Source organism: Bidens hawaiensis, unplaced genomic scaffold, assembly GCF_021521415.1.
Source record: "Bidens hawaiensis isolate Kalapana, Puna unplaced genomic scaffold, B.hawaiensis_p1.1 tig00039161_1, whole genome shotgun sequence".
NCBI classification, from domain to species: domain Eukaryota; kingdom Viridiplantae; phylum Streptophyta; class Magnoliopsida; order Asterales; family Asteraceae; genus Bidens; species Bidens hawaiensis.
The window spans coordinates 30,329-102,417 of NW_027496896.1; the positions used below are offsets into that span (position 1 = coordinate 30,329).

Here is a 72,089-nt window from a genome sequence, read left to right on the forward strand (position 1 = left end):
GAATAAGAGGTTGAAAATCACTCTTTAAAGTTGAAGTACTCAAGATAAAAAAAAAACCAACCTACCACATGACTACCTATAAAACGTATCTGCTGTTATTGCGTGCTGAAAGAAACAAACTCAATACACACCAGGGCCGGCCCTAGGGTGGGGCTGGGCGGCCGATGGCCTCATACAAAGTTGCATGTAAATGGATTGCATTGAGAAGCTCTTATGATATTACATGTTCATTAGTATCAATAACAATGGATTCTATGTAGGGTTAAATTTGAGTTGTTAGAGAACAAATAAGGTGTTTATGTAGTACGTGAATGCTAGACTTCAAGCCTACTGGAAACGCACCCAATGTAACACTACTAGAAAAAAGGCTTTTAATGACACATGCAATATAACACACATGATTTATTGACATGCAAAAGTGTATGTATAAAAAAAGTCATAATTTTTATAATTTGAAAAAGTTATGACATACATATATATATATATGTATGTATATTACATATAAAACATATTAGAGGGATAAAATGGTAATTGTAACGCAACTGAGGAGAGGCCGCTAAAATTTATTGAAATCACCTACGGCGACTTTCCAATTCTTTTCAGGCTTAAATCCTTCTCCTGGCAGCATAGTTAATTGCAATTAATAAGCATCACTACAATTCGATGGGCATCCCAATCGTCCCACCCTTCGTCTGTTACCTGCTCAGTGATTTCTTCAAGTTCATGACCGAGCTTATTCAACTTGAATATGCAGTTTACTAGTTGCATTGTCAATGCTTGGCCTTGTGGAAACTCCATAGATGGGTAGTAATGTTTGTGATAATGCAGATAAGTCTCATTCTACTGCTGCAGAAGCGAAAAGGATCGAAAAATTGATCAAAAAAATATAAATCATGCCACAGCGAGATGTCTTGTATAGTGATTGAATATTTACTTGTATTATGCAGTCACAACCACTTTCTGCTGTTATGCTCATACTTGACAGGTGAAAAATGTTGACTGTACTGAGCATGATACTTGATATCGGAAGCAATATATATTTATCTTCTGCCAGCGAATCTTTTCAGAGGTCTTCGGTTTAGCAGCACCATTGACTTTAGTGGTAGTTGCCATCGCTGGAACTTCTAGAAGCTATTCTACATTATACACTGCAAACATAAATTTGTTACTATGATTATACGAAAAAACTGGCATATATGTCACACGATTGATAACAGTATAAAAATGGACATAAATGAAACTATTAATGTTGAGATATACATGAGTCTCAGCAGTTTCTTCCTTCATATTTTTTTCTCCTTAGTTTCCTCTTTTTTGGTTCACTTAAATCATTTGACAACTCCTCTGAGGCAGACTCCATCATCGATAGCTCGGATTCTTCATCGGAATCGATCACCCTTCAAACTAACAGTAGGCGACTAGGCCTTCACCTGGATCAAGGTTTGATATTTATATTTTAATCAATCCATCTCTTAATTATAAGTAATTAGGAGTGTTCATAAGTCGGTCTTAGTTTTCAACAAATTTGCTTTGGTTTATAATGGCCAAAACTATTGCTAGTGGTTCAACCTGAAAACTGCTAAAACCAAGCCGTGAACACCCCTTAATAATAGGAAACAAAAGGTGATACCTTGGGTCTGGGAGTGACGGCTTCAAAGCTATGAAATATGGGGGTATCAAAGTCAGGGGATTTTAGTTCGATATACGCCCCTTTGTTATTGTACCCGCTCTTCGGTTTCCTGACAAGTCAAAAAAGTATAGTTACAAAGTCCGGACATTATTAAATATTGTTGGAAAATTTTTTGTACAGATAAAATATTTTTAATTTTGAATTTTTTTATATTATAAGATTAGTTGAAACACATTTGATTTAGTTAAAACCATTCAACATGTCATTAAGTTTTGGTCAAAACTTAAATGCATTGGTTAATGATGATTGAAGTGTTTCAATTTTTTCATTAATGATGGTTGAATGGCTTCAATCTTCTACTAGTATAAATACCAAGGGAGCTTCTTGGTTGAAGACACACCAAATAACACATTCTCTCTTGTATTTTCTCCAACTTTTTCCCTAAAGAATTTCAACATTCTTGATCTTCTTCATCATTTTCTTTAAGGTACTATTCGGGTGCTAGAGCCTTCCCCGGCAATACATATTGTTTAGGCCGTTGTACCCTGGGAAACAAAACGGGAAGAGACCCGGAATTTGTTTTAAGGGCCCCGTGTAAAACACGATCCTCGGTCACAAAGATCACGACACAATTTTTCTTCTACACCTTTCTTGCATTATTTTATTTCAATTGTATTGTAATTTTGATTTTTTCTGGTGTAATTCGTATTGTAATTTACTTGCTTTCCTTGATATGTTTGATTCTTTGTATTGTTATCATTTTATTAACGTGTTTTATTTTTATACGTGAATGGTTTCCTACAAATATAACCTAACTTAAGTAGATCTCCGTTCAGTGACATTCCCTTATTCTTTTAACTTTTTTTTTTGGATAAATCCACTGGTTACCAAACTATTTTGATAAAATAGGTGAACAATTGACGGTAGAGCCAACTACACTCAAGGTGACCGGGTTTGCTAACAACTCAGGTTCATCCCAACTAACATACTTCATTCCTGAATCGATAACATTTTCTAATATGATTTTTTATTATTTTGTAGTTGGATGATTTGGTTGGATCCGGAGGCCTCGATGAGTTTTTTGTGTCAATTCGGTTTGGTTGATGACACGTCGAAGAAATTGAGGATTTTAATTACAGGTCATCCTTCCTTGCAGCCCAATTTCATTATTTTAGCAGTTTCTCTCGTTAGCCAAGATCTTGCAACATTAGATGCTATCAAAAATTTCATGTGAAATGGGTCCAAAAGGTAATATTATAATACCATCTCCATACACATATAGATTCGCTATTATTTATCTGTTTCTAAAATAATATATATTTTTTAAATTGTATTTATCTGATTAGTTAAAATCTTAATACACAGGAGAGAGAACTTTTGGTGTTTTGACAAAGATTGATCAAACATACGGCTTTGATGTGGCTATCTGCTGCGTTGGTATGTATTTCTGACACGACTTATAACATTTTGGACCAAATGTTAAAAGTTCCGATTTTATTTAATTAAAAGTAAAGGACCAAATGTTTTGTCAACATAATTCAGTTATATATTGAAGTAATATGTTTTATTTTGCAGTATGCGTATTCAGTTTTGCTTGTGAGGTTTATGATTATTATTTGTTTGTGTAGAGTAGCCTCCTCTATCGAGGCTGGGTGAGATTACAAACTTAAGTCGAGTCACCAAAGTGTTTTGGTTCATATCAGGCTACAAAGTTATGAGGTTTACTATTGTTATTTGTTTTGGTTCAAATCAGAATGATAATTATTATATAGAGATTATGATAAAAAGAACTAAATGATAAATGAGTAGGATCCGAGCTTTTGTAAAAGCAGTTTGGGCTCTACTCGAGCCTAACAATAACCTTGTTTAATAAACAAACTCGAGAATCACTTATCCATTCTAAATTATGTAAAAACAACTAAATCAAAAACAAGCTTATATTTGTTTAATAAACAAGCCCAATATTATTTAATTTTTCTTTAATGTTTATACAGGGTACCGGTGTTATCAATGGAATGCATGTATGTTCATATCTATGCGCAAAGAATGTCTCATTTGTTGCGTTAATCTGGATGTTAGAGGTGATGGGCAGGTCGGTGACAGTTCAAAATGAGTTCTGGCTGACCCACAAACACCTTTTATCCATTCTAAACTTTTTTGTCATGATTAACTCATTTGTTAATTATGATTACAAAACAATAACATCTATATAATGATTAAACGTTTGGACAAGTAGATTCGAGCTCAGGTATGTTTTTGTTCTGAATGAAAATACAATCGTCAAATACTTCAGACTTGAGGTAGGTTCTCTAAACCCCTTTCTTTTTCTTTACTTTTTTTTAATTCTTCACGTTCTATAAACATGCCCTCTAAAAGAAAGATTGCGGCATGACTGTATTAAACAGGTAGCAGTTATTAAAAATTACCATAAAAACTTATATTTTAGCAGATCGTATTGTTTATTTTCATGTATGGAAATTCTAAATCTTGTTTTATGTTTTGGTTTGATTAATTTGCAGAGTGCTTGCTGAGAGACTAAACTTAAACTATGAAGATGTTGAAATATGGATTTTTTATCTCATTTGATTCTTGTTATTTGTTTGTATGTGATCGATTAGAAGATACTTAAATTGATTTTTGTAAGTTGATTGCATTATATATATACACACTTTACCATTCTTGAACTATTCAAGAATTGACTTGCAATCTACTTGAGCAATCAAACATAAATTTTAAATTAAGAAAAACATTAAGATCAGCAGAAGACACCTGAAACTGTGGATAATCAGGAGGAGCATTGAAGATTGTAATCAAATTCCCATATTTTGTCTCATGATCAATAGTGTACCCTTTATCCATTGGTTCTAGATCGGGCCGTTTTGCCCTTGCATCAGGACCCTCATGAGACCTAATAATTAACTGTAACAACAACAACAACAATAATAATAAGGATGATAGAGGCGACTGAAAAGGTAAAGAACCAAAAGCATTACCTTAAGACTAGATTCCTTGAAGAATTTTTTGATGTAATCCGGGCCCCACAAAAGACCAACACCCCTTGCTATGTTTGAAGAAAGGCCTTTTTTCACAGTTGGGCCAGACCATAAAACATCCACGAGAATCAAATTCGGGTCTTCATGTGAAGGGTCAAGTTCAATCCTCCGTTCAGCTTTTAGATACTTCTTCCAAAGAACCAAGAGCCAAGGGAACCGACTCTGGGTTTGGATTTCTTTCCTTTTTTTGGTAGCATGCTGCGAAAAAGGCCCCTGTGTGTTTTGTACACACACCTTGCTATAGTTGAAGCAAGAGGAAGCTCTTTAAAACATTGTAAACACTTATCATAAACATCTTTTCCCACCTTCTTGTCACCATATTTAGCAAAAACTTCCTGTTGAAATCCATAAATCTCCATACATTCTTTTGTTTCATGATTCCCTCGGAGTAGGAAAACTCGTTCTGGCACAAAGACCTAGAAAACATGCTATATCAGTATTAAAAAATAATACACAATACCATGTTTAAATGCTTTAAAGCATGCCCTCTAAAAGAAGACATGCTAATCACTGATTTACTAAACAACAAATCTAACTATTATCTTAAAGGGTATTTACATATATCCCCTTCCTAATTTCTCTTATTACATGCTAAACCTTTAAGCAATGCTATTATCTTAAGCAATGCTAAACCTTTAATTACAGATGTCCCCTCCCTAAAACACATGGATTACATATTTCCCCATTTCATTAAAAGTTTCATATTGAATTACTATTTTGTCCTTAATGAAATTATAATTGATGTGATAAATAATATACATAATTAATATATTTCAGTTGTAAAATTTATATTAATCATTTTTATTAACAACTATAACCGGATAAATTATATTTATTTATAGGAAGACGAACTGGTAAAATCCGTTGGCTCTTGCAAGAAAGAAGTCAATGTTGTGAATACTTGGTGAATTTTCTAGAAGATACTTGGATTCTTCAGCGTGCTAATACAGAGACGATGGAGAAACAAGTCGGGTATGCTCTCGCATATGTTATTTATTCCTTGAAATATTTGTATGTCTATGATTAATTTCGAATTAACTTGGTAATACAAATACGTACAGACACATAATCAGAAAACCATCTCTATTTTCAAATCTATAAATCAAATGTATATATTATAGATACACAATCTCAAACCTCTACTTTTTACCTTTACCGTCGCATAACCCAAACCGAAATCGGAAAAACCTAGTTAGAAAAACAACATCTAATGTCAACATATAAAACACGGTGGTTAAAAGCGGCGGTTGGTTTCAAGTGGGTTTGACCTCTATTAGAAAAAGGCGGTGGTTGGTGGTCGAAACCACGATTGCGGTGGCTTGGGCAACGTGTTTGATTTGAAGGTGGTACAATGGAGTTACGGGGGTATGGGATAGAATATAGGGTAATATGATCTATTATGTATTTGTTCAAGAATTCGTTATAGGAATTTTAAGATGAATGGAACAAGATCTTGGATGAGATTTCTTTTTCATCAAACGGTTGTAATCAATCCCTTGTTTTCATTTTTTCATGGCATCTGACGGTAGTAGTAGTCAAATATGTACATTATAAATGGAGGGTAAAATGGTAATTTAATAAGAAAAAAGGAGAAATATGTAATTAGTTTTAATGGTTTGGATAAATATGTGATAAAGGCCCTTAGTAAGGGGATATATGTAAATATCCTTTATTTTAAAACAATACAAAGATCTACATGACAATTTAATTAAGCTATTCATATAGGATTTTACGTCAACAATTTTTAAAATTATAATTTACACATAATAAGTTATTTAATGTTAATACTATTATCATTTATATAATTACTAACAAAGTTACAAATATAACTTTAAATATTGTATTAAATGAGGTTTTTATAAATTTATAAATTATAAAATTTTATTCATTATTATTTATATCTTATGAATCCATAAAGTATGTTATTATGTCTATTATTAAATTTAATTTTTTGTTGCATTTTTTTAACCACCCGTGTATTACACGGGCTATATCCTAATACATATTGAATCAACTTAAGGTGTTTGCGATATTGTTAGATAAGTTATATTATGTATCCAAGTTACCATCTATATCTCAGTTGAGGTATTGTTTCTCTTCCAAACCAAAAATTTCAAGACTTGATGTGATCATGTACTTACAACAGACAATATCCAAAGTTAACAAAAGTAAACAAGACAGAATAAAATATCTACAAAAGTAAATAAATTACTTACTTTTCAAGCCAATAGTATTATAAACGCTTCAAGACCCTAAGCTCCTCTATCAACATAATCACCATTAAACACAAAGAACCTATCTTGAGATGGAGGCCCTGCTTCGTTCAGCAAAAACAACAAATCATGTAGTTGTCCGTGCACATCTCCAACCACCACCACCACATCCTTATCAGCAGGTTCAATTTCAACCCGGTTCGGCTCTTTATTTAAAATCTCCTCCCCAGTTAGTATGAGAGCATTGAGCACCTTCACCGGCAGCACATTTGGAAAGTATGATGGCAGGAGATTCCTGGAGGACCAATCGAATTTTTGCATGAGGTTTGTGACCCAATCTAGGGTTAGAATGCCATCAGAGGACCATGTAATTGGGTTTTCAGAATGATCAGGGGAAGGGTTTTTGATTTCTTCTGATATGGAGGCTAACAAACTAGACGCCGAATCCCATACGTTCTTGATGCCTTGGAGCTTTTCATTGTCCCCAAAACGACTAACAGCATCATATATTTGCTTCCCCATATGATCCAATGCTTTTAGTGCCCCATTTAGTACCCTCTGATAAATGTTTACAAAATTAAATGTGTCTAGATCTAAATGAATGAACAAAAAAAAATTTATGGGGAACACATTGAAACAAATTAATTCATACCTCAACAACTTCCTGCTCTGTCTCTGTCTGCTCGTTGTGGCTGTCTTCACCACCACCGTCCACTTTTGCTTCATGCAACAACAATTCACCAGTTGCAAAGCCACTAGATAACTCGTTCTTTTGACTTCCATCCGATAATCACGGGTCGAGCCCTCCCACTCTTAGGTGCAACCCTCACGTGATCACAGTAGAAGAGCTTTATCAAAGTACAAGAAAAAAATTAGAATATACACAAATACACAATATAAAACTTAAATAAAAATATAACTATAACTTCACATACCACTAAGAAAGTAAGCAGGCCAAGAAAAGGATGACGGCGATCATTGGGTCTCCAATCTTTCTTGCATCCTTTGACTGCTTCCACCACGAATTCACACCAGTCAAACTCTTTAATAACACTTGTAGGCTCTATTGATTGCATGAATCTTCTATAGATGCTGCCATTTGCCATAGCACGAACTAAAGTGGACACCATTAAGACCAAGAAATCCACTTTGAACATAAAATCAGTGGATTTGTTGTCCTGGATTTTCTTCACCAACGTTTTAGGGAGCATTATTTTAACATCAAAATGATTCGTCCAATCTTTAGTCGTATCATCATCGTATTTTGAACTTGTTTGATGCTCAATGATGGTACTCCCCATAGGGAAGCCGTACATCCTACGAACAGCTTCCCGGTTTATCGGGATCTCTTACCGCGTGTTCGAATCACCATTGCATCCGTGTCTAGTTGCATAACAACATGGAATGCAAGTGTCGAAGGTACGTCATCGATATCAAATTGTAGAACACTTTCAAACCCCATGTCAGCGGTAACTTTCTTTTGATCAGATGCCATGTTTTTAATCACGCTGAGTAAGTGTGTTTGGGAGCCCACAACCCTTGTATATAGAATATCTGCATTTAGAAACTATGTTTAGAAATGATATTGAACAAACCAAAAGACCCCAAAGCTTGAACTGATAGTTCAATGACCTATCAAAATTTCATACTTTGCAAGAATCTGACCAAACTACACATACCTTAAGCAAACATTAAATGCTTCAAAGTGAAAAAAAAAAATCAATTTTAATCACAGTAACCAACCGGTTCAAATAGATAATCTCGCATACACATTCACACTGACAAATAGCCAAATAGCACAAAAACATGCAAATCAAACACTAAGATAAAAAAAAACATACAATCAGCTAGCTAGATCAATCATTTGTGCTCATATGATACGTTAACCAGCCAACTATCAAAATTTCATACTTTGCAAGAATCTAACCAAACTGCACATACCTTAAGCAAACATAAAATGTTTTAAAGTGAAAAAAAAGAACCCGTTTTATTCACAGGTAACCAACCGGTTCAAATAGATAATCTCGCATACACATTCACATTGACAAATAGCCAAATAGCACAAATATATGCAAATCAAACACTAAGACAAAAAAAAAAAATACAATCAGCTAGCTAGATCAATCATTTGCGCGCGTATGATATGTTAACCAACGAAATAAGCAGCAATCATTTGGAAAGAAGCATGAAGGCGATATGTTCGCCAATTAAATGATATAACTCAGGATCAGGGGCGGATCTACGGTAGTAACGGGTGGTTCCGCGGAACCACTCGAGTTTCGAGTTTCGAAATTATAGTGTATTTATATATAGAAAATAATAAAGGAACCACCCTATAAATTATACAGGAACCATTTTAAAAACATATAAAGTGCTTGCCCGGCTGGTAGTTTGTGGGTTTTGTAACCCGGAGGTCGCAGGTTCTATTCCCGTTTTTATAGTTTTTTTTTTTTCTTACTAAGTTACCCTAACTGATGTTAGGGTTTTTTATAACAAACATAAGCAAAGCAGCGCCTCTCTTCGCAAACAGGCAACAGCAGTGTCAGCAGACCAGTTTACACTTCAGAGTTCAGCCACTGACCACCGTCCACCACCGTCCGCCGGCGCCAGCAGCCTCCCTCAGCCACTCCCGCTGCCCGCCTGCCCCGCACAACCCCTGACCAACCGCAACGCCGTCCCTATCACTCTATCAGCCACTCAGCCCGTCTTTGATCCCCGTCCTCCTGCCACTGCCTACTCTTACTCGGAGTCTCGAATCCTCCCACTTTGAAGGTAATAATTCATTGTTAAATGTTAATTGTTCTTAATTGTTAAGTGTTAACTACTTAATTGTTAAGCTATTTGTTAAATTTAGTTTTAGTTTGTTAGATTATTGGTTTTAATTTCTAATGACAGTGTCTCTTTTATTATTTTATCGTATTTTTATTATGTAATGAACTTTTCCCGAACCATCAAACCGACCCGAACCTCAAACCGAACCGGAATTTTATATACCCGACTCGGTGAAATTGAAACATATAAAAGTAGTGCACCACCCAAAAAAAATTCCTGGATCCGCCACTGCTCAGGATCAACCAGAAAATTAAATACGCAGCAATTAGACCAATTCAGCAATTACCTTTAGAAGTCAATCCCACCATTGATGTAAGAAAACTTTTAAAAGTGTATAAACAACTACCTGCCACCAAAAAAAAAAACAAACATCATCAGTAGAGGTTAAAACATGATGCCTTATCAACTCATTAGCTTGAATACATAAGAACACTTTTAATAGTCTTGAACAAGAGAAAAAAGTTCATTAAAAATTGAAGAAATACTTTGTATATCAAGATTTTTATTTTAACACCATATATATATATATATATATATAGTAGTAATAAAGAGTTTATCTAAGCTTGTAATCACAAAAACATTCAATTTGATCAAAATGCCCTATATATTGTGCGAAAACACCTAATCAGACATCTAACTCAAACATACAACGGGCGTACTAAGCTAACTTAGTGTTTTTGAAGTCAAAAGCAGGTGTACTGTACACTCAGTTAAAGCATCAAACCATCAAAAATATAAATGAAAAATAATAAGCTTACCGATCGACCTATAGGAAGAAAGTGGCAGCCGGTGGCCGGAAGTGTGCGGTGGTTGCTAGGGTTTGATGGAATTAGCAGTGCTGGTTGCATTGGGTTGGGTTGTGTGTGTTGTCTGCTCTCCAATTGGGTAAAAGTGGAGTAAAACCCTAATTTTACTTACGGTAAGCTTAGGTATACTGTCACTTACTATTATTATTATTATTATTATTATTATTAGTGGTAACTATTTTGAAAATCTTTCTCTATCCTAATAAATAACAATAATAATAATGGACCCCATCAATTAATAAGCTTATAACGAACTATATCATTTAATGTCATTTAATCTATGTAATTTACATTTGGTGGGTTATATTACAATCTGAAGTATAGTTTTTTAGGAAGGATAAGAAGTAATCTTGGCCATTGATTTTGAACATGGAGAGTTGATATTAGTTTATGGGGAAATCAAGTGTGAACATAAGAAGAAGGGTATAAAAGAAATAACACATTTGTTGTCTTTCTCTCTCTACATGTAAGACACATGCCAAATTCTCCCATCATTTTTAAACGTCCATAACTTTTTTTTACTACGTTTTTATTGAAAAACAAATTCACCATAATAACGAGTGTCTTTTTATCTTTAATATGAGTATCATATTGTAATATAAAAATTAAAAAAAAAATTGGTGGGTTTTTTACAAATTGTGTTTTACCAAATTGTGTTTTATAAAATTGTGTTATACAATAGTATTTTTCATTGTGTTTTTTCTGTTGTGTTTTTTTCATTGTGTCATACAATTGTGTTTTTTATTATGTTTTTATCATTGTGCTTTTTTTTTCATAGTGTTTTTTTCTATTGTGTTTTTTACATTGTGTTTTTCATAGTGTTTTCCATTGTGTTTTTCATAGTGTTTTCCATTGTGTTTTTTTGGACTTTTTCGGCGAGGTGGTGGCGGTGGGTGACGGGTGTGGTAGCGGTGGGCGGTGGAGTGGTGGTGGATGTAGGAGATGAGTGAAAATGTAAGTGGGTTTTATGTAAGTGGGTTTTTGTAATTAAGTTAAGTAGGTTTTGAGATTAAAGTAAGTGGGTTTTGATATAAAAGTGTTAAGACAAAAATACCCTCCTTCTTAGCCTTCTTAGGAAAATCAAACTTCTTATTTGAACATAACTCTACATTTGGTAACCCATCTTGTTGTGGCTAAATAAACTGGTTAACCGAACTGATCCCCCTGAATCGAAACCGAATCGGTTTACAACTCTGATTATGTAGAAACCGGTTTAGAACTGATTGAAACCGAAAATTCCAGTGAAGGAGACCTAGGAGGAACCGGGAATTGACAGTGGGAACACCACCCCCAGTTTTCTCTCCAGATGTTCTTTTGTCGCATTTTGAGGATAAACCCCACTTTCTCAGGATGTTTTTATATTTTTTTGGTGCGAATCCAATCGAGGAACTTGTGAAATGCCGGGATTCTGTTGACCCAAAACTTTAGGATTTCCGTCTCGGTTTTGGGATTTTGTTGTTTAGGATTTCCGTCTCGGTTTTGGGATTTTGTTGTTTAGGATTTCCGTCTCGGTTACCCAAAAGTTAGATCTCAAGCTCATTTTAAACCCAAACACAAATATCAAATATTTAATTATATTTAATTTTTCAAATAATTTCCAATCAAATTTTTTTAACTTACAGGGGGTGTTTGGGCGAGCTTTTAAAATTGTTTTTTTGCTTATTTTCTTTTTGAAAAGCAAAAGAAACTTTTGAAAAGCTCCAATTTGAATCTTTTGGAGGAACTTTGCTAAAAAAGCTCACCCAAAAGCCCCCATAACACACTAAAGTATCCCATTTCAGGGCGGGAAAAGGAGTATGATATTGCACTTGGGTAACCATATAGTACAAAACAGATTTTAAAACTAAAATACGATATTTGGTTACACAGTAATATTTTAAATAATAGTAAAACATAAACATAAAATTAAGACAATGTAGGTCCGTAAACCTGATCCGACAAACGAACGGATGTTGTTCTTGATAAACGATCAAGACGGGTGCGGTGAAATAAAACGATCGAGACGGGTGCGGTGAAATCAAACGATCGAGACCAAAATATAAAGATAACGTAAAGGATAGTGAATGACTCCGTAATCGGTAAATGATTTATATAATAAACGAACCGATCCCACCCAAGGTGAGCTCCCCTTGGGTGGGTGAAAACACCATATAAAACACATACATAAAAAGACACCACACGTCCTATTTATAGCTAAACAGATAATCTAGAAGCCTTTCTCCCCATTGAAGCTAAACGCGTGCACCAAAGCTCTCGTCTCGTATTCGGATTTCCCGCCCACTTTAATTATTAACTTGACCGTAATATATTTAATGGGTTTCGTTCTTTTGATATCGTAAGCCACATTTTCGGCCTTACAATCACCCCTTGACTTGTGCTATCAACTCTGTCAAACCGTGTCTCGCATCTTTATAAATCACCTGATAAAACCAAAGCCTCTTCGTTTCAATTCACCCCTCAAGGTATGACCCACCTAATTTCATTCATGAAAGAGTTCTCCTTTCTTTATCCATTCTCTCGGATCTTAAGCAATATAGGTTGAGATGAGCTCGAATATCCACAAATCGATCTCGAATTACGGTTTCATCGATCAAATGACTAAACTTATTAATTCCTTTTTAAATTCAAATCCTTATCCAATATGTTCAAAGTTCACGCCTTGAAAATAATAGAGAAATAACAAGCTTTGAACATTGTTAAACTATAATGAAAACCGGATCAATTTTGACTTTCTTTAGTTTGGTCAATGTGAACAATATCGATTTCACTGCCCAAAATTATTTCGCAAAATCGGCCCAAATAAACTTATCCACCTAAAGATAATCCATCTGGCCCATAACAAATAATTTGGCCCAGACAAAACAACCAAGTCAAAGGCCAACATAAAAGCCTAGTATGGAAATATAAAATAAGCACCAAGCCCAGGTAGCATTACCACAAGCCTAATTCGGAGAGAGGTCATGAAGTTAGTCAAACCCTAGCTCACATCATAAACACTGTCCCCTCTTCTGTTCACCGGTGCTGCTCCTGCCGGAAATAAGTACTCTAGCGGCCATAAATGTCACAAATATGAGAGACACTGAGCAAATTGTGATTGAGTTGCTCCAAGGGGTTGACATCATTAATGTTAGAGTGTCATTTAAAACCTTCCCTTTTTTGGTTATATTTTCTCCCCTATCTCCAGCAAAGGAAACATGTCCACCATCGAACGATTGAATGCTAAATAGTAAGAACTCATCTCTTGTCATGTGTCAGGTGCAACCATTGTCTAAGTACCAGACAAGCCTTCTTGATTGACCCTACACAAATGAACATCTAGTTAGACCTTGTTTCCCTAGACTTAGTTGTCTCGGGAAGGTTAATGAGAAAATCACCAAATTTTATTTTCAGAAATATGAAGTGTTGTGATGAATCAGAATCAAAAGAACAGGCCCTAGGAATCTACGCAAAAGCATGTTTCCTAGATTTAGAAGTTCTTATGGACCGTCTTCTCTTTGCTTTCAACATAATATCCTCATTGGGATCCCTTTTCTCACTTGTTTTTGTTGGGCTTTTGGACTTTTCAGTCTTTAAACCCTTTCTAGCTCTTTCCTCTTTAGTTATCTAAAAATGTTTCTTTATTTTCTGAAATCATCAAATCTTATTTCCAAACACCAAACTTTATTTCCAAAACTTGTAACGCCCGTTAATTTCCGTTAAAAGATTTAAGCATTGTAAAGTTTGTATATTTTACCAAGACCGAGTTGGCGTTCTTAGGGGACCTCCTAGCCATTCCCGAAAGCCGTGTTATCTAACCTTTGGCGCAAGACATCACGTTTTACAAGTTAAAGGTGCATAAGTGTAACATTATTATAACAAAACCCTAACTCCATCTCTTCCTCCTCCATTGTTCCGATCAGCCAGAAGGGGCAGCAACCACACCTACGTTTCTTCATTTTTCCGTCCATTCCTAGGTGCCAAACTTTAATTCAAGATTAGTATAATATCAATTCAAGTATTTTTCACCATTAAACTATTTATTGAACCCTATAGATGTCATAATCATGTTAGGGTTTGAGTTTTGATTAAAACAATTGCTGACAAATTCGTACTCGTTTATTTTTTGGTCTGTTACTCGATTAAAATTGATTGTTTTTGATCGATTCTTGATTCCATGATATTCTAATCTGAGTTTACTTTCCAGAAAGGTATAATTTGTAATTTTTGGACGAGATTTGAATGGCTTTTATGATTTTATAAAATTGTGTGTCAAAGCTGATGCGGGGTGACGGATTCTGGTCTGTCTTCCCGACATCATAACTCTTTTTTGACAAGTACAAATTGGTTGGTTCAACTTCTGAAACTTCATATTTTGAGTTAAGATTACAACCCAATTGCAATCGTTTAATTTGGTTTGGTAATGAGTTTTAAACAAATAAAACACTTTTGTTGCACACTGAAATAGCTACACGTGCCTTTCTGTGTTGAAAGAATTTTTATGATTTTTGTGTGCACTAGAAAAATATAACAAAAATATTTTTATAAATCTAAGACAATTATTCAACTCTGGTAAACATTTCATAATTTATTCCTATGATTTTCCTATGTAATAAAATACATCTTTGCATGCTAAAATCTGCTCCGTATACTCGTTGTTGATCAATTCATTCGTTTTAGGCTAAACCGGTGGCTTGAGGCTGTTTAAAGTGAGGTTTTGGCTCCGTCATCTTCCTAGGTATGTCATATAGGTCATACTTTAGTATCCTGAGCATTGAAGTTCGTTTGATTTGTCAATTGTCGTTAGATTGAAAACTAGGATTTTGGTTGTCTAGTTAGTTGATTGTTGCGTTTAGCGTGTTGTTTGAGGGAATTAACAACCAATTCGGATTGAGTAGCCTCGACATGTTTTACGGGCTGTGAAAAACTAAATTTTTATGTTAATGGGGCTGAATTGGTTGTCGGTTTCTCAAACGGGTCAGTACAACTCAAATTCGCGTTTAATTGGTAGTTTGTGCGTTGTACAAGTGAATTGCCGACCCATTCAACTCGTGTAGTGTCGTGTGGACTTGTTGGCTGTAATTATACTAAGTGTGGTCCACACGTGGCTGAGTTGGTTGCTAAGTGGATAAACAACTCGTAAACGCGCATATTCAATACAATTAATAACTTTCGGGTGTAGTTTGGAAACCTTTGTCCCCGGAATAAACTAAGGGTGGTTTTGGTAAATACATGGCCTCGGGGGCTGATGTAATTGAATTTGGTAAGGTCGAGGCTTTAGGTCAATCAAATCTTGTTATAACGCCTCGTAGGATAAACAAGACTGTATGGTTTAGTTAGTAATCCTTATGTGCAATTCGACATGCTTGTGAATTGTGGACTTGATTAGAGGTTCTCTAGCTAGTTGGTAATTACGTGGATCGTGTAAGGTGAGTTTCATGATGCCATTTTTAAATATTTTTACATTTTGGGCTAGCATACACACCTTATTACGATTTTACTCGGTTTTACTCGTTTAAACTATTTGGATGGTATTACAAAGCCTTATTCGTATTTGTGGATTTATGAAACTGTGTGTGAATTATATTCTATGCCTTAGGATATTTTAGACTTGTTTATGGTAATATATTCCTTAAGGTTATATATATTACTCATGGTCTAGGCTCGATAATACTATTAGGCCTAGTATTAATTCCTAGATTACCCATTATTTATGGATTACACGTGATGATATTGTTTGGTTGAATAATCGATTAAGATGTTTGTAAGTGTGTATTTGGATGTCTATGTTTTGATAAAGTGTGACCGGGTTAAATATATTACTCTGGGAGGACCCGGGGTGAGGAGGCCTGTGTTGCATGTTTATGTCCCGGCGGGTCAAATATATTACTTGAGTTCTTGACTTCTTGTCTCATGACTTGGGGTGAGCAGGCCCGCCGTCCTGCTAAACCGTGATTGGGTCAAATATATTACTTGGGGAAGACCCGGGGTGAAGAGGCCCATATCATGTGTTTAGGTTTGTTAAACCGTGACCGAGTCAGATATATTACTTGGGGAAGACCCGGGGTGAGGAGGCTCGTGTTGCGTGATTTTGTTTTGTTAAACAGTGACCGAGTCAAATATATTACTTGGGAAGACCCGGGGTGAGGAGGCTCGTGTTGCGTGATTTTGTTTTTTTAAACAGTGACCGTGTCCAATATATTACTCGAGGAAGACTCGGGGTGAGGAGGCTCGTGTTGCGTGTTTGACCAAGAAAAATTATTTATTTACTTACTTATGATTTGACCAAGAAAAAATTATATATTTATTTACTTATGATTTGACCAAGGAAAATTATTTATTTATTTACTTATGATTTTCTTCAACATTTTTATATTTTTTAATTTAAATTAATTTATGGATGTCACTCACAAAAACATGAACTCAAAGCTGAATTTATGTCTATATTACTTTGACTTTCAGGTTAAGGATTGGAGATAATCGCTTTGGACGTGCTAGAGACTACTCGAACGGTTGAAGGCATTTGTAGTCGAGAACTTCTAAATAAAAAGAATGTTTTATTTTATCTTATTTTTGGTTTTGGGCACGTGTCCCCGGTTTTGGGGTTTTTACTACTTGACCTTTTCCGCTGCTGGTTACTCTAAACTATTTTAATGAAATGAATATTTTTAATTCATATTTAACTTTGGGCACCTTTCCTGTTTTTTTTGGGAATTTTGATACCTATTAATCTGCTGTTTATTTACTCTGAACTTGTTTTAAATATAATGAATTGTTTTGGTTTTAAATTTTTATGAATTTTGGATATAATTACCAACTGCAGGATTCCTGGGATTCGAGCCAAGGTTGGTATCAGAGCCAAGGTTCGAGGGATCCGAGCATTCCCGAATGCTTGGACACGAAATGTAAAAGAAAAGACTAGAATTGCCAACCGCGAGTAGCTGCACGCCAAGAGGTAAATTTTATGTTTGTTTATTCATTTTTATAAGCCTTAGGGTTTCATTATTGTAAGGCCCCGATCCCGATAACCTTACATTCGGTGTTGGATTTACTCATAAACTCAGTTTGATACAGCGGAAGCATAATCAATTTGCAGCGGAAACTATATAACAACCTTATTCTCTAACTATTCTTCAATATGGATAGCCTCGTACGTGCCTCAAGCTTGCCACGTCATCACAATACCTGCATGCATACTAAAAGTCAGCTATACGCTGAGTGAGTTCTAACATTTCTTTACTTTCACAATATACGATTTATAAGCAAATCACATCTTTCATATAATTATATATAGCATAACGTTTATAATTCTTTATTCACTTTCTCTATGTCTGTCTGTCAATCATTTCATAACTATATTCTTATACACTTACTCCTAACTGAGCCTCCTACTCTTTCTCATAACCGAGCCTCCTATCTTTGCTCATAACCGAGCCTTCCTTGCTCGTAACCGAGCCTCCTATCTTTGCTCATAACCGGGCCTCCTATCTTTGCTCATAACCGAGCCTTCTATCTTTGCTCATAACCAAGCCTCCTATCTTTGCTCATAAACGAGCCTTCCTTGCTCGTAACTGAGCCTCCAATATTTGCTCATAACCGAGCCTTATAAAGTTAGAGGGATTTGCCATCCTAACTTATTAAGCATGCATGAGGCCCGAAGGCTCTATGCATATACACATTCTTCTATACATAGCATTCATCCTTATTGATATTCATATAAGGTTTATTAAAGTTAATCAATTTGCAAACTACCGGGTATTATTGACACGAGGTCCAAGACTCGCGCAAAAATAAACCAAGACCCCTCATCTCTCCCTCTTCTTTCCGTCCTTCAACTGACGCCGCAACCTTCCTTTTTCCGGCGGCTCCGACGACCGGAACAAAGAGAGAAAGAAGCTGAGTTTGAGTTGCACGAGGGTTTGGTTCGCATATGAAAATGAATCGTGTGAATGGTTTCACAGATTTGCTTCGCATCAACTCCAATCGCATGGGAACGAGTCGCACGAGAAACAAGTCGCATAGAAGGATTCGGTCCGACATGAGAACCATAGGAGAAGATGCGTAAGTTCTACCCGCAGTTGTTTATGTAATAGACAGGTTTCGGGTACGAAACCTTTCAAGGGGGAGAGACTTGTAACGTCCGACTTTTAGAAATAATAAATAAATTAATATTTAAATAAACTTTGTTATTTAAACTTCCGTAGAATAAGCAATAAATTAAAACGAGAGAGGGTAGGCTTAAATGGATATGGACTTAACAATAAAACATGGACTTAGTAAATTAATGGGCCTAAGGTCCATGAGCTAAGGGTATAAGTACCCCTTAAACCTTTCCTAAAACCCTAGATCTCATAATTCCACACCTTTTCATTTTACCAACACACTCTAAAAACACACACAAAAATACTCTCTTCATTTCGGCTCCCAATCCGAGAAAGAAAGAAGTCGTTGGTGTTAGAGCATCGTAACGAGTAAGAAATACACCAAGATTCGGCCATGTAAGAGAAATGTGTATCCCTATCCGAAACAATAGAGACCGGCACCCCGTGCCTAGGAACGATCTCACGAATAAACACATCGGCCAGTTGTTCAGAATTAAAGGTCTCTCGAATCGGCAAGAAATGAGCGCTCTTGGTCAGTCTATCCACGATTACCCAAATGGTGTCATAATTACCCCTAGGGGTACGAGGCAGTTTAGTCACAAAATCCATCGTAAGATGTTCCCATTTTCACTTAGGTATTTCCAACGGCTGAAGTTTCCTAAACGGCTTCTGATGCTCAGCCTTAACTTGTAGACACGTCAAACACTTACTCACATGCTGAGCCACCTCAAACTTCATCGTAGGCCACCAATAATTCTTCTTCAGGTCTTGGTACATCTTGATCGCGCCCAGATGAAAGCGTGACTTGTGCGCTTCATCTAAAATTTTATTTCTGAATCCCCCATACCTCGGTACCCATAAAAGCCCATCCTTATACTTTACCCCATCACCGACGTCTTCCAACAACTTTTCCTGACCCCATATATGTTCTGACATAATCCATTCCACCTGTAACGCTTCATTTTGGATGTTGGCTATTTGTTTCAAAATGTTGGGTTTGAGAATAAGCTGATAGGATTTCACACGAATAGGTTTTGGTCTCTCCTTCCGGCTTAACGCGTCGGCTACCACGTTAGCCTTACCCGGATGGTACATAATCTCTAGATCATAGTCCTTAATCAACTCCAACCATCGACGCTGTCGCATATTCAGTTCCTTTTGCTCGAAGAAATACTTTAAGTTCTTATGATCGGTATAAATAACGCAAGGAACACCGTACAAATAATGTCTCCACAACTTAAGCGCAAACACCACCGACGCTAGCTCCAAATCATGGGTAGGATAATTCGCCTCATGAGGCTTTAACTGCCGTGAGGCATAAGCGATGACTCGACCTCGCTGCATCAAAACACACCCAAGCCCCTGATAAGAGGCATCAGAATAAACCACCAGATCATCGGTGCCATCAGGTAGAGCTAAAATCGGGGTATGCGTCACCCTGTTCTTCAACTCGAGAAACGCCTCCTCCTGCTCAGTACCCCAAACAAACTTAACGCTCTTCTTAGTCAACTTGGTCAGTGAAGAAGCAATTTTCGAAAAATCAGGAATAAAGCGGCTGTAATACCTCGCCAAACCCAGAAAGCTACGGAGTTCAGATGGAGACTTTGGAGACTCTCTTTGCAGGGTCAACCAGAATACCACTCGGGTTAATAACATGACCCAAGAATTGAACCTCACGCAACCAGAAGGAACACTTAGAAAATTTCGCATACAGTTTGTTCTTCCGCAGAGCCTCCAACACTTCCATGAGATGACCGGCGTGATCAGATTCACTTTTAGAGTACACAAGAATGTCGTCGATGAACACAATAACCGAATAATCGAGCATCGGCCTACACACCCAGTTCATAAGATCCATGAACGCAGCCGGTGCGTTGGTCAAACTGAAAGACATCACAAGAAATTCATAATGCCCATAACGAGTGCGGAAGGCAGTCTTAGGAATATCTTCCTCCCGAATCTTCAACTGATGATACCCGGACCTAAGGTTGATCTTTGAGAACCAACTAGCTCCTTGGAGCTGATCAAATAATTCGTCAATCCTTGGAAGAGGGTGCCGATTTTTAACAGTGAGCTTGTTCAATTCATGATAGTCAATGCACATCCACATGCTACCGTTCTTTTTAACGAACACGACCGGGGCACCCCAAGGTGAGATGCTTGGTCGAATAAAGCCCTTATCGAGCAAGTCTTCCAACTGAGCCTTAAGTTCCTTCATTTCATTCGGCGCTAGGCGGTAGGGAGCTCGGGCAACGGGTTTGGCGCCCGGTACAAGGTCTATCTGGAACTCGACCTCGCGATCCGGCTGCACATCTGACAAATCATCTGGAAATACATCCGGGAAATCCCGAACAATAGGAACATCACCGAAGGTAGCCACCTCAGTATTTACGTTTATAGCATACGCCTTAAGCATGGATATAATATGTGGCGTCGCAACATTCCGATCACCGAAGATCGTAATTTGAGTCCCATCCGGGGCTCTTAGACGAACGAGTTTCTGACCACAAATGATCTGAGCATCAACACTCGCGAGCCAATCCATCCCGAGCACCACATCGAAACAACCAAGCGGCATCAAATACAACCGCACCGGAAATCTAAACCCAGACAACTCGATGGAACAACCCTGAATAGCCCTAGACACGGACACGGATTTTCCTACGGCAACCTTATTCTCAAACACATCGGCTACGCGCTCGGGTGATTTATTCTACGAGGATCAGAAAGCGGTAGACACAAAACTTCTACTGGCGTCCGAATCAAATAAAACTGACGCCTGTAACTCATAAAGTAGAAAAGTACCTGGGACGATATTATACTACTGCTTAGCTACACGGTCATCATATACGATTTCAAAAGAACAGGAAATTATAACGGTGGAATGAAAGCTAAATAAGGAAAAGTACCTGAAACGACATCCGCATCCTCTTTTGCTTCCTTCTTGGAGATGTTGAAGGCCCTCGCCCTGGCCTTCGGCTTATCATCCATCTTCCCTCTCGAGGAAGTCCCTTGACCGGATCCCCCCACCTTACTGGTAGGACAGTTTGATGACAAGTGACCTGAACCCTTACAGCAGAAACAAGTCAGAGTCGGACACTCGTAATTGGGGTGCCCAACCTTATCGCAACGAAAACAGGTGCCGGACCCACTCTTACACTCCCCCTTGTGTAGTTTGCCGCACTTCTTGCAATTACTGAATGCCGCATTCCTCCTAAACTCAGAAGTCTTAGTCTTCACCCTTTTCCCAGATGAACTAAAATTGTTTCCCCGGGCCGCTTACCATACGAATTAGTGTTCCAAGTTTTCCTAGCCTCGGTCGGCGGTAACTTCTCCCTCTGATCATACAATGTACCTGCCAAGGTAACCACCGAGTGAAAGGAGTTCATGTCAGTGGTCACCACACCCCTACGAATATCCACCGGAAGGCCCTTCACATACTTCTTAATCCTTTTTGCCTCAGGGGTAACCAGATCGGGACATAAGCGAGCCATCTTGTTGAACTTTGTGGTGTATTCCCGATGTGTCATACTGCCCGCCTCCAAGGTCAAGAATTCCTGTTCAATTTTATCCAATTCGTGCGGAGGACAGAACTGATCAAGAACCAACTTCTTCAATCCATCCCATGTCATCCTCCTAATCGATCGATCACCCATAGCCTGCACCAGATTATCCCACCAACATAATGCCTCGGAACGAAACGAGGCGGTAGCATAAGTGATCATATTATCTCCCTTGCACTTACTAACCCTCAGAACGGCCTCCATCTCTCTCACCCACTGATGAGCTGCAAAAGCATCTTTAGTACCATCGAAAGAAGGAGGGTCACACTTTTTGAAGTCCCCATACGAACAACCCCGAGTAGATACACTAATAGTCCGAACCTCGTCCTCATCCCCACTTGGTACATACACCTCTTCCTCTTCCTCGACCCGCGTCTCCTTACCCTTCTTCCCTTTATCCAAACTTTTACCAACCAATGACTTTTCCATGGCCCTAACGGCCTCAGCAACGATCTCGGGAATGGCGCTATGGAGCACCTGGTAAACCTCGTCGGCGATAGCCGCGCGCATAGCAGGATCTAAGGCGGGGTTATCCCCCTCCTCATGAATCGGGGTCTCCTCCCGCTGGGGAGTAGGAATCTCTCTCTCGGCTTCGGCACGTGGCTTACGACCACGGCCGCGAACATTTGGACCACCTCTCTTAGCAGCTCGAGTATTAACCATGACTTATCCCTACAAAGACAGAATTTTAACACGGTCAAGTACAAGTGGTAATTAGAACATGTAAGGTAAGGGTAAACTGCTAATGACGTTGATCAAAGGTAATTAGTCGTTTACTTTACCAGCCCGTCCTAACCACCCCTGCCCCTAACCACGTTAGCCTTCTATCTAACACTTAAACAGTTAATCACATATCGGAAGCTTTTAAATTTAAAGGAATGACTAAATAATTAAAAGTTACTTCTTGGCGTGCAGCTACTCGCGGTGGGCATACGTGTCTCTTTGCTTATAGTTCGAGTCCTAGCATTCGGGGATGCTCGGATCCCTCGAACCAAGGCTCTGATACCAACTTGTAAGGCCCTGAACCCCGGAAACCCCACAGTTGGTAATCATACAAAACACTTATAAAATATTTAAACTAAAAAAAAATCAATCGTTCCATTAAGCAACCAATTTCAGAGTAAAATTCAGCGGAAAACGTAAATAATAAAATAAGTTCCCAAAACTCGAGAATTTTGCCCAAAACCAACATAATTATCTTAAATAAAAATTTTTACAAAGAAATGTTTAATAATAAAGTCTTCAAAATCCCGTATGCCCTTCACCGTCCAAGTAGCTTCGTGCACGTCCAAGCGATAAGGCATCCTCTTCCTAACCTGAAACTCACACTAACATGCACACAAAGTCAGCTTAAGCTGAGTGAGTTCAAGTTTTAAATAAGTAACAAAAGTCTTAATCATCATTCCAACGGTTTTAAAACTGTAAACGGAAATACATCAGTTAGGTCATCACATTTAATAAATAATCATCCTAACGAACATCTCTATACGTGCATTCCTATATATATATATATATAACATTCAATAATAACATTCAGGGCCGAGAAAACGTACAACCCCAACACGTAACATTCCATTCAGCGCATGCAAACACGAAGTAGGCATACGTAACATTCCGTAGTCGATAACGACTTCAACATTCGCCAAATATTGGCCATACAATAATATATATACATACACACATTCTATAACATTCCAAGGCCTACCAATACTAGCAAGCCTATACAAAATAGTTTAAAACATTTCATCAAGCAAAATCGCTTAGGTGTGCATGCTAGCCTAAAACTTAAAAAGAGTTAAACGGGGCATCAAGAACTCACCTGAGGTCAACCAAACACCAGCAACGAGCTAAGGACTCCCTAAGTACTCACTCACAAGAAAGGGCCTGTAAATTGAACGCAGCGCGTCACTAAACTGGACCGTAAGAACACACTTGCCTAATGGGCTATTCGAGCCCTTGGCCCGAGGCCCAACAACTTGGCCCGAGGCCCAACCCATACCCAATTACTTTACCTCAGCCCCTAAAACCTTTCAATTAATCAAATCCACCCTACGATTATGGTCGGGGCTAACCATGTTGCACAACTCACCCGTCGGTAATCAAATCGAGTCGAATACGCGTGTAATAAATCTTAAAACCAATTGTCAAACAAATCAGCCCCAAATGGACCAAATTCCCATCTTAACCTTTTAATACATCATAATTATGTCACCCGAGTTGATAGGGTTGACGGTTCCTTTTTACAACTCTCAATTTAACATTTAAACGAAAATTCGCGCACCGCCGACTCGATTGACCATTCACCAACCAAAACAGCCCCGAGTATCAAAAAAAAAAAATAATTTTCCCACATCCTTTAGACTCCCCTAGGGCCATGCAAACTGATTCGGTTGGTCATTCAATCGATTAACGCATCAAACTCACCAATTGACAATTCTACACCCGATAAACCCTAGTTTTTGAACTAAAATCGATTGACCGACCTAAATATGTCCAATGGCCACGAAATTTTAATATGATGTAAATGCCATACCTGGGAATCTTTCTACACCAGAAACTCTATATTTTATCCACAGGAAGTGGGTCAATTGCACTTTGGCCGAAATCTGTCCAACGAAAAGTATCGGCAAAATTGAGTATCAAAACGATTAGGGGTGAACGAAAAGAGTGTTGGGGATTGTAGTAAATACCTTGAACTACTTCTAGGAGCTTGGAATTGATCAAAAAGTCGAAGCAAAGAAGGGGGGAAGGGCTGTTCTTCGGCCGATCGCGGCTGGGGGGGGGGGTGCTAGGGTTAGGTTAATTGTTTTATGATATAAATAAAATAGTTACATCCAAGTCCCTCCAAATTGAAGTGTAAGGCAAAATGGAAGGAAAAGTTAGGTTCTTTAACGTAACGGGATTACGTAAAGGCTTCTGAGAAACGATGGATAAATCCCGAGAATTATACATACTCTACAAGTTTTAATTCTTGAAACCGGATTAACGGGCGTTACAAGATGAACAGGTAAGTATTAGTACGTATCTTCGGACGCGTATTATTAAGTAAGTGAATGTAATGTATGTTAATTAACTAGAATTCACTCAGCGTAGCTGACTTTTAGTATGTACGCAGGCAAGTAGAAGGAGACAAGTTGCTTGATGAGGAGGAAGACTGGCATCGCTATGAAGAAGACACCCGTGTCATTTATGTTTTATGTTTAAGACTTATGTTATGTTATTTTAAGACAAGATGTTTATGTTATGTATGAACGAATGACTTTTATTTCCATGAAATGTTTTAATTAACTCTGATTTTAAGAATTATGTGAATCAGTAAATCCAACCAGAGTGAAAGTAGGGCACCCGGGTCGGGATCTTACAACTTGGGTTCGGCTCGATTGAGTACAATCATAACCATTTAGTTGGTACACTATGCGAGCCGAGCTAGGTTTATGTTGACTATTTTGACCCGAGGTTCCACCCCGTCCCGAACCCAATCCTATCTGTTTTCATGTGCATTTTATTCATACTTTATCCAAACGTTTCAGCTCAAGGTTTATATCTTTCACACTTGTTTCGCTTAAGGTTTATTCGTGTCGGTTTGGTTCGGCTTGTTTCATTACTCACTTTCAAAAATCCATTCCTTCATATTATTATTATTAGATCTAAACAAAATAGAACAAGACGAGAATGAAATGGACATTGATGATTCTAATAAATACGTACCTTATGGATTGAATTAGACTTGAAATCTTAAACGAATCTCCAAAAAATCTTGAATGGATAAAAAGGATGGAATGTTGATGTACAGGAGGTTTGGGTGTATGGGTGTGATAATGATTGGATAATGATGGTGAAATGATAAGGATAAGGATGATTTAGGGTTTTAGTAGTTTAAATAGGCTAAGCCCAAAGGTTTTTAGGCCCAAATCACTCTCAAGTCCATTAAACTCTCTTAATGTTATCCATGCTTCTACATATTATTTATTTAATTTAATTGACGCATCTTGACACGCCAACTATAACAAACTCGAAATACTTTATTTACTTAATTATTGAAACGAGGACGTTACAAGTCTCTCCCCCCTTAAAAAGGTTTCGTCCCCGAAACATGCTTAATCCTTATAAAAATGAACGCTCAATATATTCACTTCTCTTTTCGAACCATCTTAGCTTTCTAGATTACCGGTTTAGCCTTCTTACTCTAGACCTTGCTATCACCGAGTGGTGTTCATGAGTGTTAGCTGTTCAAGGTAGCTTGCCCATGAAACCCTCGATGATATGCTTCTTGTTCTACCTTAACAAGTCTCATCTTATTAAGAGGCATTGTATTATACTATTCTAACACTACCGCTTACATTAAGTTCTAAGGTCACGCATCACATGATTGCCATTGACAAGGACCCATTCATATCATCACGCAATCCATAATCGTCATATTCAAACATAGGTCAAAACTTTAAACTTAAATAGTAAGCATGAAATCTTTAAAGTCATACATAACATAATACTTAAACAAAATAACTCATTCTTCTCGAATCTCCTTACTTCAACTTCCTTCCTGGATAGGGAACTCTAAGTCTGCGCCTTCCTTCCCGCTTCTCCCCCTCCTGCTTTGTGCTTCTTGCATTCATAAGCCTTGTGACCAGCGTCCCCATAGTTGAAACACCTGTTGTCCTTCTTACATTCCCAAAAGAGGTGTCCCTTCTTCCCACATCTGTAACATGCGTTTGATCCCACCCTACACTCTCCCGAGTGTTTCTTTCCACAGTTGTTACAAGCAGCAACCTCATTCGTCTTTGTCTTTTTCTTGGGTGGCTCATCACTTTCAGTATCCGTCTTCTTGGAGACTGGTTTATTTCCTTTCTTTTCTTCAACCTCCACCTCATCCACAGCCAGATCGTCGTAAACCATCTCTGATAGCTCGACGGCATAGTCGAATGTGGCAGGTTTACTGATCCTGACTAAGGAGCGAACATTCTGCGGAAGTCCTCTAACGTAACACTTGATCCGCTTTGCTTCAGTCTTTACCATGTCAGGTACCAACCTGGACATGCGGTTGAATTCGGTAGTGTACTCATGGTGTGTCATTTTCCCCGCTTTCAAGTTCTGAAACTTCATCTCTGCCCTCTCAACTTCAGCATCAGCGTAGAATTTCTTCATTACCATCTCTCTCAGATCCTCCCATTTCATGGCCTTAATTTCAGTAGCAGTCTTTCTTTGCTCAACAGTTTCCCACCAGAACATAGCTTCATCACCAAATGACTGAGTTGTGGAGCCCACAGCTTGGTTGGGACGACACTCGCTAATGCGGATAACCTTATCCATCGCGGTTATCCACTGAAGAGTAGCGATTGCATCACCAGTACCAGTCAGCTGTGGTGGGTTACAACCTTTGAAGGTTCTGTAGTTGCAACCACCTCGCCCTCTCTTACCGTCATTAACCTTCACAGAACGAACTTCACTTGATGCCTCAACCTCAGTCTTAGTGTTCTCCTCACTACTCTCTCTAGTCTTCTCAACAGTCTTTGTCTCCGATGATGAATCTGCATACAAACTAATCTGTTTAGGGGGAGTAGCTGTGGATCGGAAGCCTCATCGAAGATTGCCCAATACATTATTAAGTCAGCGGAAGACGATATGAGCTTACACGTCTATATATTGGGATACACGCCAACGTCTGAGGGGGAATTTCTATAGTTGGTTGTTTTTAAACAGATTGTTTTGTCTGAAGATGTCAGCAATGGAGAACACTTTGCATCATTAACTGAGAGTTCAGTCTAAGGGGGAATCTGCTGCAATGATGGTATTCTACCACGTGATTATCAAGCCAGGGCAGAGATTGACTGAAGATTGCAAGAGGTGTTTACAGCAATTCGCAAGCAACACCCAAGGGGGAATATGTTGGTGCATGTTTTGTGGCCGTCGCTTGGCGAATAGTTTAGATTGTTTATGTTGTATGCTGTACACCTAGATAGTGGTCCACGCCGAAAGTCATCCATTCGAAAGAGCATTTTCAAATGGATACTCATTCAATCGAACCAGTCTCTGATTCGATCGAATGAGTCTGCTATTCGATCGAATAGGACTCATTCGATCGAATGAGTCCTGATCGAATAGCAGTGGGTATAAATACCCAGCTTTCAGGCGTGGTTTGTTAAGGGATTTTGCATGCCCGGCGCCCAGGTGCTGTCCGGATGAGGGGGGAGGCCATGCTCGACCTCCCCCTGCCATAGATCGTGATTTCAGTGTTTAACAAGCATGTAATCTTTCGTTTTTATCAATGAAATCGTTTGTTTCGTGTTTGTTTCTATCCGTCTTTGGTTGTCAAACCTTCCGTCTCGAACCGGCTCGGATCGTCTCGGTCCCGACTGAAGACTCGGTTTCCCAACGATTCACGGGGCAACGTGTTAGAGTGCGGAATCCTCTAACACGGCGATTCGGTGGTGATCAACGGGCACGTAGGTACGATTCCTAAAGGGGTTTGACGCCTAGGATTGGAGGAAACGACCAAGAACACGAAGAACGCTTGAGAGAGTTTCTGGAGGCTGCTGGTTATGTGATTTACGTGAGTGTGTGTTCTGTTCAGAAGCACCTGTGAAATTTCCTAAGTAACGTTTATATATCAAAAACTGGTTCGATCGAATGAGATACCCATTCGATCGAATGAGATCTGGTTCGATCGAATCAGTCACTGATTCGATCGAATCAGCTTCGTTTGACATTTTCAGTACGTTAACTTGGTTTCACGATCGTTGGTTTCTTGTTGAACCAACCTGATAGAACTGGGGACATACATGTGACATTTCATGTCCTAACAAACTCCCCCTTGGAGCCAGTTCTATTTGATTGTAACCAATCGAGTTCTCTTGCTCGACCGTAACTCCCCCTTGGAGTTATCTCACTCTCTCTTTTCTCAAAACTAGTGGTGCATACGTTGCATCCACAAACTCCTTACTTCATGGAGTTCTCTCTTTATCAAATGGTACTATCAGTCAGACATACCTAGGTTCCGCATATCCTGAGACGCTGTCAATTGGAATTTTGGATTAATATTTAAGCACAATTGTATTAGATTTGCAAAATTGACATTTAAAGCATAATCTATCACGATATTCCAAATCATATTTTATTCAATTCAACACAATTACAATCAGAAGATTTAACTTTGAATTACAACAAGAAACAAGATAAACGATAGACATGACAATTAATCTTTAGTTTCTTGGGCATACTTCTTCTGTTGTTCTTTCCAATTTGATCCTGCATGTATGTCATAGGCAAAGCAAATCCTAATGACATTTCTGTACGTTAACGCTTGCTCTATGTCTTCGGGAGCGTAAAGAATCTCTGTCTTGTACAACGTATAGACATCCTCCTTTGACAAATTTGTGAGCCACATTGGATCAAAAATACGAATTGTGCTCCAGTTTCCATAGTCATTGAGCACAATAACTGCCTCATGCAGTCTTCCATCATAGTACCAATGCCTGAATGATTTGTAGAAGTCCTGCTTCATCTTTCTAAGAGGAATCTTCTTCATTGTGAGTGGTGGCATGTACTTCAAAATAACTTTTGGCCTGTTGGTGATCGGATCGATCTCCTTTTTGCTTAGATATCTCTTCGGCCTTTGTGGTGTGATCATCTTCCATTTTGTGTTGTACTCTTTTCGCAACACATTCTGATAATACGTGGCAAATGGAGATGAGTTGGCGTATAGCAGATCAAGATAATTCAGACGGTTTAGATCATGAGTAGGAAGGGTCTTCAAATCAGTAATACGTTGAAAGTATTCAACCCCCCTTTCTCTCTTGACAGCTACGCAGTTAAGATCCTTCAGACATGCCCAAGCGATAATTTCTCCTGAAGTTCTGCGACCCTTCATTTTATATGACGTTGTATGAGGAATGGTCGGCTTCGCTTGTTGTCTGGATCTTATCTTCTCAAGAATAGCATTGAATGCTTTCTTGCATTCCTCGGTTTTTTTCTAAAAATTCGGCTTGAACCGCTTCAGAAGGCTGTTCCATATTGTTTGACCTTTCTTCAGCCTTTTTCTGCATTTCCTCCTCTGTTACATTTTGGAAGAAACTTGCAAAGTTAGGAAGATCGTCATTTTGAGACGTATAGTATTCAGGGTACTCTTCCTTTGACAAGTCTTCCATTTCAACGTCATCAAATTGAGATGGATCGACGTGTGAGGGATCAGTGGCCGTAGATGATGATGATTCAGGTGTAGCAGCAGAAGAAGACGTTTGTTCGGTTGGAGGCAAAGCCAGATACTTGCCTGTTTCTACGTTGGATAACTCAAACATTTGTTCCAATTCTTCTTCTGTGAAATTATGAGAAATTTCACCTTCTTCCAAGTCTCCACTTGCGAAGTTTAGCTGCTCATTTGGATTGTCCAGTAGAAATGTGAAAAATTCTGCTGCTGTTTTTGATTGCAGCGGTTGGACATTAAACGGATTATCATCACCTTCACCACCATCATCTGAAGAGTCAAGTTCGTCTGTGTCCACATCAACATTTGTTGGACCTTCCAAACGTAGAACATCTCCTTTCAATTCTGTTACTTTCGCCTCAAGGCTTAGATTCGACTCTCGTAGTTCCTTGATAGAAGAGCCCTGTTCGGCGACAGTCGCATTCAGCTGAGTGTTTTCAATTCTGAGCATGTCGTTTTCGGCTTGAAGTTTGGCAATCTGCTCATCTTTCAGTCGATTTTGCTCTTCTTGCCGTCTATTCAGCTCTTCTTGCTCAGTCTTGAACATGAACATCTTCATCATTGCCTTGTGAAGATCAGCTAGTTCTGTTGCAACCTGAGGAGGTATAGACATTTCTGGTTGAGGTTGAGTAGTCGGTTGTGGTGCTGATTGTGGTGCTGGTTGTGGTGCTGGTTGCTGTGGTGGTGGTGGTGCTTGTTGAACGGGAGGAGCAGCAGACGAAGTCCCAACTGATTGTAACGGTGGAGGACGTGGGAGATCAGAAAATAGACTACGATACTTCCTTGTAACCTTCTTCTTTTGCCTCTTCGCAGGCCTTTCTTCGCCCGCAATTATATCGGCCAGTTGCTCCTCGGCCCTAACCTCACCAGCAAAGTGCACATCCGATGCACTTGCTTCATCACCAGCATCCAGATCTTCAGCGTTAAAGAATGAATCAGCCTCTTTTTCGGCATCTGTTCTGGTGTCTGCCGGTACCGCCTCCTCCTCAGTGTCAGACTCGTCGCTGGTTTTCTGATAAGGTAAGTTCTCGACGTCTGAATCACTGGCGGCTTTCCTCCACTTCCTCTTCGGAGGAGCCTTGTAAGACTGATTTGCCACGTGCCCAAAACACCTTTTGTGTGGTGGCCTTGTGGGGCGGTCCTTGTATGATTTTAATCGATTGAGGGTTTCGTTCTTCATGTGGTCCAGTTTCACCACATCACCCTCATTTTCTTTCAGTAAACCCGGAGCTTGACTATCGACGATCATTTGCACAAATCGCGGGTACTGTAGAAACTTCTCACCCGCCCCTTGTTTTATTGTAAGATTCTCCACCATATGGCTGAAGGTCATCTGCGAGAAGTTGTAGGGGCGGTTCATCACTAATGCAGCCATTGTAAACTGCATGCTTTCCCTCAATTTGTCAAAACTTGTTCTTTGAGGCCCTAAGCAGTGCATCACCACGTGTGCCAGATATTTGAACTCTGGACACAGATTGGCTTTATGGAGTAGACCGGCATTTAGGTCACCGTCGTACTTCATTCTGGCAAAACAGCCTCTGGTTCCAGCAGGATGTAACACAGTAGGATCTGAATCAGAATCAACAAACCCACAGACTTCCCTGAGGATTTGGGCAGATACAACAATTTCGTGCCCTCTAACAGTGGAGCGAATTACCGACGGCACAGCTGTTTTGTCGTGCAAGGCATTCCTCCAGAATTCCTGTTGAACTGACATGATGGGTTCTACTACCCTAGAGATAGGTCCGTGAATCCTGGACCGTTTCAGAAATTTGATCATGGTTGCAAAGTCTTTCCCATGGCTTGCCTTCTCGTCAAGAAAGGCTACAATGTTGTGCTTGATTGATGTTTTGAAAGGCACAAAAACTTCTGCAACTTCAGCCATTTTATCTGCAAACATAAACGTGTTAGAACGAACAGATATCGAAAAGACTGAATGCGTTTAACATTTTCAAACTTTCTGGACTGGTTCAATCGAATGAGTAATGATTCGATCGAATGAGTAATGATTCGATCGAATGATCTACTCATTCGATCGAGTGAGATCTAGTTCGATCACAGACAGTCGAATGAGATAGATTTCACCTTTGACCTCTGATTCGATCGAACTACTGACCGAATAAGTCTCATTCGATCGAACAAGAGACTCGTTCGACCGAATAGACTGATTCGACTCCTTCAAACAGCAGCCCAGAATGTGAAGAATCCCGATCGAAATTTTCGATCGTTTACACAATACACAACACACAGATAGCAACATTAAACTTTTATCAACATTAAAATACAAGTTTTAAACGGTTAAAAACAGTTTATTGTGTGTTTCTTTCTAATGTCCGATTCCGAGAACAAAACGACCAAAAACTTGATCAAAACACGGTTATAATCCAAAAAATCTTACATATTTGTGATGTACGAGAAAAACCGAGTAAGATGAATGGATCAAAACGAGGGATTCGCGAAAACGATTTTGAGAGCAATTTTCTGTAAAGTTTTTCAAACTATTCTGACCGATCGAATGAGTCTGAGTATTTATACTGTTTCTGGACTCATTCGATCGAATGAGATGTCATTCGATCGACAGGACTTGTTCGATTGGACCAATCGATCGAATAAGTCTCTCGCAACAACTCTCATTCTCACAACAACTGACTCGATCGAATCGTCTCATTCGATCGATTTACTCGATCGAATAGCCACATATTCGATCGAATGAGGAAAAAAAACTTTGAAAAATAAACTTTTAAACTTTTTATTCCCCGCCATCGATCGTGTGCCTTTGAACCTGCAAGAAAACATAAACTTTTGACACTTGGTTAGTTTTCTTAGACATTTTCCGATAATGAGAGCTTAGTTCCTACAGAACATATAGACCATAAAACATTAGTAAACACACGGAAAAATATCAGGCACAACCATCTTTGGGTTTTCTTGCCACTTCTTCTTTCTTTCATGCACAGCCGGTTGCGCAGATAAACATTTAGCAACCTGCATGAAGTTTTCTTTCATTCCTACACACTTGATAAACATTTAGTAGGAATAGACAGGGATCAGACTACCTGTCACGATGATTTCTCATCGATTTTCAAACAAACAGAACTAAATAAAATGAAAAATAAATAGAAATAAAATCTTTTTGATTTTTTTTTTTTTAAAGTATTTACAGGGAGGGACAGGGATCAGACTACCTGTCACTGGATGATTTCTCATCAACATTAAAGCAGAATAAAAATAAAAATAATTCAGAATAAAAATCTTTTTGAATTTTTATAATATTCAAACTGAAATAAGCAACTGTACAAAATTTAAAGTACAATATTTTTGGTTGAGAATGATCTATAATAAGAAATCATACAGACTTATTTGACTATCTACTGAGACTTATCGTGATTTTTCACATGTTTTTGATTTTTCTGAATAAAAGAATATACAATATTAATCTAGACATAATGAACATTCTTTTTGTGAGAAAGATCCGAACATGGGATCAGTACTGACATTGTAGCACTCAGTAAGTTCAATATAATTTCTTTTGGTCGATACATATTACCGATGCGATTATGGGTATATTTGTCCATTTAAACTTAAACAAACATCCTCTCGTCTGTCAATGACCATTTGATAATTGCTTTAATCATATTTCTATGATAATTGCTTGTGATCACAGCTATGTGTCCCACCATATTTTTGATTGACTCATGTAGGACCTCACAACATATTGAACAGTCAAATCGGCGCATCTTATTTTTGACAAACGACCATAAGCTTATAGGATCCCCTTTGTTCGCTTTTCATCAAATTTTGTTGCTTTTCACATTCTTGCGAATTTAATTAGCAACTTGATGATTTTATCATGTTTTCACATACGTGTTCGGTATTCATCTACTTGTCCCAAAATCATTTATTTTATTTTTTTTCAGGAGATATCCAAGTTATCAGCGCTGTCCAGGTCGATACTTACGTATCACAGAGGGAGATAATAACTTTAGATATACCAGCATGGAAGAGCGCTGTCCAGGTCGATACTTACGTATCACAGAGGGAGATCATTCCAAAACCGGTGGAGCATAAGATATTTAATACAGATATCCAAGTTATCAGCGCTGTCCAGGTCGATACTTACGTATCACAGAGGGAGATAATAACTTTAGATATCCCAGCATGGAAGAGCGCTGTCCAGGTCGATACTTACGTATCACAGAGGGAGATAATAACTTTAGATATCCCAGCATGGAAGAGCGCTGTCCAGGTCGATACTTACGTATCACAGAGGGAGATAATAACTTTAGATATCCCAGCATGGAAGAGCGCTGTCCAGGTCGATACTTACGTATCACAGAGGGAGATAATAACTTTAGATATCCCAGCATGGAAGAGCGCTGTCCAGGTCGATACTTACGTATCACAGAGGGAGATCATTCCAAAGCCGGTGAAGTATAAAATATTTAATACTCCTCCTTAATCAACGTTTAAAGCATATGATTTAGAAGGGACTTTCGATGAAAGCAGACCTGCAACACGAAGATCTAACATTCTTTAAAAATTTAGGTTTTGGGGGAACCAATTTGGGCCGATGGTAATTCGTGTACGCGTGATAAGACATATCCTCAATTGATATTGGTCTTTAGACAGTGACGTCTCGTCAATTTATCTTAGATGTACACCCATAGCTGACAATCTAAATGATTTAGATAGGTCAAATCCAGACTTAATTCAGTAAGATAAGCCTACCAATATATCACATTAGTACTATGCATGACCAATTTTTCACTTTATATCTTTTTAACATCATGCTACTGTCAGTGTGCCATCACTTCCCAAAGGTTGGATACAATTTCTCATTTTCTGATTATTTGAATGTTTTTTGGATTTTTTTTAATATAAGGAAAATGAAAATAAGCTATACAGAAATGAAAATCTTTTTGATGTCTCAGTATGATAGCGTCTGTGTACTATCATCTTTCTTGTAACAAGATCAACTTCTCAAAATTTTAAAATTTTTGATGTTTTTGGGTTTTTGTATTTTATATTGTTTTTGGTTTTTCTTGAAACCTTTTTTTTTTTTTTTTTTTTTTTTTTTTTTTAACTTCAATCGCCCCGATCAGTTCAGTCGTCAGGTTAACGGCTATCCCGAAGATCCAATGGATCAGCTGGACCGACCACATACTAGTATGTGTCCTTCTAACTAAGTATGATCGACTAATTTTCAGCGAAAGAATGAAAACTCATCATAAACCGCCCCGGTCACTGTCAGTCATCTGGTTAATGGCTATCCTTATATTCTACAAGTAGAAATGAGGACCAAACATATCCTAAGACATGTCCTTCAAACTGAGGTAACCGACATAATTTTAAGCGATAGTGATGTTTTATATTGTTTTTGGTTTTTCTTGAAACCTTTCTCCCCCTAAAAATTATAAAAACAAAATCTTTTTGGATTTTTCAAATTTTTTAAGAAAAGAAAAAAAGAAAAACAATTTAAATGATATCTTCAGGAACATCATCTGATTGACGTTTAACGCCGTTGATCTCTAGCAAATATAAAAACCGTGGTTTGTCAAATGCTTTAGTGAAGAGATCAGCGCGTTGTTCTTGAGTGGGGATTTTTACCACATCGATTAACTTCTTTTCGTAACAGTCACGAAGGAAGTGATATCGAATTTCGATGTGCTTCGTTTTGCTAAATTGGACAGGATTTTTGGTAATTGAAATAGCAGCAGAATTATCAAGATATATGGGAGTAGTAGAACATTCAATACCGTTGTCACGCATCTGTTGCTGAATCCAAATAACTTGAGAACAGCAACTGGCAGCCGCTATATATTCCGCCTCAGCTGTTGAAGTGGAAACTGACGTCTGCTTTTTGCATTGCCACGTTACTAAACGACTTCCAAAGAACTGACATCCTGCTGTTGTTGATTTGTAATCGAGTTTACAACCACCATAGTCCGAATCACTATACGCATGTAGATCAAAGTTATCATCATGAGGATACCAAAGACCCCAATCTGGAGTACCCTTCAGATAACGCAAAATTCTTTTGACTGCAATAAGATGGGAGACCTTCGGCTTTGACTGGTAACGTGCACAGAGACACGTAGCAAACATTATGTCCGGCCGAGAAGCAGTCAGGTACATTAGAGATCCGATGATCACTCTATAGTGAGTTGGATTGATCAATTCACCCTTCTCGTCAGGATTAATCCCGTGATTAACCGCTAATGGAGTTCCCTGTGAAGAGGAACTCAACATCTCGAACCGTTTCAAGATGTCATTGACGTATTTTGTCTGGTGAATGAAGACACCGGAGTCTGTTTGATCAACCTGAAGTCCTAAGAAGAACTTCATCTCACCCATGGAGCTCATTTCAAATTTTTCTTGCATCACTTGTTCAAACTCCTTGCATAGTGTTTTATTCGTGGACCCGAAGATGATGTCGTCCACGTACACTTGTACCATAATGAGATCTCCTTCTTTCTCCTTTGTAAATAACGTGCAGTCGATCGTTCCTCTTCTGAACCCGTTGTTCAGAAGGTGTTTGGATAGTTCCTTGTACCAAGCTCTCGGGGCTTGGTGAAGACCGTACAAAGCTTTGTTGAGCAGGTAGGCTTTGTCCTTGTGATTTGGGTCTTCAAAACCTGGAGGTTGTGCCACATATACGGTCTCTTCGATGTGACCGTACAAAAAGGCACTCTTGACGTCCATCTGATATACTTTGAATCTCTTGAAAGACGCATACGCCAAGAACATCCGGATTGCCTCCAAGCACGCAACCGGAGCATACAACTCATTGTAGTCTAGGCCTTCGATTTGCCTAAACCCTTGGACCACCAGGCGGGCTTTGTTGCGAACAATCACTCCACGATCGTCACGTTTACATTTGAGTACCCACTTAGTGCCAATTTTCTTCTGTCCTTTGGGGAGATCCACCAGCTTCCACACACCAAGTCTCTTGAACTGCAATAATTCTTCTTGCATGGCTGAGACCCAGTTAGCGTCTTTCAACGCATCGGTGATGCTGTATGGTTCTTCTTGTGCTAAGAAGCATTCCTGGGCATTTAGCGCAACTGATCCTGACTCTATCATTTTAGTGTAGAGTCCAAAATTCAGCTGTCGACGTGTTTTGACACCCTGTTGAATGTCCCCTATAATGTTGTCTTGTGGATGATCATGTTCAGTCCTAACCACCGGATTGTCAGGAACGACAACATTTTGTTCCAAGTTAGTTAAGTTCGGCTCAGGAACTGGAGCGGTTGGTGCCTCTGAAGTAGACGTTAGAGGCTGTTCTGCATTTGGTGCTTCTTGATTTGACGATGAAGGTTGTGGAGTAACCTGTGTCGGCGCCGATTGTACATCATCTGCTGGTGATTCATCTTCAGAGTCAGATTCGGATGACTCTTGAACTTGCTCGCTAGACTCTGTGGAGGAAGACGATGATGGACCAGAATGAGGTGAAGATTGCTGTGATTCATCAGGAGGTGCATTTTGCCTCATACATCATCTGAATAGCAACCTCATATAGATTGAATGACTTGAACAATTTGTCAAAATCAAACAACCAGTCTTCTCCTGACCCCTTGGCTGGTTCTGTATAGCGTTGAACGTCGACATGGTACCATTCTTCAACTAATTTTGTTGATCTGTTGAAGACCCTTTTGAGAGGTACACTGTAACCCAGAAAATAGCCGTTGATGATCTTCTCCTCGAACTTATTATCGACTTGCCTTTTAAGTAACGTGCAAAGAGCTCCGAATGGTTCCAGGTGCTCTAAGTTAGGCCTCCGTCATTGAAGAAGCTCGAAGCTTGTCTTGCCGTGGCGCTTGACAATGCCTACCCGATTCAATGTGAAACAGGCGTTGGCAATTGCCTCACTCCAAAACGTGACAGGCAACACTGAGTCTGCTAACATTGTTCTAGCTGTTTCGATTAACGTTCGATTTTTCCTTTCAGCAACCCCGTTCATTTGTGGAACGTACGGGGCACTGAACTCCTGAACAATGCCTCTTTCTTTGCAAAAGTTTTCAACATGCGCATTCTTAAACTCTGTCCCGTTATCTGAACGCATTCTCTGAACCTTCAGATTGTACTGTGACTCAAGAGTTGTAACCAGCAGATTTATACACCCAAATGTCTCGGACTTTGCTTTCAAGAAAAACACCCAAGAGAATCTCGAATATTCATCAGTAACCACTAGGCAGTATGAGTGCCCAGAGATACTCTTGACGCTTATTGGGCCAAAAAGATCCATATGAAGGAGTTCCAATGGTATATCAATCGAGTGGAAACTCTTAGACTTGTGGGACCTTTTTACTTGCTTTACCGCTTTGCACTGCACACACGAATCAGGGAGACGGAAACTTCTCAGATTAACTCCCTCAACTAGCCTGTTGTGCACAAGCTTATTCATGTTCCTGACATTAATGTGTCCCATCCGTTTATGCCATATGACAGTATCACGTTCGGATGCCTTGGACACAAAACATGTCGCCGTTGGAGACGATGACCCTGCCTTAGCCATATCCAGAATGTAGAGATCACTCTGGCGTGCGGCTGACATTAAAACCTTGTCTTCAGGAATGGTGAATTCCTTAGCCAAGATATGGCAGTCTCGGTCATCAAACATAACTTTGAAACCCTTGTCGCAGATTTGACTTATCGACAACAGGTTGTTCTCCAACTCCTTGATGAAATTAACCTTATCAAACGAAATTCGCCCATTTGAAACAATTCCTTGGGCCGTGATGTAACCACCTTGAGTTCCTGCAAAGGAAACTGCACCTCCTTTTATCTGTCTGACACTAGATAGGAGATTCATGTTTCCAGTCATGTGCCTGGAAGCTCCTGAGTCGATGATCCACATGTTGAATCTTGGATCATAAAGAGCAACCTGCACACAAAAAGCAAAAGGTTTAAACATCATTGGAAACCCAAGCCTTTATGGTCTTGGTTTTTCCATTATCGTCACGAATTAACAGTTCAATCCATTTACCCTCATTAACACTGTTTTCTGGTTTGACATTGTTATCAACAGTGTTGTTTTTCTTTTGATTCCAACTATCAGTCTTCTTCTTAGCATGTTTGACATAGCTGGTTGAAGACTGACTTTCACTTGTTGAAGTGGAAACACTTGGGTTTGAGGGATCAACAACTTTTGTTTTAACATTTTGATGTTGTTGATTCTTCGGTGATCTGTGTGGTGAGGTTGGCTGAGGTTTCCTAGGAGAAACCGACCGCGGTGTGTGAGACCGAGTTTGACTTTGAATGTCAACGGTCGGTCGCCTCATAGGAGTTGACTTGACATATCTAGGATCCGGAGTTGATATGTATTGCTTAGGATCCGTGTACTTGTAGCAGAATCTTGCTATATGGCCAACCTCTCCACATGAGAAACAGTAGTTTCTCCCCCTTTGACGTGGTGGAGAGTAATGACTTTGTTGTTGTTTGTTACCATAGTACCCCTTGGATTTGACATTTTGGGGTGAGGTTTGTCTGGGAGGGGGTTTTGAAAAATTATGTTTTTCATTAAAGTTACCCTCCTTGACAAACTGGGTACCATGTTCCACATGCACTTTCTCAGATTTATGATTAAACTTGTTCTTCTGAGAATTACTTGTTGTTGCCTTTGATTTAGATGTGGATGGACCTGACTTAGTTGTGGAACCTAAGTCTGTGGTAACAACATTTGGTTTTGGCTTGGTCTCAGGAGCCGGGTCAATGACTTCTTTACCCTTGGACTTTGAAATTTGTTCTGTGTCCTCGGGTGTTTTAACATTTGAGTCATCGTCTGGCACAGCTCCTGGTGTGCTCACAAATTGGTTCAGCACTGGGGGTGGGACATTGTGATATCCCACACCTCTTTCCTTTTTGCACCGGAACTCGGGGATAATGTGTTCTAGCAAATAAGAGGAATTGGAGTAACTTTTTAACTTGAAAGTCAATGATTCAAGATCAACTTTTGTGTTCTCCATTTCCTTTTTCAAGACATTATTTTTATTGATATGAAAGTTGATAGAGTCTTGTTGATTTAGAACACATATCTCCAATTCCTTGTTCTGACGTTTAAGGCTATCAACTTTTTCTTTAAAAGCAGACTCTTTCTGCTTCCAAGCCTTGTTTTGAGCAAGAGCGTCAGTCAGTTCAATTAAAGATCTTGAGGCTGCTTGTTTATAAGCCTCGAGATCTTCAATTCTCTCTTTCAGAGAGTGAATTTCTTGTTCAGACATTTCACATTTTAAACATTTGGTATTTTCTGGTTTGGGAGTAGTAGGGTTAGAACTTACCTTGGCATCATTTGACGTCTCTGCCATGAACGCAAAGTAAAGATTCCCTGCTCTTTCCAGAAAAGATGCAGAAGTTGCTTTTGACAGTACTTCATTGACTTCTTCAACAGTAGCAGCTTCTGCAGGAATTGTTGAACTTGGAGATGATTGAGGAACATTTGACTCTTTTGCTTGATCCTCCTTAATCTCCACTGATGACACTTCAGCTTCATGCTCTCCTTCATTTATTTCAGTAGCTGGCTCCTCGACAATGTATTCTTCATCAGTTGAGGAATCATCAGACCCAGATTCTGAGTCTCCATCCACAATGGTGATGTCAGCCATGTTAATGCTGAAGTTCCAGGACTCACCTTCATCACCTTGAACAGCAAGAGCAGTTTCATTGTTGATGTTGGCGTTGTTTGCTGCTGTTTGATTCTGAGGGACCAGTTGTCTCTCATTGTTGATATTTGCAGCGGCTGCAGCAGGAGTAGATGAAGTTGAAGTAGTTCGGAAGGGATATTGGTGACCTTCCCTCTTTGGTTTAGAGCACTCCTTGGCAAAGTGACCAAGTTCGCCACAGTTGTAGCATTTAACTTTGGTTTTATCAAAACCAAACTTGGATTTATTATTGATTGAAAGGGCTTGGCCTGTTTTCTTAGCCCACTTTCTAGCCCTACGGAACGCGCTGCCAAGTGCCCACATGATGTCGATGCGTTCCATATCGTCTTCATCTAGCTGTTCATAGTCATCGCTGTCCAGATGACTGTTGCCAAGTTTACCAGCCACCATTAAGCTGTATGATTCAATTATTGTGCCTAACGTTGCCATATGTTCTTTGGCAACTTCCACCGTTACCTTTCCCAAGCCTTCAGTGTTTAACGTTGCCTTTTCAGTTGACTTGGGTCCGGAGTTAGAACTTGAATTTCCGGAATTTGATGTTGGTGGTGCAGAAGATCTCGTTTCGGTCCCCTTAGATTGATTTGACATTGAGGAGACAAACGCAGTCTTCATTGGAGCATGGTCATTTGAATCTGACATTGGTGATTTTGACATGTACAGCGACTTGTCAGATGTTGCTCTGGGTTTCCTGGAGGATGCTCTTAATTCAGCGTCTTCCTGTCTGATTTCTTTTATAAAGTCAGAAAGAAGAATCGTCTCTATTTGATGACTTCTTCTCATCATAGTCAGGAAGGTGTTCCAGCTTGTTGGGAGTCCTTGAGCGAGACATCTAACCTTTTCAGTCCCTGTTGTTTTGACATTATAAGACTTTAGCTCTGACATAAGATGATAGAATCTTGACAGCAACGATTCAATGTCTTCGCCGGATTCTGGACCAAACAAATCAAATTCACGCTTTAGCTCCCGTGCGTGAATTTCTTTAAGTGACTCAGATCCTTCGCATCGTTCTACCAGTGCGTTCCAAAGAGTTGACGCTGTTGTGAACTGGTTAAATTGATGGAAGAGATCGCTGGAGAGAGCTTGAGACAGTAAAGAGAAGGCTTTCTTCTCAGCATCAAGGGCTATCTTTTGTTCTTCTGACAGCCTAAAGTAGCTCAGGCTTTCACCATCATCGTTTGTAGGATGCACCCACGTTGTCTGAACCGCTTCCCATAGTCCAGGATTCACACCTGTGATATGAATCTGGAATCTTGTCTTCCAGGTAGTAAACTCATTGAGTGCCATCAACTTTGGAGGCTTGTTGAAGCTTCCAGATTCTGAATCACTCTCAAGGATCGATTGGATCCTTTTGTTTGTACTTGAACTGGCAGACATGTTTGCTTCTTTGTTTTACACTTTGATCTGTAAACACTTAACAAATAACGTTAGTAACAAAAGTGTCAGTCAATTCTAGTGAAAAAGTTCACTTGAAAAGACTGAAAAATAATTGAAAATTTGCTAAGTATTGAGAAATCAGCCTTTTAATCGAATGTGTTCTGATTCGATCGAATGTGTTCTTTATTCGATCGAATGTGTCCTGATTCAATCGAATGTCTGACTGATTCACTGTTCTGGTCTTCTGAAGCTTATCCGATCGAATATGATCTTGTTCGAGCGAATGAGGTGACAGGTTCGATCGAATGAGTGTCGGGTTCGATCGAAAGGGTTCTGGCAGTCGAATAAGAAAGAGATTGAATGGGTGGAACGAATATGAGACTTGTTCGATCGACTGGATGCAGGTTCGATCGAAAGGATGAATTTGATTCGATCGAATAGACTTGGCGCAAATCACAGCGGGAAAAACTAATTCGGTCAAAATTCAAACTGGTTCGATCGAATAGAAGGCTTATTCGATCGAATGAGTTCCAAAAATACGACTTGTTCGATCGGGATTTTCGTAATTTCCAAACTTAGAAGATTTGACCAGATTTTCGGTTTTAAAATCAATAACACGAATCCTAATTGATTTAGAAGCAAAATAGGACTCTTTTAAGTGTTTTAACACTTAAACAAACAAGCAAACACATAAATATGGATCAAACATTTAAAAAACGAAGAGCACTTTGAATGTTCTTGATAAAACCCGAAATTTTAAGAACAAAAATTTGATGATTTAGACGTGTAAACCGAACACAAATGATTAGAATTGATTGAAAATCAATAAACCAACACTTTTAACATCAAATTTTAAGATCAAAAACCAAAATATATGACTTTTTATGAGTTTTTGATAAGAACACTAAGAACACCAAGAACAAAAACACTTGTTTTCGAAAATTTTTCAAGCAAAATATATGTTTTTGACAAGAAAAACACGAATATCACCACGAATCTTTCGTGAATCAAGAACCTTAAGCTCTGATGCCACTTTGTAGGACCGATTCGGGACTCGGTTTCCCAACGATTCACGGGGCAACGTGTTAGAGTGCGGAATCCTCTAACACGGCGATTCGGTGGTGATCAACGGGCACGTAGGTACGATTCCTAAAGGGGTTTGAAGCCTAGGATTGGAGGAAACGACCAAGAACACGAAGAACGCTTGAGAGAGTTTCTGGAGGCTGCTGGTTCTGTGATTTACGTGTGTGTGTGTTCTGTTCAGAAGCACCTGTGAAATTTCCTAAGTAACGTTTATATATCGAAAACTGGTTCGATCGAATGAGATACCCATTCGATCGAATGAGATCTGGTTCGATCGAATCAGTCACTGATTCGATCGAATCAGCTTCGTTTGACATTTTCAGTACGTTAACTTGGTTTCACGATCGTTGGTTTCTTGTTGAACCAACCTGATAGAACTGGGGACATACATGTGACATTTCATGTCCTAACAGATTAGCTACTCACGTTACTTTCCGTTTCCTATACACTGCCTTTCGTGAGTCTACTTGTGCTTGGTTCTACTTAATGTAGTTAGAGAATGAAGCATTTCGAATATAAGCAAGCAATCCTACTTCGAACAATTTCATATAACTTTCTTACTTATCCCTAAGTTATTCGTAAAAAAATTTACGTATTTAGCTTGCTTGAGTGGCATACGGCTATCCATATTGTCTTTCTTCCTTGGTCCCATTCTCTGTTTGAGTCTAAGCATGTAAGGATGCTTAAATCTCTCAAACTTTTGCTCTGATACCAACTTGTAAGGCCCCGATCCTGGTAACCTTACATTCGGTGTTGGATTTACTCATAAACTCAGTTTGATACAGCGGAAGCATAATCAATTTGCAGCGGAAACTAAAACCTTTTCTATAACAACCTTATTCTCTAACTATTCTTCAATATGGATAGCCTCGTAAGCGCCTCAAGCTTGCCACGTCATCATAATAGCTGCATGCATACTAAAAGTCAGCTATACGCTGAGTGAGTTCTAACGTTTCTTTACTTTCACAACATACGATTTATAAGCAAATCACATCTTTCATACATTTATATATAGCATAACGTTTATAATTCTTTATTCACTTTCTCTATGTCTGTCTGTCAATCATTTCATAACTATATTCTTATACACTTACTCCTAACTGAGCCTTCTACTCTTACTCATAACCAAGCCTCCTATATTTGCTTATAACCGAGCCTTCCTTGCTCGTAACCGAGCCTCTTATCTTTGCTCATAACTGAGCCTCCTATCTTTACTCATAATCGAGCTTTCTATCTTTGCTTATAACCGAGCCTTCCTCGCTCGTAACCGAGCCTCCTATCTTTGCTAATAACCGAGCCTTCCTCGCTCATAACCGAGTCTCCTATCTTTGCTCAAAACCGAGCCTTCCTTGCTTGTAACCGAGCCTCCAATCTTTGCTCATAACGGAGCCTTATAAAGTTAGAGGGATTTGCCATCCTAACTTATTAAGCATGCATGAGGTCTGAAGGCTCTACGCATATACACATTCTTCTATACATAACATTCATCCTCATTAATATTCATATAACATCATTCTACACAAGCATTAGTAGGATATATTCCTTAACTCTTTCCATTCTAACTATCATTCAAACATCCATATATATATATATATATAGGGGAGATATATTTTGAGAACCATGTTGAGTTTTAAGAACTCAATTCTAGGCCACACATTTAATTAAATGGATTGGAATATGTGGTTGAGATTAAATCTGACAAAAAAGTCAAAGTAGGAGAGAGAATAAATATCTAAGTGGTTACACTAACTTTTACGTCCGTTACACATGTGTAAAAAGTCAACTCGGTGCGTAAAAAATTATGTAATTTTTTTATGTGTATGTAAGTTACATATATTACGCATGTGTAAAAAAATTCGAAAAAAAATCGTTACACTGAGTTCTTTCGAGTTCTTAAAACTCAAAGGGGTTCTTAATTGAAATCTCCCCTGTATATATATATATATATATATATATATATATATATATATATATATATTAATGAAATAATAAAAAAAGTGATATTTAAATAAACTTTGTTATTTAAACTTCTGTAGAATAAGCAATAAATTAAAATGAGAGAGGGTAGGCTTAAATGGATATGGACTTAACAATAAAACATGGACTTAGTAAATTAATGGGCCTAAGGTCCATGAGCTAAGGGTATAAGTACCCCTTAAACCTTTCCTAAAACCCTAGATCTCATAATTCCACACCTTTCCATTTTAACAACACACTCTAAAAACACACACACAAATACTCTCTTCATTTCGGCTCCTAATTAGAGAAAGAAAGAAGTCGTTCGTTTTAGAGCATCGTAACAAGTAAGAAATACACCAAGATTCGGCCGTGTACGAGAAACCGATTCAAACGATTCGTCTAAGGTACATTTTATAACGAAAAGCTTGTTCATTTAAGTTCGGTTTGTATGAGGGATTCAAGATCTAGCGAAAATGGGTCTTAAAAATTGATAAAGGTTCGAGCTTTATCCAAAACAAGCTAGATCTTGGTTGAAGTAATAAATATAATAATAATAATAATACAGTAATGAAAATAAAATAAGATAACAATAATAATAATAATAAATAATTGATAATAATATAACAATGATAGCAGCATCTCAGCATAAAAAAAGAAAAGAAAGAAAGAAAAAAGGAGGAAAGAAAAGAAATAAAGAAAAAAGAAGGAAAGAAAGAAAAAAAAGGAAAGAAAGGAAAGAAAGAAAAGGAAGGAAAGAAAAGGAAGCAGGTAATGTGGATATATAATTAATATAAACAAGTCTCTAACATCATAAGAGTGTAGCTTAGTGGATAAGGCATAGGGCTGTGAGCGGAGAGACTCGGGTTCGATTCCCGACTCTCGCACGATTTATATTAAGTGAATAGGAAGAAGCGAACCAGGTCAAGCTGTGAACTGGGGAGTTCACGCGATGCGAACTGAGCCATGCGATGCAACCGGGCAGTTCCTAGTTAATCTAAGATAATCCAATAAAATAAACCAAACAACCTCGCCACTTATGTATAACCCAATATATTTTTAAGATAGATGATTTATGTCACACCCCGACTAAAGGCGGAACATGCCGGGGCGTAACGTATTGATTGGACAGTAGCTCAAAAGACAATAATTAAAGCGACAATAATTATTTAACTTCATTAACATTAAACAAGTACACAAATTCAATAAGTAAATACATCATAACTTGTAATTTGAATAAATATCCTAAGGTGAACTAACTATCTTCGATCTAGAATATATCAAATACTTGTACCTATAACATATATAAAAATAGAGTTTGTCAACATGAATGTTGGTGAGAATACATAAGTTTAGTTGTATATATATATAGGTAAATCACAATTCATATGTAAATGGTGAGCATTACAACACTTATGAAAATGTAAACAACTAAATAGATGTAGACCCGTTCCTATTGATATAAAATCAATTTACTTGGGTAAATGTATGATCATACTAGATGAGAATAGATGAGGATGATATACCAACAACCAAACATAAAATAAACACTTAAGCACATAGAGCATAATCAATAAGCATGCAATAATCAAACATAGACATACTCACCTTAACGAGTGGATTAATGAAGATGAGATGATGATAAAATTAATATAAAAGCGGTTGAGTTCCTCGGGATACGTCGACAAAAGTTTCTAGTTGTTAACTATAATATAAGTTAATTATAACAAAATGATTGCAACTACAAGTATCATGACGGATTTGAGATTTGATAGGGTATAGGTAAAAATTGTAATTATAATATTATTATATTTGTAAATAGTATAAGTTAGTTAGAGAAAATAAAATAAAGCGATACGACGTAACGGTTATTAATAGGTTTAAGAGATTTGGAGTCTCTTAGGGTTTTGATTATTATAAATATTATTTATTATTTGTTATTGTAATTACTATTACTATTATTAGTATTAATATTATATATTTATAATTGATGATAAATCCCTTATGTGACATATATTTATATTTGTGGGTAAATGAATATTAAAAATATAAATAACCAATATTAATTATTCATAAAAATTTATATATAATATCTATCTATATGTGTCTTGATGGGAAATCATAACGTAAATTTATAGGTAAATAAAGTTATAGATAAGTATTTATATTAGGAAAATTAGTTGAGGCTCTTAAGCTAGTTCGGTTAACAAGTGTCGTATATGTTTATATACGTATATAATTATATATATACTTACGACTAAAGAGATAAATTATGAAGCAAGGGTCAAACTTAGGGGAAAATAATAATCCCGGGGTTCGGATTCGCTTAATGATGTTTCTTATTATGTATTATATGTAAATTAATAGCTAAAAGTGATTTAAAAGTATTAAAAAAAATAAAAACCAAAAACGATGCTACAGAGACTCGAACATACACCAAAATCCGACTCAATGTCTTAGCCAAAGTGCAACTGCCATTAGGGCAGGTGTCTAATATGTTAATATCATGAAAGTGATTTAATTTAAAGACTGAAACAGATTAACCCCCAAACCTTGTAAACCCTAATTAGATTAAGACCCAATTGAACATTGATTACACTTTGTTAATCAAAATTGACAGAGGGGTTTTGTTAAGCCCTAAAATCTGAACCTAACACACCTAAAGAATACCTGATTTGGCGACAAATTGAATTAGAACGGCTATTTATGTTTTGGCTATGAACACGATCCAAAACTTGATTCAAAACGACTTCTGGGTTAAAATTGATATGGGGGTTTGATTCGTGACGATGTGAGGATGGTGTGTTATGATTTAATTGGATTATAGACTTGATTTTATATCGTTTTGAAGTCAATATATTCGCAGTTTGTATTTAACGAAATTAGCAGTCAATTCAATATTGTTTACCAAGATTAGAGTGTCAGTGAACGCGTTGTTAGTTGGCAAAGGATCTAGGATGATCAATTCCATCAATTCCGGCAAGAATTATGGATCAAGGAAGTAGGGGGGGGGGGGGATGGTTGACGATGGTAATGGGTGTGGAGGGAAAGAGAGAAAAAAAGAAAATAATAAGAACAAAATTGATTATTTTATTTTTTTATATATGTATTTTATTATTGAACAAGGTTTCGGGTTTCCAAAAAGAACGAATGTCACAATTTAATAAAGAAAAGAAATATATAATACTAAATTAGAAGAAAAGTATCTATATATATATATAATAATTGAAGAATGTGAACGGGAGATAAAGACCGTCGTTAAGCAAAGTAATCTCGTTTGATTCGTTAGCCCAAACAAACATGCCTAGCTTATCAAGAATGCAAGATTAATGAATACAACTTTAATTAATTATGTTAGTACATGGTTAATTAATGAATATATATATATATATATATGTATGTGTTAAATGGTTAGCCGTGCACAACTCAGGAAGGGAATTACTATAAACGGTGAACGTAACAGGATCCAGGTGAGTTCTAGCCCCTTTTATGTGTTATGTTTTCGGGGCTGTGTGCGTACTAAGATGTGTTTAGATTTATACACTTAACTTAAATGGTAAGTGTATATTAGATATATGTTTGCGTATGAATGTGAATGATATGGATTGTTTAACTAGTATGCACGTAGTTGTTATATTAGTTATGATTGAAGGAAGTAGAAAGAAAATGTAACGAAGGTATAATGGTATGGTATGTTAGAGGGCACCGGGCCCTAATAATAACCGAGGTATGTAGGGCACTGGACCGTTATAATATCCAAGGTAAGTAGGGACTGGACTCTGAGGATATCCAAGGTATGTATGACACCGGATCCTTAATAAATCCAAGGTATGTAGGGTCTGGACCCCTTATAATATCCAAGGTAAGTGAGGACCGGATCTTTATAACATCCGAGGTATGTGGTCAGTAAGAAGTATAAATGTATGTATGTATGTTTGAGTAGTAGATGAACAGGTAAATATTAGTACGTATCTTCGGACGCGTATTAGTAAGTAAGTGAATGTAATGTATGTTAATTAACTAGAACTCACTCAGCGTAGTTGACTTTTAGTATGCACGCAGGAAAGTAGAATGAGACAAGTTGCTTGATGAGGACACGTGGCAATAAGAGGAAGACTGGCATAGCTATGAAGAAGAGACCCGTGTCATTTATGGTTTATGTTTAAGACTTATGTTATGTTATTTTAAGACAAGATGTTTATGTTATGTATGAATGAATGACTTTTATTTCTGCGAAATGTTTTAATTAACACTGATTTTACGAATTACGTGAATGAGTAAATCCAATTAGCGAGAAAGTAGGGCACCCGGGTCGGGGTCCTTACAGATTGGTATCAGAGCATAAGTTCGAGAGAATAAGCATCCTTCATGCTTAGACTCGAACAGAGAATGGGATGAAAAGAAGAAAGAAAGAAGTTGCCAGTCAGAGAATGCCATGTGTCACTCAAGCAAGCTTAATACGAGAATTTCCTTATGTTTAATGTAGGGATAAGTAAGAGGTTTATATGAGTTGTTTAAGAGAGAATTGCTTGCTTATGTTTGAAACGTTAGACTGTTTAACTGCCTTAAGTAGAACCGAGCACAAGTAGACCCACGAAAGGAAGTGTATAGGACATGGAGAGTAATGTGAGCAGCTAATCTCAGCTGGCCACTGTTATTACCTGCAGCCTTACTATCCTTGTACTAAATAGTTCCTAACGTGATGATGTTTGTTTTTTCCTTTAGAATTCAAATGGCTGGTACAAAGACTAATGGACAAGGAGGATGCAAGGGACGCCGTGGTAGGCCACGTGTTAATCGAGCACCCTTTGAAGAACCGATTACTGAGCCCAGTGTAGAAAGAAGCATGACTGTGAGAGAAGAAGAGTATCAGCTAGATCCTACTACTCAAGCCGCGATTACTCAAGTTGTTGCTGCTGCAGTGAAGAATCTCCAATCAGACAAGTCTACAGGAAGCCATACAAGACTGTTGAGAAGACTGGTGAGAGTAGTAAGAAGGATACCGAGACTGAGGATGAGGCATCAAGTGAATCTCCTCCGGTGAAGGTTAATGGTTGTAAGCGAGGCCGAGGTGGTTGCAACTACAGAACCTTCAAAGGTTGTGACCCACCTAAGTTGTCACACCCTCAAAATCCACTAACGGAGTTTTACCGTCAGAGGGTGTGAACTGGCAGGATCGGAATCATTAGTTATAATCAAACCAAAGAAAAACGTTTAAAAGTAAATAAGTGCGGAAGCGTAAAACCTTAATTCAAAAGTTGCGTCACGCAGGACGACTTAAAACCAAATGTAACGGTAAAAAATTAAGTTTGCAGAATAAAGATGGTTTCAATTAATGCATGCTCCTAAACCGCGCGCCCGCCTCGGCTACCTGAGAATAACATACTAAAAGTGTCAACACAAGGTTGGTGAGTTCACAAGTTAAATAAGATAAATCGTTTAGCGTTTTGCGTAACCTCGTTACGACGATTCAGTGTTTTGCGTAACCACGTTACGACGTTTAAGTGTTGCGTAACCACGTTACGACGTTTAAGTGTTGCGTAACCCCGTTACGACGTTTAAGTGTTGTGTAACCACGTTACAACGTTTAAGTGTTTTGCATTACCAGATAGTGTTATGTCAAACTATATATCGATAGGTAGCTAATCTATACAACAAGTATCGCTAAGTGGTTCGCGACCGAAGCTGACTGTTTATCAAGTGCCCGTCACCAGGTCAATCCAGACCATGGTAAGTGTTAGCCAAAATTACACCCACTCAACCTCCAGTTGAGCTTAACGTCGGGTGGGGTTTGTCAAACCCAGTAGTACTACTCAACAGTGACTCGCTATTCCAAATATTAACCGGTCCGATGTGTGGGACTTCAAATGTTACGTTTGCCGCTTAGCCTTTACAAGTGATATATAATTTATAACAAAATCTTAAATATGCGTTTATCTCAGAAAATATGTTTATCGGAGTATGTTATCTCCCCCAAGTGAAAAACGTTTGAAAACAGTTCAAAGAGCGGGGGTAAGTGAAACTCACTGTTTGCGAAGAATATCCCGATCTAGATCACCAAGTGATGTGCGTCGTAGAAACTCTCTAGCGTTCTAAATAACAAAGAGATTTTCTAAGTATCGGTACGTTTAACGAGTCTCTAGACTCGGCACATAATACCTATGCACGTAACAGATTTCGTGTTTCGTTTGTGAATCGTGTGTGACTTAAACAAGTACAATTGTGATACGATACATGAGTGAGCAATTACTTTCGTGTCACGTACTAATAACATACTTTACTAGCAATTATTCCCGTAAGGGCATTTTGGTCAACAAACAAAGATTAACTAACCATTATTCCCCATAAGGGCAATTTGGTCAATTCATGGCAATCAACTAACAACTATTCCCCGCAAGGGTATTTTGGTCAAAATACAACAATTATACAAAAACTATCATATTTCATGCATTCCTACACAACTCAGCAGCTAGTTTCGTTATGACAGAATTTCTACTTGAAAGATTGCACTAGTTCACCGATCATAACGTCTCAATTAATTCACCAAAAATCACCACAGAAGCATACATATCTTAGGTTTCCAGAACATATTTTATCTTATTTTTATTCCACATATTTTTCTTATAAGGACCAAAACATTACAGCAAACTCATATCAGTCAGATTCATGTGCAACAGAATGTTATTTGCAATTCCCATTAAACGAAAAATCCAATAAATGCAAGACCACTTGGGTTTGGTTCCTAACTCAATGAGTCAACTTCCAGAAGTGGAACCAACTCAATTGGTCTCGTAGTTCATGAGATATAACATTTACAAAATAACCTAACAGCAGGTCTAACAGCTCAGCTTTGCATCACGTTTTTGTAAAATCATAAAAGTATACTTCCACTTATCCAAAAATTACGAATTTATACTTTATAGAAACTAGACTCAACCTAGTTTACTGCAGTACCTACAATCTCAATCAATTTTCAAGTTTACACTTCGTTACAGTCACTTGAACATCGTATATACATTCTGTCCAGAATCTGTTCACATCAAAACTCAACATAATAACAATCTATGAACTATCATGCATCCATATAACCCTCTAGACACTATAACTACTATCCATGCATATCAATTACACCATACATACAAGATTAGGGTTTGTGTTTTAACTCAAATCAAAGACAACAATGAATCATGCAACAACATCAATCTAGTTATCAATCCATTATCCAACTAACAACAATCATATTAATCACATACATGCACATGATCGGCCGATTAGGGTTTATACACAACCCATTAAACATCAAAATTAAACAACAAAGAGGTAAGAGGTGATCAAGTATACCTTCCTAGCACCTAGTTCTTGGATTAATCTCTTGATTTGAGGGTTGTGTGAGGGTGTTTATGGACGGCAGCCGTGAGGTAGATGGAGGGAGAGAGACCGATCGGGTGGGGGTTAATAGGTTAGGGTTTCATGAATAGGTTATATTTATAATAATACAAGTTACACTCTAGTCCCTAATCTTTCAAGTGTTACATCTATTAGCCTAAACTAGTTGATTCTTGTTTCTTGTTTAACATTCCACATAGCAATCAAGTAACACACATTTACCTAACACATAATTATCACATAATTAGTGTTTTGACGTTTGTCGTTTATTTATCAATCGTTCGCGTCAACTCGTTTGCGTTTCGGTGCAAATCCCGAAAGACTACACATGTAGTAAATGTTAAGCGTCATTTAAACCCTAGTTTAAATGTAATGAAGTATGCGTTATAGATTCAACGATCTTAAAGTTTGAATTGACGGAGTTGAGTTAACGGAGTTAACCTGAAATTGACGATTGTCACATAAGTTAACTGGTACTGGTGACACAATCTTTACTCATCAGTGGATAACAGCGATGGATAAGATTATTCACATTAGCGAGTGCCGTCCCAACCAAGCAGTGGGCTTCGCTACCCAATCATTTGTTGATGAGGCTATGTTCTGGTGGGAAACTATTGAACAGAGAAAGACTGCTGCTCAAATTAAGGCTATGATGTGGGATGATTTGAGAGAGAAGGTGATGAGGATGTTTTGTGCTGATACTGAGGTCGAGAAAGTGGAGATGAAGTTTTTGAACTTGAAGGCGGGGAAGATGACACACCGCGAGTACACTACTAAGTTTAACCGTATGTCTAGGCTTGTGCCCGAATTGGTGAATACTGAATCCAAGAGAATCCAGTGTTATATCAAAGGACTTCCACCGAACGTTCACACACCGGTCAAGGCAAATAGACCTATTACTTTTGATTCCGCGGTCGAACTGGCGGAAATGGTTTATGATGACTTTGTGGTGGACTATGTTGTGGTGGAAGTGAAGAAAGATAAGAAGTGGGATAATCATGGAAAAAGGCACGGTACTTTGTTGTGGAACCCGAGAGACAAGAAACAGAAGGTGTGGGAAAGAAAACAGTTCAAGACTTATGGGAAAATTCATGATGGTGAATGTAAGTGGAGTGCAGGTACTAATGTGTGTCATAAGTGTGGGAAGCCTCAGGGAGGAGAGTGCAGACTTGGGTCAAATGCCTGTTTTAAGTGAGGGAAGGTGTGGCATTATGCTCATGAATGTAACGCCAAAACCCACCTGCTACAAATGTGAGAATACATGTCATATGGCTCGAGAATGCACTGAGGGTGAGGCTGGAGGTAGTGGGAAGAGAGAGGTTGAGAATAACAGGCCAAAGACAAGGGCTTACATGCTGACGCAAGAACAAGCCAAACAAATTCCTGATGTTGTGACAAGGCATTTCTCGTAAACGGTATTTCTGCTTCTGTTTTGTTCGATTCAGAAGTTTCGTAGATGTAACATTCTGTAAGATAGCTAAAATGACATGTAGCCGTGTGCCTGAAACATTTATGGTAGAAACGGCTAGTGATACTTCCATTAGGATAATGAGAATGGTTAAGGACGGTAAGATAGAATTAGAGGGACGTGAGTTCCCTGTTACTCTTTCTGTAGTGACCTTAGGAGGGTTCAATGTGGTTTTGGGAATGGATTGGTTGTTTGAGTTTGAGGCTTAGATAGTGTGTAAAAGTAGATTAATAAGGTTAAAGTCCTTGGATGGTGGTACAGTGACGGTTTATGGTGATAAGGAAAGTAAGGGGCTTCACGTCATTTCGATGATAAAAGCTGATAAGATGTTAAGGCGAGGGTGCGGTGCCTACCTGGCATATGTTGTCGACGCTTCGGTGGAGGCAAAGGAAGTGAAAGATGTTCCAATAGTGTTGATTCTTGTTTCTTGTTTAACATTCCACATAGCAATCAAGTAACACACATTTACCTAACACATAATTATCACATAATTAGTGTTTTGACGTTTGTCGTTTATTTATCAATCGTTCGCGTCAACTCGTTTGCGTTTCGGTGCAAATCCCGAAAGACTACACATGTAGTAAATGTTAAGCGTCATTTAAACCCTAGTTTAAATGTAATGAAGTATGCGTTATAGATTCAACGATCTTAAAGTTTGAATTGACGGAGTTGAGTTAACGGAGTTAACCTGAAATTGACGATTGTCACATCATTCCCATGTTAAAGAATTTTCGTCCCGAAAATTTGAGTCAAGTCGTGATGAGTGTCTGAAAAAAATAAGAAAATTTTCAGTTTGTCATATCATCCCCTAGTAGAAAGAAATTTCGTCCCGAAATTTAGTTCATACCTCCGGTGATGTTTGACGGTTTGCCGGGTTTCGCGGTTTTCGGTGTTTGGTTAGCCCTTCAAAAAGGTGAGGATACTTTTTCATCATGTGATCCTCGCGTTCCCATGTGAACTCCGGTCCACGTCTCGAGTTCCAACGAACCTTAACGATTGGAATTTTGCTGTGTTTGAGCGTTTTGGTTTCCCAATCCAAAACCTCGACTGGTTCCTCAATGAACCGTAACTGTTCATCAACTTGTAGTTCCTCCAAAGGGACTACTTGGGTTTCATCAGATAGGCATTTCTTCAAATTTGATACGTGGAATACATCGTGTACGCCACTGAGTTCTGTTGGTAGGTCCAGTCGGTACGCCACCGGACCAATGCGCTCAGTTATCCGGTACGGACCAACATATCGTGGGTTGAGTTTGTTTCGCTTCCCAAAGCGAACCACACCTTTCCAAGGTGAGACTTTGAGTAACACCCGATTGTTCACTTGAAATTCGAGAGGTTTTCGGCGCTTGTCGGCGTAACTCTTTTGGCGATCTCGTGCTGCTGCCATGCGATTTCGGATTTGAACAATCTTTTCCGAGGTTTCGAGTACCAGTTCCGGACCAGTGATTTGGCTATCACCCACCTCTGCCCAGCAGAGTGGTGATCGACACTTCCGTCCGTACAGCGCTTCAAACGGCGCTGCCTTAATACTTGCGTGGTAGCTGTTATTATACGAAAACTCTACCAAGGGTAAGTGGGGTTCCCAACTTTTTCCGAAATCTAAGACGCATGCACGCAACATATCCTCCAGGGTCTGAATAGTCCGTTCACTTTGCCCACCCGTCTGAGGATGGTATGCTGTACTCATATCGAGACGGGTGCCCAGTGCGCTTTGCAGCGACTTCCAAAAGTGCGAGGTGAAACGAGAATCTCGATCGGAAATGATCGAGACAGGCACTCCGTGTCTAGACACCACTTCTTTCATGTATACGCGAGTCAGTCTTTCCATTTTGTCCGTTTCCTTAATTGCTAGGAAGTGTGCCGATTTAGTCAACCGGTCAACGATCACCCAGATGGTATCGCATCCCGTCGGTGTCTTAGGCAAACCCGTAATAAAGTCCATAGAGATGTGTTCCCATTTCCACATTGGGAGTTCCGGTTGTTGCAGTAGACCAGATGGTTTCTGGTATTCTATCTTGACTCTGGCACAAGTCAAACATTTGCTCACGTAGGTGGCAATGTCGGCTTTCATGTTCGGCCACCAGTAAAGTGCCTTTAAATCATGATACATTTTATCTGAGCCAGGGTGGATAGAATATCGGGACTTGTGAGCTTCGTCCATCACTAGAGTTCTCAACTCTCCGTATCGTGGAACCCAAATCCGGTTCTCAAAATATCGGACCCCGTCCGATCTGGTTTCAAGTTGCTTGTTCATGCCCCGCATGAGTTCCGATGGAAGATTATCATCTTTCAAAGCTTTCAGTTGCGCATCGCGAATCTGATCGGGTAAGCTGGCATGAATCGTGAGTTGCAATGCTCTCACCCGTCTGGGTTTATCTGTTTCTTTTCTGCTGAGGGCGTCGGCCACCACATTGGCCTTGCCAGGGTGGTACTTGATGGCACAATCATAATCTTTAAGCAGCTCGACCCAACGACGCTGTCGCATGTTCAGCTCCTTCTGATCGTAGATATGTTGGAGACTCTTGTGGTCGGTGTAAATGGTAAACTTGGTACCGTACAAGTAATGCCTCCATATCTTAAGAGCAAACACTACAGCTCCGAGTTCCAAATCGTGGGTCGTGTAGTTCTTCTCGTGAACCCGTAGTTGTCTAGAGGCGTAGGCTATAACCTTCTCGAGTTGCATCAGCACACAACCGAGACCTTGTATAGATGCGTCACAGTGTACCTCAAAATTTTCCGTTCCCTCGGGGAGGGCTAAAATAGGGGCGCTACAAAGCTTGGTTTTCAACAGTTGAAAAGCGGATTCTTGCGCGTCACCCCAGTTGTACTTAGTGCCCTTGTGAGTCAAAGCGGTGAGGGGTTGAGCAATCTTTGAAAATCCCTCGATGAAACGCCGGTAGTAGCCGGCCAGTCCTAGGAATTGCCGCACCTCAGTCGGAGTCTTGGGTGCTTCCCAGTTTTTGATGGCCTCTACCTTACCGGGATCGACATGGATACCATTCTCGTTGATCACATGTCCTAAAAAGTGAACCTCGCGAAGCCAAAATTCACATTTCGAGAGTTTAGCATACAGTTGTTCCTTCTTCAGTAGTTCCAGAATTATCCTTAAGTGCTCTTCGTGGTCAGTCTCGTTCTTGGAGTAGACGAGAATATCATCAATGAAAACAACCGAACTTGTCGAGGTACGCCTTGCATACTCGATTCATGAGATCCATAAATACGGCTGGTGCGTTGGTTAGGCCAAAAGGCATAACCGAAAACTCGTAGTGACCATACCGTGTTCTGAAAGCCGTCTTTGAAATATCTTCTTCGCGCACTCTCAGCTGGTGGTAACTGGATCGTAGATCGATCTTCGAGTAGTAACTCGATCCCTGAAGCTGGTCAAACAAATCATCAATTCGGGGTAAAGGATAACGGTTCTTGACCGTCACCTTGTTCAACTCCCGGTAGTCGATGCACATTCGGAAAGTCCCGTCTTTCTTTCGGACAAACAAGACAGGGGCTCCCCATGGCGATGAGCTAGGTCGGATAAAACCTTTATCCAACAAATCTTGCAACTGAGTGGACAACTCCTGAAGTTCCGCCGGTGCGAGTCGATACGGGGCTCGTGCTATGGGTGCTGCACCGGGGTGTCAACTCGATTTGGAATTCGACTTGACGAATAGGAGGGAGTCCGGGCAAATCCTCCGGGAAAACTTCCGGAAAGTCTCGCACAACCGGTATGTCCTCAATTCGTTTCTCCTCCGCGGGTTTCTCAACAATCTGCGCCAAAATTGCCGGATGACCCTTTCGTAAATACTTCTGTGCCTTCAAAAGGGTAATGACGCTGGTGGTCATGCCGCTTCTCTCGCCTCGGACCGAAATGATCTCGCCGGAAGGGGTGGTAATATGGACTATCTTATCATGGCATATAATCTCCGCTCGGTTCTCGGATAACCAGTCCATGCCGACAACGACATCGAAACTACTAAGCGTAAAAGGAATAAGGTCGATGTCAAAGACATGACCTGACAGTTTCAACTTACATCCCGCAAGTATATGAGTTGTTATTACAGTTTTACCGTTAGCTAATTCAACAGGAAACTTAGCGTCTAATGGGGTTGGAGTAAGGTTTAAAAGTTGGCTAAAAGCTTTTGACACAAAACTCCTATCAGCTCCAGTGTCAAACAAAATAGAAGCAAAACAATCGTTTACAGGGGACTTACCAGACACCACATGCGGATCATTGCGGGCTTGACCCGATCCAATCACAAACGCTCTTCCTTTGCCATTTCCTCCACCATTACTGCCACTTCCATTACCCCCATTATTGTCATTCTGTTTCAGCTTGGGGCAATCCTTCCGGAAATGACCTTCCTGTCCACATTCAAAACATCCCTTAGTCGTCATCGGTGGCTTAGGAGCACCTTTCGCCGCAAGGTCAACTCTACATTCCTTCGCTTGGTGACCTATCTTTCCGCATCTTTGACACTTGACACGGTCACACTGACCAACATGATGAAAGTTGCACCTGTTGCACTTTGGATATTTCCCAGCATATCCGCTCGAAACCTGCCCGCTACCGTTGTTGTTGTTGTTGTGATTCTGAGTGTTGAAACTCCGAGTAAATTCGGGCTTACGGTAGTGGTGCTGCGGTGGGAGGTTTGAGGATGAAGATCTGGTGTTGTCAAACTTTCTCTTCCCGCTGTTTGGGTTGCTGTTGTTGTTACTGTTGCTGACGTGGTCATTACTCGGGTTGTCACGGGCTTTAACAGTCGAACCCCTCGGTGGTAACGCACCCTGGGTCACAGCCTGATCCGTCAGTTTGTGAGCCAAACGGATCGCTTGTTGGATCGTGGCTGGTCTGGAAGACGTCACCATACCCTGAATCTGTGGTGCTAACCCATCAATGTACATCTCTATTCTCTTGCTCGGCGGATCCACCATCCGCGGACACATTACATCCAACTCGTGCGAACGAGTAGTGTAGGCTTCAATCTCCGAACCCACCATCTTCAACGACCAAAACTCCGACTCTAACTTCGAAATTTCCTCCCTCGGACAGTACTCCTCTCGCATCATGTTTTTGAACTCCTCCCAGTTCATCGCGTTAGCCAGTTCCAATCCAAGGATCTGGACGTTCGAATTCCACCAAGTGAGGGCGGAATCCTCAAGTGTCCCAGCAGCGAATTTGACCCTACTGGTAGGGGGGGCAGTTACACATCTCAAAGGCCGACTCGGCCTTCTCAGCCCAACGCAGGAAGCCTATAGCTCCCTCAGTGCCCTTAAACGTACTGGGCTTGCAGTCCAGGTAGTTCTTGAAGGTACACGTTCCACTCGGACCTCCAGTTTGATTCTGAACGTGTGCGGCTAAAGCGGCCGCAACATGGTCATTCAGCAGAGTTTGGAGTTCAGCTGCAGTCATGCTGATGTTACCACGTCCTCGTCCAGCGTTTCTTCCAGCCATTTCCTTCCTCAGGCTCCTCCTCGGGATCTTCTTCAGGTTCTACTTCAGGCTCTGCCCCAGGCTCGGCCTCAGGCTCTGCCTCAGGTTCGGCTGCGTTCTGAGCAAGTTGCATTTGTAAGACATCGCAACGCTCTAACGCTATCTCAGTTCGGGTCCTTGCTTCTTGGAGTTGCTCTCTCAAGTCTATCATTTCGGCTTGCATCTTCATCATGACCTTCATCTGTTGATCACTAGCCCCTTGCATATCTTTCATTGCCGCCGCCATGCGGGCAATCTCCTCCTTATTCTCGGTTTCGTCTTTTAACAATCTGGAAACGTTCTCTCTCGTGTAGCGCATGTAACCCACATCACGCTCCAAACAAGAAACGACAGCTGCGAGAACTCGCTCTACAGGTTCGGTTATGGGTGGTAGGGTGTTGGGATAAGCAGGATGGTTCGGGTGAGGCAACGGGGGAACTTGTTCGCGATAGACCATACGTCTGATCATGTTAGGGTACCAATCCCAGCTAACGTCGATTTCGTAAAGGCCTCCGGATAGGCGGGTACCTCTTCGGTGCGGGAGCTTCGAGTTCCGGGACTACGCGGGGTGGCGAGGCGGTAGGTAACTGAGGTTCCTTCCCGTGAGCATGCGTCATCGAATCGGATGACGATGAGGGTGGCGTCGACATTCCTACAGGTAAGCCGTGTATGCGCGCGTATGAGTGAAGGAGGTAAAAAATAAGATTTCAAGACTACACAAACCTATGCAGTGTGTATCATTATAACTAATGGGTCGTCGCGGTTATAGTCTAGTATGCATGCAGCTTCTAGTTCGCTATAACCAATGGCTCTGATACCAATCTGTCACACCCTCAAAATCCACTAACGGAGTTTTACCGTCAGAGGGTGTGAACTGGCAGGATCGGAATCATTAGTTATAATCAAACCAAAGAAAAACGTTTAAAAGTAAATAAGTGCGGAAGCGTAAAACCTTAATTCAAAAGTTGCGTCACGCAGGACGACTTAAAACCAAATGTAACGGTAAAAAATTAAGTTTGCAGAATAAAGATGGTTTCAATTAATGCATGCTCCTAAACCGCGCGCCCGCCTCGGCTACCTGAGAATAACATACTAAAAGTGTCAACACAAGGTTGGTGAGTTCACAAGTTAAATAAGATAAATCGTTTAGCGTTTTGCGTAACCTCGTTACGACGATTCAGTGTTTTGCGTAACCACGTTACGACGTTTAAGTGTTGCGTAACCACGTTACGACGTTTAAGTGTTGCGTAACCCCGTTACGACGTTTAAGTGTTGTGTAACCACGTTACAACGTTTAAGTGTTTTGCATTACCAGATAGTGTTATGTCAAACTATATATCGATAGGTAGCTAATCTATACAACAAGTATCGCTAAGTGGTTCGCGACCGAAGCTGACTGTTTATCAAGTGCCCGTCACCAGGTCAATCCAGACCATGGTAAGTGTTAGCCAAAATTACACCCACTCAACCTCCAGTTGAGCTTAACGTCGGGTGGGGTTTGTCAAACCCAGTAGTACTACTCAACAGTGACTCGCTATTCCAAATATTAACCGGTCCGATGTGTGGGACTTCAAATGTTACGTTTGCCGCTTAGCCTTTACAAGTGATATATAATTTATAACAAAATCTTAAATATGCGTTTATCTCAGAAAATATGTTTATCGGAGTATGTTATCTCCCCCAAGTGAAAAACGTTTGAAAACAGTTCAAAGAGCGGGGTAAGTGAAACTCACTGTTTGCGAAGAATATCCCGATCTAGATCACCAAGTGATGTGCGTCGTAGAAACTCTCTAGCGTTCTAAATAACAAAGAGATTTTCTAAGTATCGGTACGTTTAACGAGTCTCTAGACTCGGCACATAATACCTATGCACGTAACAGATTTCGTGTTTCGTTTGTGAATCGTGTGTGACTTAAACAAGTACAATTGTGATACGATACATGAGTGAGCAATTACTTTCGTGTCACGTACTAATAACATACTTTACTAGCAATTATTCCCGTAAGGGCATTTTGGTCAACAAACAAAGATTAACTAACCATTATTCCCCATAAGGGCAATTTGGTCAATTCATGGCAATCAACTAACAACTATTCCCCGCAAGGGTATTTTGGTCAAAATACAACAATTATACAAAAACTATCATATTTCATGCATTCCTACACAACTCAGCAGCTAGTTTCGTTATGACAGAATTTCTACTTGAAAGATTGCACTAGTTCACCGATCATAACGTCTCAATTAATTCACCAAAAATCACCACAGAAGCATACATATCTTAGGTTTCCAGAACATATTTTATCTTATTTTTATTCCACATATTTTTCTTATAAGGACCAAAACATTACAGCAAACTCATATCAGTCAGATTCATGTGCAACAGAATGTTATTTGCAATTCCCATTAAACGAAAAATCCAATAAATGCAAGACCACTTGGGTTTGGTTCCTAACTCAATGAGTCAACTTCCAGAAGTGTAACCAACCCAATTGGTCTCGTAGTTCATGAGATATAACATTTACAACATAACCTAACAGCAGGTCTAACAGCTCAGCTTTGCATCACGTTTTTGTAAAATCATAAAAGTATACTTCCACTTATCCAAAAATTACGAATTTATACTTTATAGAAACTAGACTCAACCTAGTTTACTGCAGTACCCACAATCTCAATCAATTTTCAAGTTTACACTTCGTTACAGTCACTTGAACATCGTATATACATTCTGTCCAGAATCTGTTCACATCAAAACTCAACATAATAACAATCTATGAACTATCATGCATCCATATAACCCTCTAGACACTATAACTACTATCCATGCATATCAATTACACCATACATACAAGATTAGGGTTTGTGTTTTAACTCAAATCAAAGACAACAATGAATCATGCAACAACATCAATCTAGTTATCAATCCATTATCCAACTAACAACAATCATATTAATCACATACATGCACATGATCGGCCGATTAGGGTTTATACACAACCCATTAAACATCAAAATTAAACAACAAAGAGGTAAGAGGTGATCAAGTATACCTTCCTAGCACCTAGTTCTTGGATTAATCTCTTGATTTGAGGGTTGTGTGAGGGTGTTTGTGGACGGCAGTCGTGAGGTAGATGGAGGGAGAGAGACCGATCGGGTGGGGGTTAATAGGTTAGGGTTTCATGAATAGGTTATATTTATAATAATACAAGTTACACTCTAGTCCCTAATCTTTCAAGTGTTACATCTATTAGCCTAAACTAGTTGATTCTTGTTTCTTGTTTAACATTCCACATAGCAATCAAGTAACACACATTTACCTAACACATAATTATCACATAATTAGTGTTTTGACGTTTGTCGTTTATTTATCAATCGTTCGCGTCAACTCGTTTGCGTTTCGGTGCAAATCCCGAAAGACTACACATGTAGTAAATGTTAAGCGTCATTTAAACCCTAGTTTAAATGTAATGAAGTATGCGTTATAGATTCAACGATCTTAAAGTTTGAATTGACGGAGTTGAGTTAACGGAGTTAACCTGAAATTGACGATTGTCACATAAGTTAACTGGTACTGGTGACACAATCTTTACTCATCAGTGGATAACAGCGATGGATAAGATTATTCGCATTAGCGAGTGCCGTCCCAACCAAGCAGTGGGCTTCGCTACCCAATCATTTGTTGATGAGGCTATGTTCTGGTGGGAAACTATTGAACAGAGAAAGACTGCTGCTCAAATTAAGGCTATGATGTGGGATGATTTGAGAGAGAAGGTGATGAGGATGTTTTGTGCTGATACTGAGGTCGAGAAAGTGGAGATGAAGTTTTTGAACTTGAAGGCGGGGAAGATGACACACCGCGAGTACACTACTAAGTTTAACCGTATGTCTAGGCTTGTGCCCGAATTGGTGAATACTGAATCCAAGAGAATCCAGTGTTATATCAAAGGACTTCCACCGAACGTTCACACACCGGTCAAGGCAAATAGACCTATTACTTTTGATTCCGCGGTCGAACTGGCGGAAATGGTTTATGATGACTTTGTGGTGGAAGTGAAGAAAGATAAGAAGTGGGATAATCATGGAAAAAGGCACGGTACTCTGTTGTGGAACCCGAGAGACAAGAAACAGAAGGTGTGGGAAAGAAAACAGTTCAAGACTTATGGGAAAATTTATGATGGTGAATGTAAGTGGAGTGCAGGTACTAATGTGTGTCATAAGTGTGGGAAGCCTCAGGGAGGAGAGTGCAGACTTGGGTCAAATGCCTGTTTTAAGTGAGGGAATGTAACGCCAAAACCCACCTGCTACAAATGTGAGAATACATGTCATATGGCTCGAGAATGCACTGAGGGTGAGGCTGGAGGTAGTGGGAAGAGAGAGGTTGAGAAGAACAGGCCAAAGACAAGGGCTTACATGCTGACGCAAGAACAAGCCAAACAAATTCCTGATGTTGTGACAAGGCATTTCTCGTAAACGGTATTTCTGCTTCTGTTTTGTTCGATTCAGAAGTTTCGTAGATGTAACATTCTGTAAGATAGCTAAAATGACATGTAGCCGTGTGCCTGAAACATTTATGGTAGAAACGGCTAGTGATACTTCCATTAGGATAATGAGAATGGTTAAGGACGGTAAGATAGAATTAGAGGGACGTGAGTTCCCTGTTACTCTTTCTGAAATGACCTTAGGAGGGTTCAATGTGGTTTTGGGAATGGATTGGTTGTTTGAGTTTGAGGCTTAGATAGTGTGTAAAAGTAGATTAATAAGGTTAAAGTCCTTGGATGGTGGTACAGTGACGGTTTATGGTGATAAGGAAAGTAAGGGGCTTCACGTCATTTCGATGATAAAAGCTGATAAGATGTTAAGGCGAGGGTGCGGTGCCTACCTGGCATATGTTGTCGACGCTTCGGTGGAGGCAAAGGAAGTGAAAGATGTTCCAATAGTGTGCGACTATCCCGAGGTGTTCCCTAAGGACCTTCCGGGATTGCCACCGGAACGAGAGGTAGAATTTCAAATTGAGTTAGTACTAGGAGCACAGCCCGTCGCGAAAGCACCTTACCGACTGGCGCGGTCCGATATGAAAGAACTGATGTCCCAACTGCAAGAACTCCTCGACAAAGGTTTCATACGACCGAGTGTCTCCCTGTGGGTCGCGCCGATGTTGTTCGTGAAGAAGAAAGACGGAAGTATGAGAATGTGTATTGACTATCGCGAGCTGAATAAGCTTACGGTGAAGAATAGATATCCGTTGCCACAGATTGGCGACTTGTTCGATCAACTACAAGGTGCTAGTTGGTTCTCTCGGATAGACCTTCGATCGGGCTATCATCAGTTGAAAGTGAAAGAGGCAGACATTTCTAAAACAGCGTTTCGGACGCGGTATGGGCACTACGAGTTCCTCGTGATGTCGTTTGGTCTAACGAATGCTCCCGCGGCATTCATGGACATGATGAATAGGGTATGTCGGCCAATGTCAGATAAGTTGGTTATCGTTTTCATCGACGATATATTGATTTATTCGAAAAGCGAGTCTGATCATGCTTAGCATCTGAGAGAAGTATTGGAAGTCTTGAAAGAAGAGAAACTGTACGCCAAGTTCTCGAGATGCGCGTTCTGGTTGCGTGAAGTGCCGTTTCTAGGTCACATAATCACTCCTGAAGGGATTACTGTGGACCCAGTTAAGATCGAGGAGATAAAGAATTGGAAGACGCCGCAAAACCCGACTGAGATACGCAGTTTCTTAGGGTTGGCCGGTTATTATCGTAGATTCATTCAAGCTTTCTCCAAGATAGCCGCACCGTTGACCAGTATGGCCCGAAAGACTATGGTGTTCGATTGGGGAAAGTTCCAGAAAGAGGTGCTTGAAGAATTAAAGAAGAGGCTCACGCAAGCTCCGATTCTTGTTTTACCCGATGGTAACGAGGATTTAGTAGTCTATGCTGAAGCTTCATATTAAGGGTTAGGTTGCATGTTGATGCAACGAGGAAAGGTCATAGCTTATGCGTCTAGACAACTGAAGGTTCACGAATGTACATACCCGACGCATGACTTAGAGTTAGTAGCTGCAGTACATGCTCTTAAGATCTGGAGACACTACTTGTGTGGTACTAAGTGTACTATCTATACGGATCACAAGAGTTTGAAGTACTTCTTCGAGCATAAAGAGTTGACTATGAGGCAAATAAGGTGGCTAGAGTTGATTAAAGATTATGACTGTGAAATTAAGTATCACCCGGGAGTGGCGAATGTAGTTGCCGACGCTCTAAGACGGAAGAATGAGGAAGTATTAGCTACTGTAAAGTCTTACAAGCTGATTGTCATCACAGATTTCTTTACAGAAATTAGCAAAGTCCAGACAGAAGTACTTGCAGATGTAGGGTTAATGAAGAAAGAGAGGATCTATGGACAACAGACTTAGTTGATTGATGATACCCAAGGGGTAAAGATCAGATTCGATTGAATGTGGATTCCACGCCATGGGAATCTCAGAAGACGGATCCTAGACGAGGCTCATAAATCTCGATATTCGATTCATCCAGGATCTAACAAGATGTATCAAGACTTTAAGAAGGACTATTGGTGGCCTGGTATGAAGAATGAAGTAGTTTATTGTGTCAGCAAGTGTTTGACTTGCTTACAAGTTAAGGCAGAATACCAGAAACCGTATGGGAAACTACAGCCACTAGAAATACCCGAGTGGAAATGGGAATACATCATTATGGATTTCATAACTAAGCTACCGTGTACAGCTAAGAATCATGATACCATCTGGGTGATTGTGGACCGTTTAACTAAGAGTGCTCACTTTCTGCCTTTACGAGAGGCCATCTCATCGGAAACGTTAGCGAATGTGTTCATTAAAGAAGTGGTGACGAAGCATGGAGTGCCATTGTCGATCGTATTCGACAGAGACACCCGCTTTACTTCCCGATTCTGGAAGAGGTTCCATGAAGCTATGGGAACAAGATTGAACATCAGCACGGCGTATCATCCTCAAACAGATGGACAGTCTGAGCGGACTATCCAAACCCTTGAGGATATGCTACGTGCATGTGTGCTAGATTTTGGAGGAAGTTGGGATGATCATCTTCATTTAGCAGAGTTCTCATACAACAACAGCTACCATTCGAGTATTGGTATGCCTCCATTCGAGATGTTGTATGGTAGACGTTGTAGAACTCCTATCTGTTGGGGAGAGATTGGTCAGAAAGAGATTGGTAGTTTGGAAGTTGTGCAAGAAACCTCCTCGAGGTTTGATCAAATCAAAGCAAGGATGAAAGCTGCTCAAGACCGTCAAAAGCCTTATGCCGATAAGCGACGACAACCGATCGAGTTTAACGTTGGCGACAACGTGATGCATATGGTCTCGCCGTGGAAAGGTATCATTTGTTTTAGGAAAAGAGGAAAGTTGAGTTTAAGATACGTTGGACCGTTTAAGATTGTAGCTTATGTAGGAGAAGTGGTGTATAAGCTCGATCTACCTGCATAACTGGAAGGGATTCACTCTACCTTTCATGTTTCTCACTTAAGAAAATGTCTCGTTGATGACACGTCTCACGTGTCATTAATGGACATAGAGGTGGATGAGCGACTGAATTATATCGAGCAGCCATTCAAAATTGTTGACCGTAAGGATAAGCAACCGCGTCAAAAGGTTATCCCCTTAGTAAAGGTAATCTGGAAACATCGCGAGGGATCCACTGTGATATGTGAACCAAAAGAGGAGATGCGTAAGTTCTACCCGCAGTTGTTTATGTAATAGACAGGTTTCGGGGACGAAACCTTTTTAAGGGGGGGAGACTTGTAACGTCCGACTTTTAGAAATAATAAATAAAGTAATATTTAAATAAACTTTGTTATTTAAACTTCCGTAGAATAAGCAATAAATTAAAATGAGAGAGGGTAGGTTTAAATGGATATGGACTTAACAATAAAACATGGACTTAGTAAATTAATGGGCCTAAGGTCCATAAGCTAAGAGTATAAGTACCCCTTAAACCTTTCCTAAAACCCTAGATCTCATAATTTCATACCTTTCCATTTTACCAACACACTCTAAAAACATACACACAAATACTCTCTTCATTTTGGCTCCCAATCTAAGAAAGAAAGAAGTCGTTGGTGTTAGAGCATCGTAACGAGTAAATAATACACCAAGATTCGGCCATGTACGAGAAACCGATTCAAACCGGTTCGTCTAAGGTGCATTTTATAACAAAAAGCTTGTTCATTTAAGTTCGGTTTGTATGAGGGATTCAAGATCTAGGGAAAACGGGTCTTAAAAATCGATAAAGGTTCGAGCTTTATCCAAAACGAGCTAGATCTTGGTCGAAGTAATAAATATAATAATAATAATATAGTAATGAAAGTAACAATAATAATAAATAATTGATAATAATATAGCAATGATAGCAGCATCTCAGATTAAAAAAAAGAAAAGAAAGAAAGAAAAAAGAAGGAAAGCAAAAAAAGAAAGAAGAAGAAGGAAAGAAAGGAAAGAAAGAAAAAGAAGGAAAGAAAGGAAGCAGGTAATGTGGATATATTAATAATATAAACAAGTCTCTAAACATCATGAGAGTGTAGCTTAGTGGATAAGGCATAGGGCTTTGAGCGGAGAGACCCGGGTTTGAATCCCGGCTCTCACGTGAATTTTTTTAAGTGAATAGGAAGAAGCGAACCAGGTCAAGCGAAGCGAACTAGGGTCATGCGATGCGAACCAGGGTCATGCGATGCCGTGATGCGAACTGGGGAGTTCACGCGATGCGAACTAAGCCATGCGATGCGTACTGGTCCATTCCTAGTTAATCCAAGATAATCCAACAAAATAAATCAACCAACCTCGCCACTTTCATATAACCCAATATATTTTTAAGATAGATGATTTAATAAAGAAAAGAAATATATAATACTAAATTAAAGAAAAGTATCTATATATATATAATAATTGGAGAATGTGAATGGGAGATAAAGACCGTCGTTAAACAAAGTAATCTCGTTTGATTTGTTAGCCCAAACAACGAGCTTAGCTTATCAAGAACGCTAGATTAATGAATACAACTTTAGTTAATTATGTTAGTACATGGTTAATTAATGAATATATATATATATATATATATATATATTTATATATATATATATATGTTAAAAAGTTAGCCGTGCACAACTCAGGAAGGGAATTACTATTAACGGCGAACGTAACAGGATCCATGTGAGTTCTAGCCCCTTTAATGTGTTATGTTTTCGGGGCTGTGTGCATACTACGATGTGTTTAGATATATACATTTAACTTAAATGGTAAGTGTATATTAGATATATGTTTGTGTATGAATGTGAATGATATGGATTGTTTAACTAGTATGCACGTAGTTGTTATATTAGTTATGATTGAAGGAAGTAGAAAGAAAATGTAACGAAGGTAGAATGGTATGGTAAGTTAGAGGGCACAGGGCCCTAATAATAACAGAGGTATGTAGGGCACTGGACCCTTACAATATCCAAGGTAAGTAGGGACTGGACTCTGAGGATATACAAGGTATGTATGACACCGGATCCTTATTAAATCCGAGGTATGTAGGGTCTGGACCCTTATAATATCAAAGGTAAGTGAGGGATCTTATAACATCCGAGGTATGTGGTCAGTAAGAAGTATAAATGTATGTATGTATGAGTAGTAGATTGTAACACCCGTTAATTTTTCGGTTCAAAGGGTTTAAACTTGTAGAGTATGTATATTCGTCGGGATTTAACCGACATTTCTCAGAAACCTTTTCGTCATACCGGTACGTTAAGTTACTTAAACTTTCCTTTCATGTTGCCATATCTATCAAATTAGAAGGGCTATAGTGTAACTTGTTGTTTTATATCATAAAACTAAAAACCCTAGCCCCCTCCCTTCCTTATTCTCGATCGGACAAGTGAGCAGCCAAGGAGCTGCAATTTTTCTTTTTTGCAGCCAATGTGTGATCATAAAACTTCAATTGAAGGTTCGTATTATGTCCCTACAAGTCTTTTACACCTAAATTGATCATATTAACGCGCTTATTGGTCGTTAGGGTTGAGTTTTGGTTATAACGATTTCTGACAGATTCGTACTCGATTATTTTTCGGTCTATAACTCGATGAAAATATATAGTTTTTGATCGATTCTTGTTTCTATGATGCTCTACTTTGAGTCTAGTTTCCAGAAAGGTATAATATGTAATTTTTGGACGATATTTGAATGGTTTTTATGATTTTATAAGATCGAGTGTCAAAGCTGATGCTGGATGACGGATTCTTGTCTGTCTTCCCGACCTCATAACCCTTTTTTGACAAGTCCAAATTGGTTGGTTCCACTTCTGGAAGTTAGTATTTTTTGTTAGGAACCAAACCCAATTGGAATCATTTAATTTGGCTAGGTAATGATTTTTATAAAAATAAAACCATTTCTGTGTTGGAGGAATTTTTATGATTTTTGTGTCCACTAGAAAAATATAATAAAAATATTTTTATAAACCTAAGACATTTATTAAAGTAAGGTAAAAATTTAATAATTTATTTCAAAGTTTATCCTATGTAATTAAATGCATCTTCGCATGCTAAAATCTGCACGTTTTACTTGTTATTGATTGATAAGTTCGTTTTTGGCTTAACCGGTGGATGTTCTATTGTGTTCTTGTTGGGGCTGTTTGAAGTGAGTTTTTGTACCGAAATCTTCCTAGGTATGTCCCATATATCATACTTTAAAATTATGTTCATTGGTGTTCGTTAGATTGATCAACTAGTTGTAGTTTGATTGTTAGTGTTCGGTTGACTAGATTTGTAGTTTTATGCGTTTAACGCGAGGGTTGAAGTGATTAATGACAATTTAAGCTCGGGGGAACTTGGTTTGATGTACGGGCTGTTGGAAAATCATTTTTACAAGTTATGGGGCTGAATTGGTTGTCGGTTGCTCAAACGGGTCGGTGCAACGCGCAATTGCGTTTATTGAATAGTTGGTGCGTTGAACTTACGAGTTACCGACCCATTTGACTCGTGTAGCGTCGTGTGGACTTGTTGTCTGTGATTTTATCATGTTGGGTCCACACGGGGCTGAGTTGGATGTTAACGGCCTGAACGACTCTTAGACGCGCGTTAGTGTCACCTAGTGCTTCCGGGGGTAAATTGGGAATTCTTTATTTCCGGGAGTATCTAAGGGTCGTGTTGGTGAATTTAAGGCCCGGGGGGCTGTTATGATTGAGTTTGATGAGGTCGAGGTTTTGGGTAACTCGAACCATGTTAGAACCTCTCGTAGGATAAACGAGGCCGTTCGATGTCGTTTGTAATGTTTGTATGTAAACCGGCAAGTGTTTGAGTTTTGGGATTACTTTGGGATTATCTAGTTCATGGTGAATACGTGTTTTGTGTCAGGTGAGTTCATGATGCCCCCTTTTTACTCTTTTAAGATTTTGGGCTAGCATGCACAGCTAAGCGATTTTGCTTGATGAATTGTTTAAAATTATTTTGGATGGGCTTACTTGTATAGGGTAGGCCTTGAGATGATATTATCGTATGTATGTATGTATGTATTATTGTATGGCCAATATTTGGCTATGTTAGTAGTCGTTATCGACTACGGATGTTACGTATGCCAACTTTGTGTTTGCATACGTTGGATGAGATGTTACGTGTTTGGGTTGTACGTGTGCTCGACCCTGATGTTATTATTTGGATGAGATGTTACGTGTTTGGGTTGTACGTGTTCTCGACCCTGATTTTATTACTTGGATGAAGTATATGTAGGTATATAATTATAAGGACGTTTATATATAATTATAGGTATGTTCATATATACTTACAAGGATGTTTATATATAATTATAAGAATGTTCATATATACTTACAAGGATGTTTATATATAATTATAAGGATGTTTATATATAATTATAAGTACGTTCATATATACTTACAAGGATGTTTGTATATAATTATAAGGATGTTTATATATAATTATAAGTACGTTCATATATACTTACAAGGATGTTTATATATAATTTTAAGGATGTTCATATATGATTATAAGGATGTTTATATACATATACAAGGATGATTACTTATTATTGATGATGGCCTAACTGTTGTAACCTATTTTATTTTTAAAACTCTTGGAATGATTATGACTATTATTATTTTAGATGTAAATTATTAAAACTTGCACTCACTCAGCTCAAGTTGACTTTGTGGGCATGTTAGTGTGAGTTTCAGGTTAGGAGGAGTATGCATTTCCGCTTGGACATGCATGAGGCTACTTGGACGGTGGAGGGCATACTTAGTTGGAAGTTTTAATGATGAACACTTTTCTTTTAAAGTTTTATTAA

General features: G+C 39.1%; 1 pseudogene; it reads right to left on the reverse strand.

Moving 5' to 3' along the window:
• Nucleotides 1-1,267: 1,267 nt before the first annotated feature.
• LOC143591050 (serine/threonine-protein phosphatase 7-like) lies at nucleotides 1,268-8,391 on the reverse strand (annotated as a pseudogene).
• Between the last annotated feature and the right edge of the window lie 63,698 nt (nucleotides 8,392-72,089).